Source organism: Salvelinus namaycush, chromosome 3 (genome assembly GCF_016432855.1).
Source record: "Salvelinus namaycush isolate Seneca chromosome 3, SaNama_1.0, whole genome shotgun sequence".
Classification (NCBI taxonomy): Eukaryota; Metazoa; Chordata; class Actinopteri; order Salmoniformes; family Salmonidae; genus Salvelinus; species Salvelinus namaycush.
In genome coordinates, this window is record NC_052309.1 from 19,087,060 (window position 1) to 19,159,148 (window position 72,089).

The 72,089-nt window shown below is 41.9% G+C and overlaps 5 protein-coding genes and 1 pseudogene across 5 annotated transcripts in view; all 6 read right to left on the reverse strand.

Annotated features, from left to right (window-relative positions):
• Positions 1 to 15,165: 15,165 nt before the first annotated feature.
• LOC120043315 (protocadherin alpha-2-like) lies at positions 15,166 to 17,624 on the reverse strand. The gene has a single exon (XM_038987936.1). The coding sequence runs from the start codon at positions 17,566 to 17,568 to the stop codon at positions 15,166 to 15,168; it is 2,403 nt and encodes an 800-aa protein (XP_038843864.1). The 5' UTR covers positions 17,569 to 17,624.
• Positions 17,625 to 18,594: 970 nt separating this feature from the next.
• Positions 18,595 to 27,270, reverse strand: LOC120043362 (annotated as a pseudogene).
• Positions 27,271 to 29,453: 2,183 nt separating this feature from the next.
• Positions 29,454 to 31,853, reverse strand: LOC120043377 (protocadherin alpha-3-like). The gene has a single exon (XM_038987989.1). It carries the CDS (start codon positions 31,851 to 31,853, stop codon positions 29,454 to 29,456), a length of 2,400 nt encoding a protein of 799 aa, XP_038843917.1.
• A 367-nt stretch (positions 31,854 to 32,220) lies between these two features.
• LOC120043393 (protocadherin alpha-3-like) lies at positions 32,221 to 35,164 on the reverse strand. Its single transcript, XM_038987990.1, has 2 exons — positions 32,792 to 35,164; positions 32,221 to 32,235 (listed from the first exon to the last, which is right to left on the reverse strand). Exons 1-2 carry the CDS (start codon positions 35,162 to 35,164, stop codon positions 32,221 to 32,223), a joined length of 2,388 nt encoding a protein of 795 aa, XP_038843918.1.
• A 3,540-nt stretch (positions 35,165 to 38,704) lies between these two features.
• On the reverse strand, positions 38,705 to 41,101 carry LOC120043409 (protocadherin alpha-8-like). Its single transcript, XM_038987994.1, has one exon. The coding sequence runs from the start codon at positions 41,099 to 41,101 to the stop codon at positions 38,705 to 38,707; it is 2,397 nt and encodes a 798-aa protein (XP_038843922.1).
• Positions 41,102 to 69,472: 28,371 nt separating this feature from the next.
• LOC120043419 (protocadherin alpha-C2-like) overlaps positions 69,473 to 72,089 on the reverse strand; it is a 4,564-nt gene continuing 1,947 nt past the window's right edge. Inside the window, exons 1-2 of the mRNA XM_038988000.1 lie at positions 71,583 to 72,089; positions 69,473 to 69,481 (exon numbers count right to left, since the gene is read on the reverse strand). The exon at positions 71,583 to 72,089 is cut by the window's right edge and continues 1,947 nt beyond it. Coding sequence (XP_038843928.1) covers positions 69,473 to 69,481; positions 71,583 to 72,089 — 516 coding nt within the window. The remainder of the gene's footprint in view (positions 69,482 to 71,582) is intronic.

Genomic DNA, 72,089 nt, shown 5'->3' on the forward strand with positions numbered 1-72,089 from the left:
GAGACAGAGAGAGAGAGACACAGAAAGAGAGAGAGAGAGACAGAGAGAGAGAGACACACAGAAAGAGAGAGAGAGAGAGACAGAGACAGAGAGAGAGAGAGAGAGAAAGAGAGAGAGAGAGAGAAAGAGAGAGAGAGAGAGAGAGAGAGAGAGAGAGAGAGAGAGAAGAGAGAGCATAGAGTTGGGAATGAACATCCATTTCCAGTCCATTCTTTTATTCTGTGTGGTATTTTGATTACTTGTGCAATGTCTTGTGTGTTATTTCTGTGTACTATAAATGGCTTTTTGCAACATTGGATGGTACCTCTCCTGTCAATAAAGCTTATTTGAATTTCAACTAGAGAGATACATATAGATAGAGCGAGACGGACAGGGGAGGACACAGGACAGTGAGAGCACTCAGCAAGAGCAGACAGACAGCCCCCACCACAGCAGAACAGCGCCCTCAGCAAGAGCAGACAGACAGCCCCCACCACAGCAGAACAGCGCCCTCAGCAAGAGCAGACAGACAGCCCCCACCACAGCAGAATAGCACCCTCATCAAGAGCAACTGCGGACACACAACCAGCTACAGGCACGACAGCTACAGGGACGACTCAAGACAAACTCTCTCTCTCGCGCTCCCTCTATCCCTCCCTTTATCAAACTCCATTCTCCCACTTGTTCCATTTATTTATCCAGCTCTTTCTCTCCCCCTCTCTTGTTCTCAAGCCGAGACTGGACACTGCCGCAGCCTGCAGCTGAAGGGTGTGATCACAGACTAGATCTGACATTGGGTGCCCTCTAGTGTCCATTACTCACTGCAGTATTGTATGAGGTCCCAACATAGTGCACATTTCACAGTGCCTGCTGAATTCTGCCCTGTCTATCCGAACACCTCAATATATCTAGCTATCAGAGGAGCAATTCAGTTATATTAGTTCCTAAGTCTGTGTTATTATACAGAACCAGCCAAAAGTTTGGACACACCTACTCATTCCAGGGTTTTTCTTTATTTGTACTATTTTCTACATTGTAGAATAATAGTGAAGACATCAAAACCATGAAATAATACATATGGAATCATGAAGTAACCAAAAAAGTGTTAAACAAATCAAAATATATTTTATATTTGAGATTCTTCAAAGTAGCCACCCTTTGCATTGATGACAGCTTTGCACACTCTTGGCATTCTCTCAACCAGCTTCACCAGGAATGCTTTTCCAACAGTCTTGAAGGAGTTCCCACATATGCTGAGCACTTGTTGGCTGCTTTTCCTTCACTCTGCGGTCAAACTCATCCCAAACCATCTCAGTTGGGATGAGGTTGGGTGATTGTGGAGGCCAGGTCATCTGATGCAGCACTCCATCACTCTCCTTCTTGGTCAAATAGCCCTTGCACAGCCTGGAGGTGTGTTTTGGATCATTATCGGGTTGAAAAAACAATGATAGTCCCACTAAGGGCTCCCGAGTGGTGCAGCGGTCAAAGCCACTTCATCTCAGTGATAGAGGCTACACTACAAACCCTGGTTCGATTCCAGGCTGTATCACAAGCCCCCGTGATTGGGAGACCCATATGGCGGCACACAATTGGCCCAGCGTCGTCAGGGTTAGGGTATGGTCGGGGTAGGCCGTCATTGTAAATAAGAATTTGTTCTTAACTGACTTGCCTAGTTAAACAAAGGTTAAATAAAAATCACCAGATGGGATGGTGGGTCGCTGCAGAATGCTGTGGTAGCCATGCTGATTAAGTGTGCTTTGAATTCTAAATAAATCAGTGACAGTGTCACCAGCAAAGCACACCCACACCATCACACCAGCTTCACGGTGGGAACCACACATGCAGAGACCTTCCGTTCACCTACTCTGCATCTCACAAAGACACAGCGGTTGGAACCAAAAATCTCACATTTTGATTAATCAGACCAAAGTCCATTGCTTGTGTTTCTTGGCCTAAGCAAGTCTCATCGTCATATTGGTGTCCTTTAGAAGTGGTTTCTTTGCAACAATTCGACCATGAAGGCCTAATTCACATAGTCTCCTCTGAACAGTTAATGTTGAGATGTGTCTGTTACTTGAACTCTGTGAAGCATTTAAATTTGGGCTGCAATCTGAGGTGCAGTTAACTCCAATGAACGTATCCTCTGCAGAAGAGGTAACTCTGGGTTTTCCTTTCCTGTGGTGGTCCTCATGAGAGCCAGTTTCATCATAGCGCTTGATGGTTTTTTCAACTGCACTTGAAGAAACTTTTTGAACATTTTCGGATTGACTGAAGAAATGATGGACTGTCGTTTCTCTTTGCTTATTTGAGCTGTTCTTGCCATAATATGGACTTGGTATTTAACTAAATAAGGCTATCTTCTGTATATCACCCCTACAACTGATCGGCTCAAACTTATTAAGAAGGAAAGAAATTCCACAAATTAAATTTTAACAAGGCACCTGTTAATTGAAATGCATTCCAGGTGACAATCTCATGAAGCTGGTTGAGAGAATGCCAAGAGTGTGCAAAGCTGTCATCAAGGCAAAGGGTGGCTACTTTGAAGAATCTCAAATATAAAAAATATTTAGATTTGTTTAACACTTTTTTGGTTACTACATGATTCCATATGTGTTATTTCAGAGTTTTGATGTCTTCACTATTATTCTACAGTGTAGAAAATAGTAAAAAATAAAGAAAAACCCTGGAATGAGTAGGTGTGTCCAAACTTTTGACTGGTACTGTATATCTACGTCAAGCACGTGACAATTAATATTAAATTTAACCAACAACTACAACCGTACTCATTCTCCTATGGATTGAGAGATTGGTTTGTCTTAGTACAATAACCTGAACAGGACCTTACTCATACAAAACTAGCTGGTAGTGAACTATATACAAGGAGATAAATCCTGACTTGTACAGAATGTGGCAGCAGATGAATGTAGCTGTTGAATTTCAGAAATCTGCATCTTATACATAACCTCCAAGGTCAACTGGATTTATTATGACATAGTAATATAAACCAGCATGCCTTGAGTCAGTGTTTCTTTTTGTCTGTGTCTCTGCTGATGCATAACATGGTAAAGAGAACATCCCATCACACAGAAATTGTGGGGGATCAGTGACACGTAAAAAAGGTAGAACTCTACAAACAATTTCAAGCACTGAGGAGTTCTAATGGATAAATCTCTTGGCTGAGTAAGACATCTAAAATTGGAGCCTTCTAAAGACACTTCCAGAGACAACTCCCATCCTTCCCCCTTCCATCACCACCACTACACAGACAGAGGGCGCCAGTGAACTTGCTAGCAGCCAATGCACCCAGCTCGGCTTAGCTTGGTCTGCCACCTGCAGCCCTCCACAGAAACATACCAGCCAAGCCATGCAAAAGACTGACTGATAGAAACACTAGATTATCATGACCTGGGCCTTGCAGCTATAGAAATGCATAATAAAGAACATGCTATACATCTTAGAAGACAATGACATGACTAGAAACACATCACATACTTACAGCAGTGATATACTACAGATAATGGGATATCTAGGTGTAGCTCTGTGTGTGTTCTCTCTATCTATCCATCCATCCATCCATCTTTCAGTCAGTCAGGCAGTAAGTCAGTCACTGTCTCTCACTCTCTCTCTCGTACTGATCTGTAATAATGTTATGCCCTTGGCTCTGTCCCATGACCTTTGGATGTGAGCAGACTAATGGATGAGGGTGGACTAATGATGGTTGTATAACGGTAGATAGATGGCTACGGATTACCATTTTTGTAAGAGGGATGCTGCTGCCTCCCCACTGGCCCTGCTGAATAATACATAAAGAGATGCATGACCGATAGAAGTGTTGACATTTGTGAATCATCTGTCCAAGCAGCACACAGGTGATGTGGCACGGAGAGGAGAGAGATGGCGAAGAGAGAGAGAAAAAAGGGTAATAGGAAGAGAATGGGGTAGGGTAGAACACAATACAAGAAGGTGGGGGATGAGAAAAGACAGAGAGAGACCTGCATGTGACAGTGTGTGTCTCTGAAGCCACACCTTTCCCCCAGCATAGCCCTATATCTGGCTTCAGTGGTGCAGTGGAGAAATACAGAGTGGAATATTACTGGCAGGCATCCTACACAGCCTACACACCCTCCTTAAAATGCAGTACTCAGTATAAATTAAACACAGATGTTTCCAAATATATCAGTCTATAAATATGATTGTAAAATTCTTCCTGAATTCCCTTGGGCATTTGGAGCAGGCCTCTCCTCTCCTCTCCTCTCCTCTCCTCTCCTCTCCTCTCCTCTCCTCTCCTCTCCTCTCCTCTCCTCTCCTCTCCTCTCCTCTCCTCTCCTCTCCTCTCCTCTCCTCTCCTCTCCTCTCCTCTCCTCTGTCTTTGCTGCACTACAGGGACTTGATTATCTCTCTTCCTGAGACAGCCCTACAGCACTACTAACTAAAGACAGACAAAGTTTAGAAACTCACCATTTTCGCGGACGCTATCTGAACAATAGTGTTAATATAGCATGGGTAATTGTCCCTGTGGCGCCCCAGAGCACCAGCAGTACGACTCCCAGAGAAATGTAATCTATCAGACAACAGCTCAGGGAGTGGACTGGGGAAAACAAATCACACAATAAGAATGTACCATACACTCTCAATTTCAACTAAGACGGGATAAAAAGTAAGTGAAATATTGACATATACAGCCACTTTGTGAGATGTGTCATCTCCGTGTGAGACACACTTCATCTGAAAGGTCAACAAGTGAAGAAATGCCTTAATCATAATCCTCATCCCAGCCACCCAACATAGAAGTGGGCTCTGTGTAAGACTGACTCTAGAAGTACTTACAAAGAGTTAGAGAAAAAAAGTGTAGAACACTTTTAATGAGATCCTGCTTCTATATGGTGAGAGGAGACACTGTGAAATCTGTGAAAACAGAGAGAAAAGAAAGGGAAAGAGACAGAGAGAGAGAGAGACAAGGAGAGAGAGGGAGACAGAGAGAGAGAGAGAAAGAGAGAGAGAGTGAGACAGAGCGAGAGAGAGACAGAGAGAGAGAGAGAGAGAGAGAGAGAGAGAGAGAGAGAGAGAGAGAGAGAGAGAGAGCAAGACGGAGAGAGAGACGGAGAGAGAGAGACGGAGAGAGAGAGAGAGACGGAGAGAGAGACGGAGAGAGAGACGGAGAGAGAAAGAGAGACGGAGAGAGAGAGACGGAGAGAGAGAGACGGAGAGAGAGAGACAGGGAGACCCAGAGAAAGAGAGAAAGAGGAGCAGGGCTCTAGCCCAGGCGTGTCTCTCTAGGGAGCAAGGCTGCAGTATCGCTCTCAATGCAGCAGTGAGAGTGAATCCTCCTGCCTTCCACACATAATGCAGGTGGGATTGCTCCAGTGCTCCGGCTTGCAGACCCAAGACCCTCTAATCCATGTATCTCTCTCTGCCAGATGGGCCAGGCGGAACCACAGGCCTGACCCACTTACAGCTGGAGTCATCCATGTCCTCTGTCAAAGACTCATGCACAACTGACCCATGGGATGGCATTACAGAAACATGCTATCATTACCTATCCTCAGTGAGAACCACAACACACAGTCAGAGCTGAGCTCAGTGGCATAGAGTGTAGGCAATTATAGGGAAATAATGCACTCTCTAGAATGCCCTTCATGCCAATCAGAAAGCAGTATTCAACAATGCCATGGTATAAGCTGAAATCATGCATTGATGTCAATGGGAAGTTTACATGTAAGTTTGAATTAATTGGATCAGTATACATAGTCACAGTCCCCTCTGGACCTTAGAATGACAGCTATATTATCTTTGTTCCCTGAGAGGCCATGACAGAATGGCTACACAAGCTGTGACAAACACAGACAGACCAAACACAGAGCATGCAAAGAAACGTTAACATGATTATATGAAGGTTGACTTGTGAGTTAAACAGGCAGGCCGCACATCTGTGACTGTCTCTAAACACAGACCCATCCACAGTGGCCATGCACAGAGACGGGTAATGAGCATGGAATACCATAAGACTGAATCTATGACGATTAACATACATGATTAACTGCACACTGATATTGAGATTGTACTGTACTTAAGGTACTTGAGCTAATAACAATAACTTTTATATATTCACATTAATACCAATTCAAGTAGTTAAATGTGAAAGTCCATTTGAAGCTTGTGGGTGGAGGTGTAAAGGGCATCACTACCATTAGGAGCCTCTGTGAACCGCAGTAATGCACTGCCCTAGTTCATAATCACACAGCTAAATAAGTGACATACTAACCAAGTTTCCATCCAACCTTTTATGCTGTAAAGTACATTTAAGTCATTTAGCAGACGCTCTTATCCAGAGCGACTTACAAATTGGAAAGTTCATACATATTCATCCTGGTCCCCCCGTGGGAATTGAACCCTGGTCCTCCCGTGGGAATTGAACCCACAACCCTGGCGTTGCAAGCGCCATGCTCTACCAACTGAGCCACACGGGACCGTGTACATGTTGGATAAAAATGTCATGACAGACCTGACAGAAACATAACATTATTCGGTAAACATTCCAAATGTAGACAAGACAGAATATGCTAGACAAGCTGGGATCTTTTGTGTCAGTAAAATTTATTATGCGAGAAATGGCTGTGGAAACGCTTTTATGCGCAAATACTGATATAATAACTATCATATTGAAATAAACTTGGAGTCATGAAAAGTCTGTGTGGGCCTCCCAATACTACTCGGGAAAGCATGCAGTTTGTTAGGGTACAGATTAAATAAATTATGATGAACTTCACATCTTGGTGAAAGTGATGCTATCAAGGGTCTTATTCTGGTGACATGATGATCGATTCTTGGCTGCCATTTGACAAATACAAATGATCTCGCTCTTTTGTCCATAATAATCGTATCATATAGGCTATACCCGCACTATATGTGTGAGCTGTTGGCTAAATGCTTCAGCATGCTTCAGTTCGGCTGGCGCCTAGCCAAACTCAGCTAGGCAAACGGAAAGAGAGATCTCGCAAAGTGCCTTAAAAGACCTTTGCTTGAAAAACTAGAAAAAAACGGCAACAGTACCGTGCTTCTACACCTGCATTGCTTGCTGTTTGGGGTTTTAGGCTGGGTAAGAAGGGCTTTATAAATACATTTGATTGATTTGTCCATTTTGAGACGGTAGCCAAAATAGTCCGAATTAGTCTGAGATAACTCAAGAAATCTGTCATTAATTTTGCCGAGGAGATCTTAGTCAAGCAATATTACATCGAACTAAGATGTTTGGTGCAGTATTTCTCAATTTAAAAAAGGTGCATGAAAACGAGTCGTCTCTCGTTGAATGACAACAAATACTTTATTGAAGTATCCCTGCTGTTGACCAATCATCGCCGAAAGGACTTGCCTCCAGAAAATGTTTTGTGTTCCGAACAGTCGAAAAATCCCTCACTGAAGTCCAAAACAAACAAAAACGTCACAAAATGTAGTCATAATGTATGCACGACCTCTTCCGAACTGTTTTCACTGGTTAGCGTGTAGACGCCTTTAGGCTCACGTGCCAATACCAGTGTGAGCACAATCGCTATATGACGCAAAACATTTTTTTGACAAAACCATTTAACTTTTATTTTTTTATCCGTACATAGGAATTTAACCACAAAAGTTATTTTTATGTCCACTACTTCATCAGGCACGGCCTTTTATCGGCAACAAGTCAATTTGATGGAAACATCTCTGGTGGGGAAATGTGCATATTGTTTTTATGCAGATTTTAGAATATTCGCATGAAAATGTGTTGCCAATTGGATGGAAACCTATTTATTCACACACACAATAGCTCATTGGAGATCAATGGGAAATTGAGGATATAGCTAGGTTTCCATCCAATTTTTGTTTTCATGTGAATACTAGAATCCACATAAAGAAAATATGCATTTTCCCAACAGTGGTGTTTTTTGCCCCAAATGGACTTTGTGCTAATAAAAATCTGTGCGTGATGATGTCGTGCAAACGAAATGTACTTTTTCGATGAAGTTTTCATGTACCTAATAAAATATTATGTTCAATATGTTTCCATAGCATTTTCAACTCTAACAATAGTTTTGTCACAAAAACCGCTGCGATAAATTGCAAATGTGCCTACTCTGGCCTTGGCACGTGTGCTCTGGCCAACAGATCTCAGATACAGTGCAGGTAGGCTGTGCAGTATAGTCTATATTATGAAATTATTATGGATAAGAGCTAGAATATTTTTATTTGTCAAACGCAGTCAAGCATCGATCATCATGTCACCAGAATAATACCCTCAATATTTATTGGAAAGGAGCATCAAGATCACAGTTCACTTTCACCACCCTGTGAAGTTTCATCTGTAGCCTAATAAACTGTATGGTTTCCTAAATCGTAGTGGGAGGACCACCCGCCATATAATAACGTGACTCCAAGTTACTTAGATATGATGGTTATTATACTGTATCAATATTTGCGCATAAAGGCACAAATTTCTCGCATAATACATTTTACCGACAGAAAAAGATCCCACCATGTCAAACGAACAAATTACCTGTTGGGATTTATAAAACTGTACCGAAACTTCCTGTTTCCATCACAGCTGTCATACATTTTTTTTTATATATGGTATGACTTTACTCCCATAAAAACTGTGGATGGAAACTTGGTTAATGACGATATTCCCATTCACCTGGAACCAAACTGATTAAAGTTCAGTTCAGTAAAGTTCAGTAAAGCAATATAACCTTCAATATAATCGTAAAGCCTATATAAATGTGGAAAGAATGGAAAGGCTGAGTTTTATGTTGATCTATGTTTGACAAACAACAGTAAATTAGGAAAGTGCAGAATGCTGATGTAGACTTGTAGACTTGTTTACGTGCTGCTGTGCGGTTTGTTGCTAACGTTTCTTTGCTACCTGCCAACTTTACGGTTTTTACTTTTTAATTACCGTTTTATATTTTTTATTTTTCCCTCGGTCGACTTTTTTCATTCAACTTTTTCACCCCGGACGCTTTATCTGGACATGGTTCTACACGACCTCCACCAGCCGAAGCTAAGCAGTAACATTAACATTATGCCTTCTAATTGCAGTCGCTTATCTCATAATATACAGGAGAACCATAGCCATACTGCAAGCCCAGCTTCAGACGCAATCGTTAGGCAATGGTAATGTAAGTGTAGGTAACGATGAAACAGCGTCTGTGCCACCAAGAAGTACAGATAGTAGTTTAAATCGCCTCGCACAGTCCCAGCAGCCGGACAATTTTCTTATGGCTTCTGGAAGGAAATGCTGTAGGAATGCCCAACCGGTGTCGCTCATTCAGCCGACAAACTTTCAACCGGTTCTCCCCATTAAGCAGCAAGTCGGAGTCAGAGGCCGAGACTTCTCTTGTCTCTACTCCCGTAACGGGGCCTGAGACGCCGAAGCCTTCCACCAATAGCTCTGACAAATTGAACACCATAGTCATTGGCGACTCCATTATCCGTAGTATTAGACTTTAAAATAATCATCCAGCGATCATACACTGTTTACCAGGGGACAGGGCTACCGACGTTAAGGATAATCTGAAGATGGTGCTGGCTAAGGCTAAAACTAGCGAGTGTAGAGAGTATAGGGATATTGTTATCCACGTCGGCACCAACGATGTTAGGATGAAACAGTCAGAGGTCAGGAAGCGCAAAATAGCTTCAGAGGGTAAATCAGCTAGAAAGATGTGTCGGCATCGAGTAATTGTCTCTGGCCCCCTCCCAGTTAGGGGGAGTGATGAACTCCACAGCAGTCTCACAACTCAATCGCTGGTTGAAAACTGTTTTCTGCCCCTCCCAAAATATAGAATTTGTAGATAATTGGCCCTCTTTCTGGGACTCACTCACAAACAGGACCAAGCCTGGCCTGCTGAGGAGTGACGGACTCCATCCTAGCTGGATCTTATCTATGAACATAGACAGGGCTCTAACTCCTCTCGCTCCACAATGAGTTAGGGTGCAGGCCAGGCAGCAGACTGTTAGCCACCCTGCCAGCTTAGTGGAGCCACTAGCATAGTCAGTGTCGTCAGCTCAGCTATCCCCATTGAGACCGTGTCTGTGCCTCGATCTAGGTTGGGCAAAACTAAACATGGCGGTGTTCGCCTTCGCAATCTCACTGGAACAAAGACCTCCATTCCTGTCATTATTGAAAGAGATTGTGATATCTCACATCTCAAAATAGGGCTACTTAATGTTAGATCCCTCACTTCCAATGTAGTTATAGTCAATGAACTAATCACTGATCATAATCTTGATGTGATTGGCCTGACTGAAACATGGTTCAAGCCTGATGAATTTAAATGAGGCCTCTCCTCCTGGTTACACTAGTGACCATATTACACGCGCATCCCGCAAATTGTGGAGGTGTTGCTAACATTTACGATAGCAAATTTCAATAAAAAAATAAAAAATGACTGCGTTTTTTTCTTTTGAGCTTCTAGTCATGAAATCTATGCAGCCTACTCAATCACTTTTTATAACTACTGTTTACAGGCCTCCTGGTCCATATACAGCGTTCCTCACTGAGTTCCCTGAATTCCTATCAGACCTTGAAGTCATGGCAGATAATATTCTCATTTTTGGTGACTTTAATATTCACATGGAAAAGTCCACAGACTCACTCCAAAAGGCTTTCGGAGCCATCGTCGACTCAGTGGGTTTTGTCCAACATGTCTCCGGACCTATTCACTGCCACAGTTATACTCTGGACCTAGTTTTGTCCCGTGGAATAGATATTATGGATCTTAATGTTTTTCCTCATAATCCTGGACTATCGGACCACCATTTTATTACGTTTGCAATCGCAACAAATAATCTGCTCAGACCCCAACCAATGATCATCAAAAGCCGTGCTATAAATTCTCGGACAACACAAAGATTCCTTGATGCCCTTCTAAACTCCTGTCACGCCCTGGCCTTAGTATTCTTTGTTTTCTTAATTATTTTAGTTAGGTCAGGGTGTGACATGGGGAATGTATGTGTTTTTTGTAGTGTCTAGGGTGGTTGTAAGGTTTAGGGGGTTTATTAGAGTAGTTGGGTTTATGTTTAGTATAGAAGTCTAGCTGTGTCTATGGTTGAGTGTAGGTATCTAGGAAAGTCTATGGTTGCCTGAATTGGGTCTCAATTAGAGACAGCTGGTTATTGTTGTCTCTGATTGGGAGCCATATTTAAGGCAACCATAGGCTTTAGCTGTTTGTGGGGAATTGTCTATGTCGAAGTGTTTTGTGTCAGCACTTATGTTTGTATAGCTTCACGGTCGTCTGTTTTGTTGGTTTGTTTTGTTTTTTTCCTTCTTTAAATAAATAGAAGATGTACTTTCCACGCGCTGCGCCTTGGTCCTCTCTCAGTCCCTTTGACGATCGTGACAACTCCCTTCATCTACCCAAGGACGTAAGCACTAAATGTAACCTTGCATAATAGCCTAGATGCAGACGCACCCCTAAAAACAAAAACATTTGTCATAAGAAACTAGCTCCCTGGTATACGGAAAATACCCGAGCCCTGAAGCAAGCTTCCAGAAAATTTGAACGGAAATGGCGCTACACCAAACTGGAAGTCTTGCGACTAGCTTAGATAGACAGTGCCGTGCAGTATCGAAGAGCCCTCGCTGCTGCTCGATCATCCTATTTTTCCAACTTAATTGAGGAGAATAAGAACAATCCAACATTTACTTTTGATACTGTCGCAAAGTTAACTAAAACGCAGCATTCCCCAAGAGAGGACTGCGTTCACTTCAGCAGTGATAAATTCATGAACTTCTTTGACGAAAAGATCATGATCATTAGAAAGAAAATGTAATTAAATTAAATATGCGTATTTCTCCAAAGCTCAGTTGTCCTGAGTTTGCACAACACTGCCAGGACCTAGGATTAAGGGAGACTCAAGTGTTTTAATATTATATCTCTTGACACATTGATGAAAATTGTCTTGGCCTCTAAACCTTCAAGCTGCATACTGGACCCTATTCCAACTAAACTACTGAAAGAGCTGCTTCCTGTGCTTGGCCCTCCTGTGTTGAACATAATAAATGGCTCCCTATCCACCGGATGTGTACCACTCACTAAACTCACTAAAAGTGGCAGTAATAAAGCCTCTCTTGAAAAAGCCAAAGTTTGACTCAGAAAATATAAAAAACTATCGGCCTATATCGAATCTCCCATTCCTCTCAAAAAGTTTAGAAAGCTGTTGCGCTGCAACTCACTGCCTTCCTGAAGATTAACAATGTATACGAAGCGCTTCAGTCTTGTTTTAGACCCCATCATAGCGCTGACACTGCACTCGTGAAGGTGGTAAATTACCTTTTAATGGCGTCCGACCAAGGCTCTGCATCTGTCCTCGTGCTCCTAGACCTTAGTGCTGCTTTTGATATCATCGATCACCACATTCTTTTGGAGAGATTGGAAACCCAAATTGGTCTACACGGACAAATTCTGGCCTGATTTAGATCTTATCTGTCAGAGAGATATCAGTTTGTCTCTGTGGATGGTTTGTCTTTTGACAAATCAACTGTAAATTTCGGTGTTCCTCAAGGTTCCGTTTTAGGACCACTATTGTTTTCACTATATATTTGACCTCTTGGTGACGTCATTCGGAAACATAATGTTAACTTTCACTGCTATGCGGACGATACACAGCTGTAAATTTCGATGAAACATGCTGAAGCCCCAAAATTGCACTCCCTGGAAGTCTGTGTTCCAGACATAAGGAAGTGGATGGCGGCAAATGTTTTACTTTTAAACTCGGACAAAACAGAGATGCTTGTTCTTGGTCCTAAGAAACAAAGAGATCTTCTGTTGGATCTGAAAATTAATCTTGATGGTTGTACAGTCATCTCAAATAAAACTGTGAAGGACCTCTGCATTATTCTGGACCCTGATCTCTCTTTTGACGAACATATCAAGAATATTTCAAGGACAGCTTTTTTCCATCTTCGTAACATTGCAAAAATCAGGAACATTCTGTCCAAAAATGACACAGAAAAATGTATCAATGCTTTTGTCACTTCTAGATTAGACTACTGCAATGCTCTACTTTCCGGCTACCCGGATAAAGCACTAAATAAACTTCAGTTAGTGCTAAACACGGCTGCTAGAATCTTGACTAGAACCAAAAAATGTGATCATATTACTCCAGTGATAGGCTCTCTACACTGGCTTCCTGTTAAGGCTAGGGCTGATTTCAAGGTTTTACTAACCTACAAAGCATTACATGGGCTTGCTCCTACCTATCTTTCCTCTTTGGTCCTGCCATACATACCTATACGTATCCTACAGTCACAAGACGCAGGCCTCCTTACTGTCCCTGGAATTTAAGCAAACAGCTGGAGGCAGGGCTTTCTCCTATAGAGATACATTTTTATGGAATGGTCTGCCTATCCATGTGAGAGACACAGACTCGGTCTCGACCTTTAAGTCTTCAGTCGAGACAGACTTCAGTAGGTCCTATGATTGAGTGTAGTCTGGCCCAGGAGTGTGAAGGTGAACAGAAAGGCACTGGAGCGACGGATCTCCCTTGTTTCTCTTCTTGGCCGGTTCCCCTCTCTCCACTGGGATTCTCTGCCTCTAACCCTATTGCGGGGGCTGAGTCACTGGCTTACTGGTGCTCTTCCATGCCGTCCCTAGGAAGGGTGCGTCACTTGAGTGGGTTGAGTCACTGATGTGATCTTCCTGTCGGGTTGGCGACCCCTCGGGTTCGTGCAGCCGGGGAGATCTTCGTGGGCTATACTAAGCCTTGTCTCAGGGTAGTAAGTTGGTGGTTGGAGATATCCCTCTAGTGGTGTGGAGGCTGTGCTTAGGCCAAGTGGGTGGGGTTAAATCCTGCCTGTTTGGCCCTGTCCGTGGGTATCGTCAGGACAGTGTCTCCCGACCCCTCCTGTCTCAGCCTCCAGTATTTTGGCTGCAATAGTTTATGTGTCGGGGGGCTAGGGTCATTCTGTTATATCTGGAGTATTTCTCCTGTCTTATCCGGTGTCCTGTGTGAATTTAACTATGCTCCCTCTAATTCTTTCTCTCTCTTTCTCTCTCTCATTCTCTCTCTCTTTCTCTGTCTCTTCTCTTGGATGACCTGAGCCCTAGGACCATGCCTCAGGACTACCTCGCCTGATGACTCCTTGCTGTCCCCAGTCCTGGTCATGCTGCTGCTCCAGTTTAAACTTTTCTGCCTGCGGCTATGGAACCCTGACCTGTTCACTGGACGTGCTACCTTGTCCCGGACCTGCTGTTTTGGACTCTCTCTCTACCACAGCTGCTGTCTCTAACTCTGAATGATCGGCTATGAAAAGCCAACTGACATTTTCTCCTGAGGTGCTGACCTGTTGCACCCTCGACAACCACTGTGATTATCATTATCTGACCCTGCTGGTCATCTATGAATGTTTGAACATCTTGGCCATGTTCTGTTATAATCTCCACCCAGCACAGCCAGAAGAGGACTGGCCACCCCTCAGAGCCTGGTTCCTTTCTAGGTTTCTTCCTAGGTTCCGGCCTTTCTAGGGAGTTTTTCCTAGCCACTGTGCTTCTAAATCTGCTTTGCTTGCTGTTTGCGGTTTTAGGCTGGGTTTCTGTATAGCACTTTGTGACATCGGCTGATGTAAAAATGACTTTATAAATAAATAAATTTGATTGATTGATTGATGTTTTGCTATAGCTTGGTGGTGCTGAAATAGACCTATAGTATACCTTAGTACTGATGCTGCTGTCCACACCGGTGGTGCTGAAATAGGACAATACTATACATCAGTACTGATGCTACTGTCCACAACTGTATAAGCACTTTGTAACATCTGCCGATGTAAAGCTTTATAAATACATTTGATTTGATTTCATTTGGAGAACTCCCTTCACCTAGGTCTAAATTTAAATGAAAAAACTAAACCCTGCAGACACTAGGATGGATTGAGTTTGACAGCCCTGCTCTAAAGTACTAACACCACATATGATGAAGCAGCAGTAGCTGTTATGTGAAATCTGAATCACTTCACAATCGAAGACAATGTATAGGCTTACATTTACATTCACACTAATAATTCGATATTAATCTGACTATCCAAAATAATTGGACTATTGTGTGCATGTAACCATACTCAATGTCACTGTCAATAATCATCCAACAACATTTTTATAAAAGCCAAATCCATAAGCAGTGAATTAATTAAATAGACCCTCATTCTAACTGATCCAGTACTTATTGTGAATAGCAAAAAAGGCTCACCTTCTCACTATTTGGCAGAGTTCTTGTCCTTTGAAAAGTGTCTCCTCCATTAATACTGATCAGCTCACCATCAGCAGGTGGAAACGGCGTGGGGAAAACTACTACGTCACTCTTCATTGTGTCAGAGCTGAAACACACGTCATACTGCTGAGTAGATTTGGAGTAAGACCAGCTCCCGTCAGGGTGGGTAGTGATCATTGGGGCGCTGCACCTGCTGAAACTGCCGTTTGTCCTGTGGCATTTTACAACTATTAAACTGATGAGGCTCAGTAGAAATATCACTGATACTGACACAATGGCGACGAGCAGATACAGATTAAAATCTGAGAAACTCTCCTCCTTAACAGTCAGATGTCTGAAAGATGTCTGTGTGTCACCTGTACTTTCAACGACAACAAAATCAATAGACACAGTCGCAGACAGGGAAGGTTCTCCATTATCAGACACCAGAATGACCAACGAGTGAGTTTTTAGGTCATTGTCACTCATGCGTCTCTTAGTCCGTATTTCTCCGTTGCTGGTTCCTATTCTGAATAGATTGGTCCCCTTTGGTTCAGAGATGTGATAAGAAAGCAGCGCATTATATCCAGAGTCGGCGTCTACAGCCCTGATCTTGGCCACAAAGTATCCCGCTTCAGCAGAATAAGGAATGTTCTCAGAATTAACGGAGCCGTGGTCAGAATAGGGCGGGAGAATCACAGGACTGTTGTCATTCTCATCCAGGATAAAAACGTTGACAGTGACGTTGCTGCTTAGTGGAGGAACACCAGAATCTGTGGCCTGAACTTGGAACTGGAACTTTTTCACTTCTTCATAGTTAAATGACTGTAAGCTGAATATCTCACCAGTTAGAGAATTTAAGTTTAGAAATGTTGACAAACGGGCATGTGTTTTGTTTTTTGATAGTGTATACGTCAATTGAGAGTTTTCATTGATATCCGAGTCATTCGCTGTCACGCTGCCAACACGAACCCCCACTGGACTGTTCTCCTCTATATAAAAGTTCATTATGGGCTCCGGAAAGAGTGGAGCGTTGTCATTCACATCAGAAATGTGTACAGTAATAACACTAGTACTGGAGAGAGGTGGGGTCCCTTCATCAATGGCTTTAATAGTTATGTTATGAAGAGAGGCACTCTCTCTGTCTAGAGGCCCATCTACCACTAAAGAATAATAGTTCTTATAGGACGACTGTAATTTAAAAGGAAAATCTCCTATAATAAAAGCTTTGATGAGCCCATTTTTACTCCCATCTTTGTCTCCAATACTCAATGAAGCCACTGCTGTTCCTTTCTCGGCATCTTCTTTGACTGCAATGGCCAGGGATGTTATTTCTATCTCGGGTGTATTATCATTGAAATCAAGTATTTCAATTAGGACTTTTGAATGGGCACTCCTTGGTGGATTACCCTTGTCTTTTGCTTGTACACGGATTTCAAACGCAGGGTTCTCCTCGTGATCTAAACTTCCTTTAACGGTTATTTCACCTGTGTGCTGATTGACTGCAAACAGCCTATGAAGATCCATTTCTCTGTTACCAATGAATGAGTATTCAATCTCACCGTTTGCAGCTTCGTCTATGTCTGTTGCGTTTATGATTAGAACTAAAGTTCCAAATGCAACATTTTCTAAGACTTGGACTTTATACAGAGATTTAGTGAAAATCGGGCTGTTGTCGTTCACATCTATCACATTAATTATTATCTCTAAAGTCCCAGATCGTGGAGGTTTTCCTCCATCAACAGCAATCAGTATCAGCTTAATCACAGCTTGTTTCTCTCGGTCTAAAGCTTTCTGCAGCACTAACTCAGCAGTCACACTATGCTCTCCATCGCTCTGTACATCCAGAGAAAAGTATTCATTCGGGCTCAGGTTGTAGGTTTTTATCGATTTACTGCCAACGTCCGCATCACCGGCAAGTGGTAATGGAAATCTTTCACCTAGAGAGGCATATTCGGTCATATTGATAACGTGAATGCGCTCTTGAAATGATGGCGCGTTGTCATTTATGTCCAAAATGTTTACTTCAATACGATGGATTCGCATGGGATGATTCATGATAGCTTCTACATCTATGGAGCATTTTATGGAGTTGGGGCAGATGGCATCTCTGTCAATTATCTCACTGACAAAAAGAACGCCAGTCTTCACGTCGACATCAAAATACCTCCGTTTGGATCCGGTTACTATCTGAATCTCTCTAGATTCTAGTTCCCTCACGTTAAGATTTAGGTCTTTGGCGATATTTCCAACAAATGTTCCTTTATCCACCTCCTCTGAGACTGAATACACGAACTGTCCGGAACACAATCCCCATGAACAAAGCAGCAGAAGACATTGTATCCCAACACGTCTTCTGTGGTCACACAGGTCCATGGCTGTACAAGTAAACGCTTATCCAAAATATACTAAAAGGGAAAAAATGAAAATAATACAAGCTCTGCTAATCCGTGTTTATACAACCCAAGTAATGCAGGACGCACAAGCGTTTCCTCTCGTCCCAAAACACACGACTGGTTTCAACTCCATTCCTTTTTTAGTATTCACATGAGTAGTCCAGCATTATTCCTCCTAGAAATAATGTTCATGGTCAACAGCGACATCCTGTGTTGTATATACACAGCACAAATACTATTGACATAGCTGTTTATTTTTTTTAACTAGGCAAGTCAGTTAAGAACAAATTCTTATTTTCAATGACAGCCTAGGAACAGTAGGTTAACTGCCTTGTTCAGGGGCAGAACAGGTTTTTATCTTGTCAGCTCGGGGATTTGATATTGCAACCTTTCGGTTACTAGTCCAACGCTCTAACCACTAGGATACCTGCCGCCCCTGTAAATCTGCTATGTCTCTATTACACCACCTTGGTTCTTAATTATTATGTTTTAAACCAAAACGAACCCTTTACAGAGTACTAGTTCAAATAAAATGATGAAACTGTAACAATAGTGTATCTTCGACCTATAAACAAGTTGGTTTGGTCATGTGTGTGTGTGTGTAACAGTTTTGCTTCCGTCCCTCTACCTGGGCTCGCATCAGGGACCCTCTGAACACATCAACAACAGCCTCCCACGAAGCATTGTTACCTAACGCTCCGCAAAAGCCAAGGGAAACAACTACTTCAAGGTGTCAGAGCAAGTGACGTCACCGATTGAAACGCTTTGAGCGCACTCCCGCTAACTAGCTAGCGATTTCACGCCAGTTACATGTGATTACACATGGGAATCGAAAACAATTAAGAATTCTGAGATATTGCAAACATGACCAAGTAGGCTACATTATGTAGAGTGAGAGACTGGCTAGCACATGAAAATATGGGGGGGAAATGAGTTACAAAACTACCCGTGACATTAATGAGACTGCTGATAATGATTTAACATAAATCATGCGCAGATAATAACTTTACCGGTTGTTGCTTCTACAATAAACAACCCAAAACTTCATTTTGTTGACAGGTTCACAAATGAATCGGATAGAGAGGAATAGCATACGAAAGAAACATAACAGAGCAAGTAGCCGCCTATCGTTGTCCATGGTACTGAATTGAAGAGCCAAACACCTCATACATTTAGAGCTGGATTTTACCTACCTAAAACCGTACCCAGACAACTTCAGCTGTCTCATCAAGTTAGAAGGGATGAACTCCAACAAAGTATGTAGAATTTGCGCCACAAGATAATACTTTGTCAGTTAAACAAAAAACGATAACAACGCAATGATAAAAAAAACAGATACCTTCTGAAAAGTTATCCTTCCTCACGTTCTCAATATTTGGCAGAGTGGAGTCCTTTGAAAAGTGTACCTTCCATTAATACTTATCAGCTTCCAATCAGCATCAGCAGGTGGAAACAGCGTGGGGAAACTACTACGTCACTCTTCAGTGCTTCAGAACTAAAACACACGTCATACTGCTGAGTAGATTTGGAGTAAGACCAGCTCCCGTCAGGGTGTGTAGTGATCATTGGGGTACCTTCTTAAACTGCCGTCTGTCCTGTGGCATTTTACAGATATTAAACTGATGAGGCTCAGTAGAAATATCACTGATACTGACACAATGGCGACGAGCAGACAGAGATTTAAATCAGAGAAACTCTTCTCCTTAACAGTCAGATGTCTGAAAATTGTCTTTGTGTCACCTGTACTTTCAACGACCACAACATCAACAGGGACAGTCGCAGACAGGGAAGGTTCTCCATTATCAAACACCAGAATGACCAACGGGTGAGTTTTTAAGTCATTGTCACTCATGCGTCTCTTAGTCCGTATTTCTCCGTTGTTGGTTCCTTCTGAATAGATTGGTCCCCTTTGGTTCAGAGATGTGATAAGAAAGCAGCGCATTATATCCAGAGTCGGCGTCTACAGCCCTGATCTTGGCCACAAAGTATCCCGCTTCAGAAGAATAAGGAATGTTCTCAGAATTAACGGAGCCGTGGTCGGAATAGGGCGGGAGAATCACAGGACTGTTGTCATTCTCGTCAAGGTTAAAAACGTTGACAGTGACGTTGCTGCTTAATGGAAGAACACCAGAATCTGTGGCCTGAACTTGAAATTGTAACTTTTTTACTGCTTCATATTTAAAAGAATGCATGCTGTTATTTCACCAGTTATAGAGTTAATGTTGACAATTGACGATGGCGATATATTATCACTTTTACTTTCCGATAGAGAATATAATACACGCGCGTTTTCCATTTCATCTGGATCATACGCACTTACACTAACTATCAGACCTCCCACTGGACTATTCTCCTTTAAATACATGTTAATAAGATGTTCTGGAAATGGGACGGGTTGTCTTTTACATCAGAAATGTAACACTACAGTAACAACACTGGTGCTGGAGAGAGGTGGGGTCCCCTCTTTCGTATCAATAATACTGATGTTGTACTGAGAATATTTATCTATATCCAAAGGCCATCTACAACTTAAGAGTAGTGATTTTTATAAGAAAACTGAATTTGGAAAGGAACCTTACCACTTACCTGACAATTCACAGTTCCATTTTTACCCCCATCTTTATCTGAGAGCATTACTAAAGCAACAGCAGCGCCAGACTTGGCATCCTCTCTTACTGTGCTCATGAGTGATGTTATTGCAATCTCTGGAGCATTGTCATTTATATCGACTACTTCCACCAACACTTTACAATGTGTCGTTTTTGGAGGTTGGCCTTGGTCTGCAGCCTGGACTCGTAACTCAATCCCAACGTTTTCTTCATAATCGACATGACCTTTTACTGATACATTCCCAGTATATGGGTCAATAGCAAATATACTAGCTCGTTTTTCATTACTGTTGCCAACAAAATTGTAAACAATGTCACTGTTGATACCCTCATCCAAATATAATGAAGTGAGGTATAATATTTTGGTTCCAATCGGAACTTTCACTTTGTAGAGAGGTTTGCTGAAAAATGGATTCTTGTCATGTATTTCCATTACATGTACAATGATCTGTAATGTCTCGGATCGAAGGAGAAAATAGTCTTGCCGAAATCCCTCCCCCTTTCTAATTTTCTTAATTTTGTGGCTAGAGTCAAATACTTTCTGTGGCACACATCAGAGTCAAATAATTTCTATAGAACAAACTTCACACCAGGATAGGCAACCAAAATAAATAATTAATGTAGGTGTGTTATATTAAACATAGAGGAGGGAGTAAAATGTAGGCAAGCAATAAACATTTCTGAACAAGTACAAGTCAAATAAGACATGGGAGAGATGACGAATTTTGCCAAAGAGATTTATTAATAGACTAATAGACTTGAAACAAATAGCCAAACCGAAAACTGCAGACATTACTCGTGCCAGGGTATCAAACCGACATAAAAAATCTAATGAATCGCAGCCTAACGTGATCAGAAATCTCAACTAGCAAGCAAGTCGCAGTAATTAAGAATTGAGTGCGTGCACTTTCACGCGAAGGCGGGGGGATTCAGGCAAGGGGGGAGGGGCAATTCTGCACTACCGGAAAGGCCCATCACGATCCACGGACCTCCCGATTCTTCTGTAGGCCTAAATTGTTTATGATAGTTTCATTATATTGCAAAGTATCGTTAAGAATAATCTCTCGACTAGTTTACCGCGGTTCTTTTTACATACAGTACATCTCGAGTGCATTCTCGTCTCACCAAACTTGCTTGACTGTGCCTTCAGCAGTGGAAGTGCAGGAAGGAAGGAGGAACCTAATCAACACAATATAATCACGGTTTACGGCAACACCAAGTGTTTTTACTGTGTTTATTTTTTTTAAATAATAAATATGTATTATTTTAGTTATTCAAAAAATTGGTATCAACAGAATTGCAGAAATGGAAGCAGATTGATTTGTTTGGTTTGCTAAGCTAGCTGGCTAGCTAGCTATAGCTGTGTACTGTTTGCATTCAAAAGATGCATTCAGCACCACCCACTTCTAGTTTTCCCCACCCAAAGTGAGAGGACTGCAGTACGTATATGGCAGAAGGTGACGTTACAATGGACGGATGTGTGGGTGAGCTTTAAGTGCCAGTATTGGCAGCAGAAGAAGCATCTCCCAAGTGGGTGCTACACATCGATAGTGGAGGAGTCAACCAGTGACTACAGAGGGCTGGGGACTGAGAACAACATCAGGACCAGGTAGCCAACTTCAGCTCCACCACCACCACCATTAAACCTGTCATTATGGCAAAGGGTGGCTACTTTGAAGAATCTAAAATACAAATATATTTTCATTTGTGTAACACTTTTTTGGTTACTACATGATTCCATATGTGTTATTTCATAGATTTGATGCCTTCCCTATTATTCTACAATGTAGAGCATAGTAAAAATAAAGAAAAACCCTGGAATGATTAGGTGTGTCCAAACTTTTGACTGGTACTGTATATATATATAAAGTTGAAGTCGGAAGTATACATACACTTAGGTTGAAGTCATTAAAACTCGTTTTTTCAACCACTCCACAAATTTCTTGTTAACAAGCTATAGTTTTGGCAAGTCGGTGAGGACATGTATTTTGTGCATGACATGAGTAATTTTTCCAACTATTGTTTACAGACAGATTATTTCACTTATAATTCACTGTTTCACAATTCCAGTGGGTCAGAAGTTTACATACACTAATTTGACTGTGCCTTTAAACAGCTTGGAAAATTCCCGAAAATGATGTCATGGCTTTAGAAGCTTCTGATAGGCTAATTGACATCATTTCAGTCAATTGGAGGTGTACCTGTGGATGTATTTCAAGGCCTACCTTCAAACTCAGTGCCTCTTTGCTTGACATCATGGGAAAATCAAACAAAAGATATCATGCAAGACCTCAGAAAAAACATTGTAGACCTCCACAAGTCTGGTTCAACCTTGGAAGCAATTTCCAAACGCCTGAAGGTACCACGTTCATCTGTACAAACAATAGTACGCAAGTATAAACACCATGGGACCACGCAGCCATCATACCGCTCAGGAAGGAAACGCGTTCTGACTCCTAGAGATGAACGTACTTTGGAATGAAAACTGCAAATCAATCCCAGAACAACAGCAAAGGACCTTCTGAAGATACTGGAGGAAACTGGTACAAAATCATCTATATCCACAGTAAAACGAGTCCTATATCGACATAACCTTAAAGTCAGCTCAGCAAGGAAGAAGCCACTGCTCCAAAACCTCAATAAAAAAGCCAGACTACGGTTTGCAACTGCACATGGGGACAAAGATCATATTTATTGGAGAAATGTCCTCTGGTCTGATGAAACAAAAATAGAACTGTTTGACCATAATGACCATCGTTATGTTTGGAGGAAAAAGGGGGAGGCTTGCAAGCCAAAGAACACCATCCCAACCGTGAAGCACGGGGGTGGCAGCATCATGTTGTGGGGGTGCTTTGCTGCAGGAGGGACTGGTGCACTTCACAAACTAGATGGCATCATGGGGCGGGGAAAATTATGTGGATGTATTGAAACAACTTCTCCAGACATCAGTCAGGAAGTTAAAGCTTGGTCGCAAATGGGTCTTCCAAATGGACAATGACCCCAAGCATACTTCCAAAGATGTGGCAAAATGGCTTAAGGACAAGAAAGTCAAGGTATTGGAGTGGCCATCACAAAGCCCTGACCTCGATCCTATAGAAAATTTGTGTGGGCAGAACAGAAAAAGCGTTCGCGAGCACGTTTGACTCAAGTTAACCTGTCTGGCTCTGGCGTTCCGCTAGCGGAACTCCTCCCACATTCCACTGAAAAGGCAGAGCGCGAAATTCAAAAGATATTTTTTAGAAATATTTAACTTTCACACATTAACAAGTCCAATACAGCAAATGAAAGATACACATCTTGTGAATCCAGTCAACATGTCCGATTTTTTAAATGTTTTACAGCGAAAACACCACATATATTTAAATTAGCTCACCACCAAATACAAAAAAGGACAGACATTTTTCACAGCACAGGTAGCATGCACAAAGCCAACCTAACTAACCAAGAACCAACCAAACTAACCAAGAAACAACTTCATCAGGTGACAGTCTTATAACATATTATACAAAAAATCGATGTTTTGTTCGAAAAATGTGCATATTTGAGGTATAAATCAGTTTTACGTTGCAGCTACCATCACAGCTACCGTCACAAATAGGACCGAAGCAGCCAGAGTAATTACAGACACCAACGTCAAATACCTAAATACTCATCATAAAACATTTCTGAAAAATCGATGGTGTACAGCAAATTAAAGACAAACATCTTGTGAATCCAGCCAATATTCCGATTTTTTAAGTGTTTTACAGCGAAAACACAATATAGCATTATATTAGCTTACTACAATAGCCTACCACACTACCGCATTCATTCATCAAGGCACGTTAGCGATAGCAATAGGCACGTTAGCGATAGCGAATAAACCAGCAAAAGATATATACTTTTTGACTAACCTTGATAAGCTTCATCAGATGACAGTCCTATAACATCAGGTTATATATACACTTGTGTTTTGTTCGAAAATGTGCTGTCACGTTCCTGACCTGTTTTCTGTTAGTTTTTGTATGTGTTAGTTGGTCAGGACGTGAGTTTGGGTGGGCAGTCTATGTTTTCTGTTTCTATGTTGGTTAATGGGTACCTAATATGGCTCTCAATTAGAGGCAGGTGTGTGTCGTTTCCTCTGATTGAGAGTCATATTAAGGTAGGTGTTTTCACACTGTTTGTTGTGGGTGGTTGTCTCCTGTGTCAGTGTCTGTATGTTACGCCACACGGGACTGTTCTCGGTATGTTTGTTCGTTCGGTTTTTGTGTAGTCAGTTTTTCCTGTTATTGCGTTCTTCGTGTTTCATGTAAGTTCGTCGTCCAGGTCTGTCTACATTCGTTTTGTTATTTTGTTAGTTTATAGTGAAGTTCGTGTTTTCGTCTTTTCTGTAAATAAATAATGTCAACTTCAGAAGCTGCGTTTTGGTTCAATCCATGCTCCTCCTCTTCGGATGAAGAGGAGGAGGAACACCGTGACATGTGCATATTTAGAGCTGAAATCAGTGGTTATACATTGTGCTAACGTAGCATCTTTTTCCCACAACGTCCGGATATTTTTCTGACACTTTTTCTGACACACATATTCTGACCAAATAACTATTCATAAACATAACTAAAAAATACATGTTGTATAGGAAATGATAGATACACTAGTTCTTAATGCAATCGCCGTGTTAGAATTCTAAAAATAACTTCATTACGACATCCAGCTTAGGTATAGCGAGAGAGTGCCCAAACTCTGGGCGCAAACGACTAGTTCACATGTACGACAGATATATGAAATAACATCATAAAATGGGTCCTACTTTTGCTGATCTTCCATCAGAATGTTGTACAAGGGGTCCTTTGTCCAGAACAATCGTTGTTTGGTTTTAGAACGGCCTTTTTCTCTCTCGATTTAGCAAGCACACTTGCCAAGTGGCGCGAATCTCTCCATCGTCAACAAACTCAGAGAACGGAACACGGCAAAACTCCCGAAAAAATTTCAATAATCTGATTAAACTATATTGAAAAAACATACTTTACGATGATATTGTCACATGTATCAAATAAAATCAAAGCCGGAGATATTAGTCGTCCATAACGACAGCTTATCAGAAGGCAAATCCAGGTCCCTTCTCGCGCTCTCCAGAAAACAGGAAACTGGTGACACGTCATGCCAAGAGCTATTATTCGAGCCCAGATCAAGTTACACACTCAATTTCTTCTCTCACTGCTTGTCGACATCTAGTGGAAGACGTATGAAGTGCATCTAAACTAATAAATATCAAGGACTTTAATAGGCAGGCCCTAGAACAGTGCATCGATTTCAGATTTTCCACTTCCTGTCAGGAAGTTTGCTGCAAAAGGAGTTCTGTTTTACTCACAGATATAATTCAAACGGTTTTAGAAACTAGAGAGTGTTTTCTATCCAATAGTAATAATAATATGCATATTGTACGAGCAAGAATTGAGTACGAGGCTGTTTAAATTGGGCACGATTTTCCCCCAAAGTGAAAACAGCGCCCTCTGTCCTCAACAGGTTTTAAACAATTTAAAGGCAATGCTACCAAATACTAATTGAGTGTATGTAAACTTCTGACCCACTGGGAATGTGATGAAAGAAATAAAAGCTGAAATAAATCATTCTCTTAACTATTATTCTGACATTTCACATTCTTAAAATAAAGTGGTGACCTAAGACAGGGAATGTTTACTAGGATTAAATGTCAGCAATTGTGAAAAACTGAGTTTAAATGTATATGGCTAAGGTGTATGTAAACTTCCGACTTCAACTGTAAATAACATAAGGAACGCATAAAGAAACAAACAAATGCATCCAATGAACAACACTTTCTTCCTAAATTGAAGGTATTGCTTACCTTACCTTAGTGGTGTGAACTAGGGCCTAAATCTAAATGTCTTTACAGTTTTCAGTTTTACATTAAGCAACTAAAAACTACAATATTCTGACAGGTTCATACCTTTATCTGTTAGAGGACAATACGACACAACTTTGCTGCAGTTTTATCTAGAAAAAGTGAGCAAGAATGAGACTGACTAACCAAAGTAGCCACAGGTCGCTGTCCATGGTGTTGAAATGAAAAGCTGCTTGCTGCATCAATTTGGAGCAAAATTTTACCCAAACTATACCGTACCCATTAAATTTGTCAAGTTAGAAGGGAACTTCCCCAAGTTTTTCAGGAATTTGAAAATGCAGCAATAATGTCAATTTTAAAAAAGCAATTACAAAGCAAAATCCTTAGAAAAAGTGATCCTTACCTTCTCTGTGTTGGAAAGTGTTCGTGTCCTTTGAAAAGTGTCTCCTCCATTAATACTGATCAGCTCACCATCAACAGGTGGAAACTGCGTGGGGAAAACTACTACGTCACTCTTCATTGTGTCAGAGCTGAAACACACGTCATACTGCTGAGTAGATTTGGAGTAAGACCAGCTCCCGTCAGGGTGGGTAGTGATCATTGGGGCGCTGCACCTGCTGAAACTGCCGTCTGTCCTGTGGCATTTTACAACTATTAAACTGATGAGGCTCAGTAGAAATATCACTGATACTGACACAATGGCGACGAGCAGATACAGATTAAAATCTGAGAAACTCTCCTCCTTTACAGGCAGTTGTCTGAAAGATGTCTGTGTGTCACCTGTACTTTCAACGACAACAAAATCAATAGACACAGTCGCAGACAGGGAAGGTTCTCCATTATCAGACACCAGAATGACCAACGGGTGAGTTTTTAAGTCATTGTCACTCATGCGTCTCTTAGTCCGTATTTCTCCGTTGCTGGTTCCTATTCTGAATAGATTGGTCCCCTTTGGTTCAGAGATGTGATAAGAAAGCAGCGCATTATATCCAGAGTCGGCGTCTACAGCCCTGATCTTGGCCACAAAGTATCCCGCTTCAGCAGAATAAGGAATGTTCTCAGAATTAACGGAGCCGTGATCAGAATAGGGCGGGAGAATCACAGGACTGTTGTCATTCTCATCCAGGATAAAAACGTTGACAGTGACGTTGCTGCTTAGTGGAGGAACACCAGAGTCTGTGGCCTGAACTTGGAACTGGAACTGTTTTACTTCTTCATAGTTAAATGACTGCATGCTATATATCTCACCAGTTAAAGAGTTTATGTTTATCATTGTAGACAAGGGTATTGCATTAAAGCCTTCTAAAAATGAATAAGACAACTGAGCATTTTCATTTATGTCTAAATCATTCGCAGTCAAGCTGGCAATATGACCTCCAACTGGACTGTTTTCTTTTAAATTCACCATTATGGGCTCTGAAAAGCGAGGCGCATTGTCATTCACATCAGAAATGTGCACACTAATAACTCTAGTGCTGGAGAGAGGTGGAGATCCTTCATCTGTTGCAACAATGGTTACATTATACATTGAAACAAGTTCTCTGTCTAGTGGCCCATTAACTAATACAGAATAGTAATTATTATTTGAAGACTGCAACTTGAAAGGACCAGAACCTGCAATGTTACACTGAACTACTCCATTCTTACCCCCATCTTTGTCAGTGACTGTGACTAAGGCAACAGCTGTGCCTGTTTTCACATCCTCGCGAACAGTGTCAATGAGTGACGTCACTGATATTTCTGGAGTGTTATCATTCTCATCAATAACTTCAACTAAGACTTTACAACGTGTACTCCTAGGTGGAATACCCTTGTCTTTTGCTTGGACTCTTAACTCAATTGCAGCATTTTGTTCATGGTCAATCAGTCCCTTTACCTCAATCACCCCTGTCTCAGGAACGATAGAGAATAGAGCTTCGTTTTCAGGCCCATATCCAACTAGAGAATATATTACTTCACCATTTACTCCTTCATCTATATCCGAAGCAAGAAGAGAAGTGACTCTTTTTCCTACCGGCGAATTTTCATTCACTTTCACTTTGTAAAGAGGTTTGCTGAAAATTGGATTATTGTCATTTATATCCATAACGTTTACCACTATCTGTAACGTCCCTGATCGAGGAGGGTTTCCTCCATCAACAGCAGTCAGTGTCAGCTGGATCACAGCCTGTTTCTCTCGGTCTAAAGCTTTCTTTAGCACTAATTCCGCAGACACACTCTGCTCTCCACCGCTCTGTACATCAAGAGAGAAGTGTTCATTTGGACTCAGCTTGTAGCTGTTTACCGAGTTACTACCAACATCTGGATCTTTTGCAATGGGTAAGAGGAATTTGTCTCCTAAAATAGCAATCTCTGTAATATTCATTGTAAGTATATTACCTGAGAAAAATGGTGCGTTGTCATTTGTATCCAAAATCTCTATCTCGATCCGGTAAAGACTATGCGGGTTTTGTGCTAGGGCCTCTAAATTTAAGGCACAAGTCTTGCTCGTCACACATAGGTCTTCTCGATTGATTCTCTCGATCACAAACAGAGCACCAGTCTTAACATTTACATCAAAATACTTCTTGTTAGATCCGGCTACAATCTGAAACATACGAGACTCCAATTCCTGAACATTGAAATTGAGGTCCTTGGCTATATTCCCAACAACGGTTCCCTTGTTCACCTCCTCTGAGACAGAATAGACAATCTGACTGGATGATAAATTCCAGAAACAAAGAAGAAGCAGAATCCGAATCAAAATACATGCATGGAGAAAGAGGCCCATCGTTATCCACGGTTCAGTTGTTAGTGCCAAACATCGATAATTAGATTCTGAAACTAGTGTTATCTACCATAAAAACATGAGACATAAAACGGCCAAAACGCAGTGAGAATGCTTTCTTGTATAAAACACAAACAGAGTGCGATGTATCCTGGACCTGTACAAAGCCCTCCCAGCTCATGACAAGCCATAGAGGGAGGGGCACCAGACTGAGAAACAACCTTCATATCCATGGTCTGCAGCGACACGGTGTGACATGAAACGTGTGTTATTAAAAACCACCAGCGACCCAGTTATGTCGCTGTCCACCCCAGTGGTGCTGAAGTCAAAAGAAAAGTGTTTCTTAAACGAGCTGTCTTTTTTGACCTACAAATAACCATAACATTTACACCAAATGAACCCCAAATTATGACAATATTGTTTGAACAAAGTGATTCATATCCAGAAGGCAGAAAAGTTAAACAAGGTAGGCCTAACTCTATTCAACAACATAAGGTACCCCTACATGACCTTGTCAAAAGGCGCATTGAACGAAACAACAACATGCTGAGACATGAGGATTTCCTGCTCAAAACTAATTATATAAAACAAGAGACATATTATCGACTTAAAAATAGCATTTTGGTCAATAGATGGTACATAGTATGCTTTTATAATGAAAAGGTAATTACCTTCTCTGTGCTCGGAAGCGTTTGTGTCCTTTGGAAAGTGTCCCCTCCATTAATACTGATCAGCTCACCATCAACAGGTGGAAACTGCGTGGGGAAAACTACTACGTCACTCTTCATTGTGTCAGAGCTGAAACACACGTCATACTGCTGAGTAGATTTGGAGTAAGACCAGCTCCCGTCAGGGTGTGTAGTGATCATTGGGGCGCTGCACCTGCTGAAACTGCCGTCTGTCCTGTGGCATTTTACAACTATTAAACTGATGAGGCTCAGTAGAAATATCACTGATAATGACACAATGGCGACGAGCAGATACAGATTTAAATCAGAGAAACTCTCCTCCTTTACAGGCAGATGTCTGAAAGATGTCTGCATGTCACCTGAACTTTCAACGGCCACAACATCAACAGACACAGTCGCAGACAGGGAAGGTTCTCCATTATCAGACACCAGAATGACCAACGGGTGAGTTTTTAAGTCATTGTCACTCATGCGTCTCTTAGTCCGTATTTCTCCGTTGTTGTTTCCTATTCTGAATAGATTTGTCCCCTTTGGTTCAGAGATGTGATAAGAAAGCAGCGCATTGTAACCAGAGTCGGCGTCTACAGCCCTGATCTTGGCCACAAAGTATCCCGCTTCAGCAGAATAAGGAATGTTCTCAGAATTAACGGAGCCGTGATCAGAATATGGCGGGAGAATCACAGGACTGTTGTCATTCTCATCCTGGATAAAAACGTTGACAGTGACGTTGCTGCTTAGTGGAGGAACGCCAGAATCTGTGGCCTGAACTTGAAATTGTAACTTTTTTACTTCTTCATAGTTAAAAGACTGCATGCTGTTTATTTCACCAGTTATAGAGTTAATGTTGACAATTGACAAGGGCGATATATTATCACTTTTACTTTCCGATAGAGAATATAATACACGCGCGTTTTCCATTTCATCTGGATCATAAGCACTTACACTAACTATCAGACCTCCCACTGGACTATTCTCCTTTAAATACATGTTAATAAGATGTTCTGGAAAACGGGGTGGGTTGTCATTCACATCAGAAATGTATAGAGTAACAACACTGGTGCTGGAGAGAGGTGGGGTCCCCTCGTCCATAGCAATAATACTGATGTTGTACTGAGAACATTTCTCTCTGTCCAGAGGCCCATCCACAACTAAAGAGTAGTGATTTTTATAAGAAAACTGCAGTTGGAAAGGAACAGTATCACTTATCTGACAATTCACAATTCCATTTTTACCCCCATCTTTATCTGAGAGCATTACTAAAGCAACAGCAGCGCCAGACTTGGCATCCTCTCTTACTGTGCTCATGAGTGATGTTATTGCTATCTCTGGAGCATTGTCATTTATATCGACTACTTCCACCAACACTTTACAATGTGTCGTTTTTGGAGGTTGGCCTTGGTCTGCAGCCTGGACTCGTAACTCAATCCCAACGTTTTCTTCATAATCGACATTACCTTTCACTGATACATCCCCAGTATATGGGTCAATAGCAAATATACTAGATCCTTTTGCATTCCTGTTACCAACAAAATAGTAAAGAATGTCACTGTTGATACCCTCATCCAAGTCTGATGCTGTGAGAGTTATTATTTTGGTTCCATTTAAAACATTCTCCTCAACTTTGACTTTGTAAAGAGGTTTGCTGAAAATTGGAGTATTGTCATTAGTATCAAATACATGTACTGTGATCTGTAGTGTCCCAGATCTGGGAGGGTTTCCTCCATCAACAGCAGTTAGTATGAGCTTCATCACAGCCTGTTTCTCTCGGTCTAAAGCCTTCTGTAACACTAACTCAGCAGACAAACTCTGCTCTCCACCGCTCTGTACATCCAAATAAAAATATTCATTTGGACTTAGCTTGTAGGTTTTCATAGAGTTACTGCCCCCATCCGCATCCTCAGCCACTGGCAGAAGAAATCGCTCTCCCGCAGCAGCGTTTTCAGAAATATTTAATGTCAGAGAATTTTCAATGAAACAAGGTACATTGTCATTTTTATCCAAAATGTCTATTTCAACACGAAAAACATTTAAAGGATTGTGCGCAATGGCCTGCACATTCAAAGAACACTTCACATTGGTCTCACAAAGCTCCTCACGGTCGATTATCTCATTCACGAACAGAACACCAGTTCTTGGATTTACATCAAAATACTTCTTGTTGGATCCGGATACAATCTGAAACATACGTAACTCCAGTTCCTGAACGTTGAGATTGAGATCCTTGGCTATATTCCCAACAAAGGTTCCCTTGTTCAACTCCTCTAAAACAGAATAGACAATCTGACCGGAAGATATATCCCATAAGCAAATAAACAGCACAATCCGAATCCAAAAATATCCACAATGCACGGAATGGTCCATCCTTATACACAGACCTTCTGATTCTTCTGTGAGTTGTTTATGATAGATTTCTAATATTGCTAAGCAACGTTTTTATATAAGAACAATCTCTCTATTAGTATACAACGGTTGTGTCTACATACAGGCCTATCTCGAGTGCGTTCTCGTCTCAACAACTCTCTTGACTGTACCTGCCTCATCAGTGGAAGTGAGGAGAGGAAGGAGGAGCCCCATATAGTTATCAACTGAATATAATCACGGTCTACAGCGACACCAAGTGCTTTTACTCTGCTCTTAAAATGAATACATTTACATTTACATTTAAGTCATTTAGCAGACGCTCTTATCCAGAGCGACTTACAAATACAGATGTGATTGCTTTAGTTATTCAAGATGTTGGTATCTATCAGAAGAGTTCATATAAAAAAAGACCATCCAATGAACAACGCTTTGCATGATCAACTCAAATGTAATTTATTGCTTAGCCCTAAATCTGACAAACAGCTGATGACCAGTAGCCGAACTCAATGGCTAAATCTTCTGTGGTGTGCATATACATTTAAATAACTTGACCAGTTACTGCGTCAACCATAAACCATTAAAAACTACACTCATTTGACAGATCCACAAAATTATCTGATATAGGAGAATATGAAACAACTTTCCTGCAATCTAATTGAGAAAACGTGAGCAAGAATGAAACTGACACAAATCAAAGCAAGAAGCCATATGTCGCTGTCCCTGGTGCTGAATTGTAACGCTACATTCTGCATCAATTTAGAGGAGAATTTAAAAAAAAATACCTATCCTAAACCGTACCCATACAATTGGAACAGTCTATGTAAATTACAATAAATCTCGGGAATTTGACAAATATAATGTGCACACAAGATAATAATGCTAATAAAATAAATCAAGACGTGACAAAAACATCCCATATCATGAACAGTTCTCCTTACCTTCTCTGAGCTCGGAAGCGTTCTTGTTCTTTGAAAAGTGTCTCCTCCATTAATACTGATCAGCTCACCATCAGCAGGTGGAAACGGCGTGGGGAAAACTACTACGTCACTCTTCATTGTGTCAGAGCTGAAACACACGTCATACTGCTGAGTAGATTTGGAGTAAGACCAGCTCCCGTCAGGGTGTGTAGTGATCATTGGGGCGCTGCACCTGCTGAAACTGCCGTCTGTCCTGTGGCATTTTACAACTATTAAACTGACGAGGCTCAGTAGAAATATCACTGATACTGACACAATGGCGACGAGCAGATACAGATTTAAATCTGAGAAACTCTCCTCCTTTACAGGCAGTTGCCTGAAAGATGTCTGCATGTCACCTGAACTTTCAACGACCACAACATCAACAGACACAGTCGCAGACAGGGAAGGTTCTCCATTATCAGACACCAGAATGACCAACGGGTGAGTTTTTAAGTCATTGTCACTCATGCGTCTCTTAGTCCGTATTTCTCCGTTGCTGGTTCCTATTCTGAATAGATTGGTCCCCTTTGGTTCAGAGATGTGATAAGAAAGCAGCGCATTATATCCAGAGTCGGCGTCTACAGCCCTGATCTTGGCCACAAAGTATCCCGCTTCAGCAGAATAAGGAATGTTCTCAGAATTAACGGAGCCGTGGTCAGAATAGGGCGGGAGAATCACAGGACTGTTGTCATTCTCATCCTGGATAAAAACGTTGACAGTGACGTTGCTGCTTAGTGGAGGAACACCAGAGTCTGTGGCCTGAACTTGGAACTGGAACTGTTTTACTTCTTCATAGTTAAATGACTGCATGCTATATATCTCACCAGTTAAAGAGTTTATGTTTATCATCGTAGACATTGGAAGGTTGTTGCTAGTTTCTGGCATTGAATATGTAACTTGAGCATTGCCATTGACGTCGGGGTCAATTGCAGTCAAGCTTGCAATTAAATCTCTCGCAGGACTATTCTCCTTTAGAAACATGTTTATTGTGGGTTCTGAAAAGTGAGGTGGGTTGTCATTCACATCAGAGATGTCTACTGTTATAACACTGGTACTGGAGCGAGGAGGTGTTCCCTCATCTTTAGCAATGATGGTGACATTGCACTGCGATGCGCTCTCTCTGTCCAGAGGTCGACCCACTACTACAGAATAATAGTTCTTATAAGTAGAGATAAGTTTAAAGGGAACTTCTCCGACTATGGCACACAAAACACGTCCATTTTTACCTCCATCTTTATCTAATGCATTTATAGATGCGACAACAGTGCCAATTGGAGAGTCCTCTTTCACTGCGCCCATGTGTGATGTTACAGCTATCTCAGGGGCATTGTCATTCTCATCAAGCACTTCAACCAAGACTTTACACTGCGTGCTTCGAGGAGGGACGCCTCTGTCCTTAGCCTGTACACGGATCTCAAATGCTGTACTTTCCTCGTAGTCTATTTTGCCTTTAGAGGCGATAACTCCCGACTTCGGATCAATGGAGAATATTTCAGCATGTTTTGCATCTCCCTTTGCCGTTAAGGAATACATTATATCTCCGTTTACACCCTCATCAAAATCAGTCGCATTTAAAATAAGAATTGTCGTTCCACTTGGGACATTCTCAGGAATCTGAACTTTGTAGAGTTGTTTGCTGAAAGATGGGGAATTATCGTTTACATCAATAATGTTGACAATAATCTGTAATGTCCCGGATCTAGTTGGTTTTCCTCCATCAATGGCAGTCAGCACAAGCTTGATAACAGCCTGTTTCTCTCGGTCTAAAGCTTTCCGTAGCACCAACTCAGCAGACACCTGCTCTCCACCGCTCTGTACATCCAGAGAGAAGTGTTCATTTGGGCTCAGCTTGTAGGCTTTCACCAAGTTACTGCCAACATCCATGTCCTGGGCTTCAGGCAGAGAAAATCTCTCTCCTGGAGAGGCATACTCAGTAATATTAAAAATATGAACTGTCTCTCGGAATGATGGTGCATTGTCGTTTATGTCTAAAATATTGATTTCTATGCGGTGGAGATGTGTTGGACCTTTCAAAATGGCTTCAACGTTTACAAAACATTTTACTGAATTCTGACACAGCATCTCCCTGTCGATTATTTCATTGACATACAGAAGCCCAGTCTTCCGGTTTACGTCAAAATACCTCTTATTCGATCCAGTTACAATCTCAACTCCTCTCGATTCCAGATCTTGAACATTTAGATTGAGATCTTTGGCTATATTTCCAACAACTGTGCCTTTATCCACCTCCTCTGACACCATGTAGACGATCTGTCCTGAAGACAATCCACATGAACAAAGCAATACAAAACACTGTATCCAAACATGTATTCTACGGTCACACAAATCCATCGCTGCTCAGTTCCTTGACACTGTAATCCAGATTAATCCCAAACTGATCAAATTTGTAGGCCTAGGAGAAATCCGCGACATTCCACCCAGCCGATTTATCTGTGCTGCAAGGTATTCCAATGTGTTCTTAAACAAAGCCTCACTACTATGCTAGCCTAGATCTACACACCCTGTAGCAAAGGATAGGAGGAGCCCTGGCTTTCTAAATCAGGTGCATTTCTATCGTGGACAATAGCGTCTCCCAGCGTCGAAACACAATAATGGTAACCCATTGCTGAACAGAAAAAATGTAAAAACACTTCAATGTGAAAATAATAGTTACAGCCTGTGGGTCTTTCTATGTCCCTCTGTGTACCCTCTGTGACTTCTAGGAAGATTTGAAATCACTTAAGCCCTAAAAGTCCTTTTCACCATCATTGTAAAGCATTCGTTATTTTGTTGCTTTGACAAAGTCATTTCTGGAGATTATTATTTATTTCATGTGATTAGTGATTCAGTTTAAGGAGAAATAAACCTGACTCTCATTTTAAGGTCAACCCTGTTACGTGAACTGAACTCATATTTTAATATAGTGAAACTACATTTTTTTAACCTTCACACTACCAACATATTTTACATACCAACTGGGGTCATTTTCACCCCAAGAAGAAACAAATAAAAAAAGCAACAATTAGTCAAATATAAACTGAATTATTTTCAAAACATAATTAGATGTGTAAATAAAGTTATCAGAAATAAATAAAAAATAACCAAAACAGACAGATATTTTAGCAAAATTAGAGTTAATTTGCATAATAATTTGCATACTTTTTTCCAAAGTACAATAAAATCCATATAAGTACTAAAAAGCTGATTGACCATCATTTGATTGTAGTATCACTTCGTTTTTAGAATTTTTAAGTAAATACTAATTAATGTGGTAAAAATGACTGCCATTTAAAGGGGTGGTACACAAAAATGTGAAATACACTTAATTTTATTGACAAAAGGTGATTAATTAATTGATTCTGAGAGGCAATGACTAAAAATATGGCTTAGTTTCCTTTATCTACTTACCCCACAGCAAGCATTACATTGCTGCTAGCGAAACAATAGGAGTGGTAGGGCCTAAGGCAGTACGCTTAAAAAATAATGCCCAAATACTCAAAGTCACTTCAAACCAAATGTTATAGCAACCCAAATGCCATAAGTTCCACATATATAATATTGTAGGAACACTGATATTTACAGTGCCTTCAGAAAGTATTCAGACCCCTTGACCTTTCCACATTTTGTTTACGTTACAGCCTTATTCTAAAATTGATGAAATAAAAAAATTCCTCAGCAATCTAAGCACAATACCCCATAATGACAAAGCAAAAACAGGTTTTTAGACATTTTTGCAAATGTATTCAAAACAAAAAACAGAAATACCTTATTTACATACGTATTCAGAAACAGGTGCATCCTGTTTCCATTGACCATCCATAAGATGTTTCTACAATTTGATTGGAGTCCACCTGTGGTAAATCCAATTGATTGGACATGATTTAGAAAGGCACACGCCTGTCTATATAAGGTCCCACAGTTGACAGTGCATGTTAGAGCAAAAACCAAGCCGAGGTCGAAGGAATTGTCCGTAGAGCTCTGAGACAGGATTGTGTCGAGGCACAGATCTGGGGAAGGGTACCAAAACATTTCTGCAGCATTTACTGTCCCCAAGAACACAGTGGCCTCCATCATTCTTAAATGGAACAAGTTTGGAGCCACAAAGACACTTCCTAGAGCTGGCCGCCCGGCCAAAATGAGCAATCGGGGGAGAAGGGCCTTGGTCAGGGAGGTGATCAAAAACCCGATGGTCACTTTGACAAAGCTCCAGATTTCCTCTGTGGAGATGGGAGAACCTTCCAGAAGGACATCTCTGCAGAACTCCACCAATTAGGCCTTTATGGTAGTGGTCAGACGGAAGCCACTCCTCAGTAAAAGGCACATGCATGACAGCCTGCTTGGAGTTTGCCAAAAGACACCTAAAGACTCTCAAACCATGAGAAACAAGATTGGACTGATAAAGCCAAGATTTAACTATTTGGCATGAATAGTGTCATGTCTGGAGGCAACCTGCCACCATCCCTATGGTGAAGCATGGTCGTGGCAGCATCATGTTGTGTGGATGTTTTTCAGCGGCAGGGATTGAGAGACTAGTCAGGATCGAGGCAAAGAGGAACGGAGCAAAGTACAGAGAGATCATTGATGAAAACCTGCACCAGATCGCTCAGGACCTCAGACTGGGGCGGATGTTCACCTTCCAACAAGACAACGACCCTAAGCACACAGCCAAGACAATGCAGGAGTGGCTTCGGGGCAAATGTCTCTGAATGTCCTTGAGTGGCCCAGCCAGAGCCCGGACTTGAACTCGATCAAACATCTCTGGAGAGACCTGAAAATAGCTGTGCAGCGATGCTCCCCATCCAACCTGACAGAGCTTGAGAAGAGAAGAATGGGAGAAACTCCCCAAATACAGGTGTGCCAAGCTTGTAGCGTCATACCCAAAAAGACTCCAGGCTATGATAAAAAAAAAAATCCTCTAAGGTCAAAATGACCCCAGTCGGCAGTATGAGGGTTAAATAATATTTTCAAAAGAAATATTGAACATCTAATAGTAAAATCCTAGCTTAAAAGCAGGTGAGCTGATTCTACTATTTTTGGCCATTTTCTGATGTTTTGTGGTGGGAAACTGAGCGGTCAAGCATAACACGTCAAGCCTGTCACCCGCAGCTAGACAAGCTAGAAATGTTTCAACAATATAAATATTTTTGTGAAGCTTGCATTTAATTGCCCCTCCCTGTTCCACACAGCAACCTTCCATTCCCCCTGTCACAGGGGAATTTATGGCTGATTTAAGTTGAAATCGCCAACCATGTTACCTTATTTGGCACTTAGTAGGCACTTACTATCGTCTTTTTTTCATTCTTTTTTTTTAACCTCTTGAGACGGAAAACCTGTTTTTATGAAGTTGACCATGTGGTATTTATACCAAAATGTTAAAAATATCTGAAATAAAACGTTTTTTTCCCCACCAAGTTAGACTACCGAAAAGGAAGTCAATAGTTCCTGATAGCCACTCTGGCACAGGTGGGATTGCAAAAGTTAATATACACGTGCAAAACAAACCACTGTCCAAAATTGGATCTTTCCAAAGTTGGATCATTTGCCCTTTAATTAGCAGTAAAGATATGACATACCATTAATCCTTACAGGCAAACTACCTTAGGCGCAATCCATACCTCCAATGTTTAAACGATGAGCACGGTAGTATGCTCTCCATGCCTACATCCATTCTCACTGGTGACCTGTCTGCATATATAGCCTACAAGTTACCAGTGACCCATGACCCGACATACCCATGACCCTCTAATGTACAAAGTGGAAAGTGGAATATACAAAGACAGACAACCACAACACAACAACCACATTGTCTATCGAAATGGAATTTAAACTGTTTCAAAACAACATTTGTAGAAAAATATACAATAGGCTAATATAGAATTAGACATAATAAAGTTATCGGCATACCTTATCTGTGTTGGGAAGCGTTCGTGTCCTTTGAAAAGTGTCTCCTCCATTAATACTGATCAACTCACCATCAGCAGGTGGAAACGGCGTGGGGAAAACTACTACGTCACTCTTCATTGTGTCAGAGCTGAAACACACGTCATACTGCTGAGTAGATTTGGAGTAAGACCAGCTCCCGTCAGGGTGGGTAGTGATCATTGGGGCGCTGCACCTGCTGAAACTGCCGTCTGTCCTGTGGCATTTTACAACTATTAAACTGATCAGGCTCAGTAGAAATATCACTGATAATGACACAATGGCTACGAGCAGATACAGATTTAAATCAGAGAAACTCTCCTCCTTTACAGGCAGATGTCTGAAAGATGTCTGTGTGTCACCTGTACTTTCAACGACCACAACATCAACAGACACAGTCGCAGACAGGGAAGGTTCTCCATTATCAGACACCAGAATGACCAACGGGTGAGTTTTTAAGTCATTGTCACTCATGCGTCTCTTAGTCCGTATTTCTCCGTTGTTGGTTCCTATTCTGAATAGATTGGTCCCCTTTGGTTCAGAGATGTGATAAGAAAGCAGCGCATTATATCCAGAGTCGGCGTCTACAGCCCTGATCTTGGCCACAAAGTATCCCGCTTCAGCAGAATAAGGAATGTTCTCAGAATTAACGGAGCCGTGGTCAGAATAGGGCGGGAGAATCACAGGACTGTTGTCATTCTCATCCAGGATAAAAACGTTGACAGTGACGTTGCTGCTTAGTGGAGGAACACCAGAGTCTGTGGCCTGAACTTGGAACTGGAACTTTTTCACTTCTTCATAGTTCACTGACTGCATGCTATATATCTCACCTGTGGCATAATTCACATTGACAGGTGTCTGCGAAGCTGTAGGCCTATTTCTGGGCTCTAGTAAATTATATGTTATCTGAGCGTTTGCTTTTGAATCTGGATCCAGCGCAGTCACAGAATATATCACAGATCTTGCTGGACTATTTTCTTTTAAGAACACGTTAACAGAGGGTTCTGGAAAGCGTGGCGTATTGTCATTGACATCAGAAACATGGACAGTAATAATGCTAGTACTGGACAGAGGAGGGGTCCCTTCATCTCTGGCTATGATTGTGACATTATACTGAGAGTTGATTTCCCTGTCCAGCGTTTCTCCAAGGACCATGGAGTAGTATTTACCCTGAGATGACTCCAATAGAAACGGCGAGACACCAGATATGGTACAATGCACATTCCCGTTTTTACCGCCATCCTTATCAATAATCGTGATTAGCGCAATTGCCGTACCCTTCTTTGCGTCCTCTCTCACATTCTCCAAAAGCGATGAGAGTTTGATGTCCGGGGCATTATCGTTTACGTCAACTACCTCTACCAACACTTTGCAATGTGAGGCCAGAGGTGAGTGGCCTCGGTCCTGGGCTTCTACACGAATCTCATACGCACTGGTCACCTCATAATCTAAAGGTCCCGCTACTGTCATTTCCCCATTGCTCTGATTGATTGCAAATGTACCATAACCCCCCTTTTGTCCTTGTTTGCTGAACAAATACATTATTTCACCGTTCAAGCCTTCATCTAGGTCTGTTGCATTAAGCCTTAGAAAAGCAGTGCCAATTGGCGCAGTCTCTAAGACTTTTGCCTTATACAGGGCTTTGGAAAACACTGGCGCATTATCGTTTGCATCGAGTATGATGACAATGATTTCTGTACTCCCTGATCTGGGAGGCTTTCCTCCATCAATAGCGGTCAGTGTTAGCTTGATCACAGGCTGTTTCTCTCGGTCTAAAGCTTGATTTAGAATTAACTCTGCTGATGGACCACTATCAGCCTCAGTGTGTATGTCTAGATTGAAAAAGGCATTTGTGGAGAGTTTATATGCGTCAATAGAGTTGCTCCCTACATCCATATCGTCAGCTGTAGACAGAGGAAATCTTGCTCCAGGTGAAGTATGCTCAGAAATACGAATAATCTGGGATTTCACAGGAAATTGTGGTGCGTTGTCGTTTATGTCTAGTATATTTACTTCAACATTGTACATTCGTAAAGGATTATTAACAATAACCTCCAAGCTTTCAGTACAAACAAGGCTGTTGGGACAAAGCTTCTCTCGGTCTATGGCTTCGCTAACGAAGAGAACGCCAGTTTTCAAATTGACCTCAAAATGTTTCTTATATGATCCAGATTCAATCTGAATCCTGCGTGCCTCCAGTTCAATCAGTTTTAGATTTAAATCCTTAGCCAAATTCCCAACAAATGTCCCCGGTTTTACCTCCTCGGAAATAGAATAGGTAATTTGTCTAGAAACAGAATCCCGAAAACAAAGCAACAGCCAAAATATATTCACAATCCAACCCCACTCACGGTTCTCGAGTACAGCCATTGTTATATAATCCTTTTTAGAATGTAATCCATAGAATGTGACGGAGAACAAAGAGAACCCAAGTAAAGCAATGGATTTTTTTTTTTTTTAAGAAAGAGAAACATAATCCTCATATGTCCGTGCGCCACCTCATTAAGATTTCACTGACAGTCGGCAATGAGTGGGATGTTTGCTATTGTGCCAGGATCTAGGTGGAGTTCAAGAGTAAATTGGTCTTGCTGGTAGACACTGACACCGTGTGAATAAGAACTGGTCCGACATAAGAGCGTACATGCAAGAAAACCGTAAACTCAAAAACTGGCATAGACTAGAAAGGGAAGACAGAAAAGCATTTCTGCACAACAAATCACTGTAAATTCGCATGAAAGGGGAAATTATGAGGTATAATAAACTAATTGGCACATAGCCTAGTGAAAGATAAGTGTCCAGGGCTGAAATAGATTTCTATAACTCTCAGGGAAATATAGGCTACAGTAAAATGTGTTATGCAATGATTGTACCCTAACACAATTCACTTGATATTTGAGACGTTCTCACTTTAATGTCCTAAATAAATGTCTAGTGGCTATGAACTGTAAAAAATCTGTGGAAGAGAAAGAGGAAATAAAATATGACTAATGAAAATGAAGAACCCACCCAGAAAACGTCTTAAATAAAGAAACCACTCTGAGTTACGCGGGAATCGGAATTCAGAACCATAGACAGCTCCTGGTTCCAGAGATCTGTAAATAACGACGAGATGTCTCTGCCCTAACAATGGGAGTCGTTGTCCCAAAGCAGCCCAGCCTCACATTCAATTCGCGCATATATGTACAAAATGTATTTCAGCAGATTTCGTGCGTTTTTGTGCATTTTTGGGGTGGTTCAATTCGTTTGAAAATACACGAATTTCTGTGCTACTTAAATCGTGCGAAAATACACGAATTTCTGTGCTACTTAATTCGTGCGAAAAGACACGAATTTAACCAGTAGGCGATACACAAGCCGTTGCAACAACCATAGACGCGATCGCCTGTATTTATTTATTTTACGTTATGAATATATAGATATTTTGTCTTTTTTTAACCATTTAACCATAAGAGGTTATATATATATATTGTCTTTATTTAATCCCTATTAAAACATTGTGGTTTTATGCCTATATGTACTGTTTTCGATTTTTCTGAACAGACTTTTCAGGATAGAATGAATGTAAGCAATGCATGGTGTTTTATTCGGTTGTAGTTCCATGTATTTCCATGTATTTCTTAAAAAATAAACGTGTAAACCATTTTTATTGAACAGAATGTAACTGAAAATACAATGGCAGCCTTGCCATTGTCCATCAATAACAAAACATTTTTTTTTCGTATAACATTTGGGGAAACGTATGCAGTCATTGTAGTCTTACATTTTGTTGGCCAACCAAAATTACCAAAACGTTAACCCGTAATAAGGCTAGGGTGGCTGAGTGTAAATACATGGCTCTGAGTGTAAGCACCTTTTCACTAGAAACGTTCTTGTGTTCAAATTACCGTCAGTGCGAAATAGCTAGAAAGCTTTCGTATTTCCACTTGGCTGCACCTACGGTTACGATAACGATAAATCAAGTGCAATACCTGCGTCGACCTGTGTCGAGCAGCAAAACACCGGAAAGCTTCTAGCCTACCGGAAAGTTACAAGAAGAACAAGAATAGTTACCTCATCCGGTCATGTGACACTCTGGATGCCCCCTAAAAGCAATTTCAACCGTTTTGAAAAATGACGCCTGGTAACCCCAAAAAAATACCAGGTGCATGAAAAGTTTGGACTTAGAATATTTTTTGAAAACCTCCATAAATCACTCAGGCCATTGACTCGAGAAGAAAAAACATAAAATATTTTCCAGAAGAAAAAACAGAATATTTTTTGAAAACCTCCATAAATCACTCAGGCCAGCACCCATTGATTTGGGGCGGTAGTATAGCGCTCCCAGAGCGGGTATGGAAGTCTGGATCCCCCCTAAAAGCATTTAAGGCTCTGTGTGTCTTTAAACACCATACTTTTTCACTCCATCCTTGCTGTGTGTGTGTGTGTGTGTGTGTGTGTGTGTGTGTGTGTGTGTGTGTGTGTGTGTGTGTGTGTGTGTGTGTGTGTGTGTGTGTGTGTGTGTGTGTGTGTGTGTGTGTGTGTGTGAGAGAGAGCTTTTCTTTGACATCTGTTTAGCGAAATTACTGATTTACAGTTCATGAAGGTTGACCGATTCACACATTTAAAGTTTTGGAAAGATCTGACTTTTTTAAACCTTCGAAACAGCACCTATGACCCCATTTTAAGGCATTTCCGGTTGGCACAGGAAGCTATAAGTAAATACATATCCTGATCGGGGTATGCTTTTACAGAATCCTGAGTTTTAAGTCTATACGTTAAGAACTGACTGATTTACACAGGGTTGAATGCACTATATATCACAAACTGCTGGTTGGGTATGGCAAACACTTTTAGGGTGATTTTATCACTTCCGGTTGCTCCAGGAAGCTTAGAATCAACACAGGTAGACCTCATAGTGGCTTGATGGATTGTCATTGAAGACAGGTTCATAAGACATTCATAACCCACATAGGCTTCAGGTTGAATTTAGGGGTGCAGGCAATGTGTTCCTATGGGGTGAGATGTCATTGTAAACTGTTTGATGTAAACACCTTCTTTTAACTGTTAAGGGTTAATGCCACACGGTCAATGTTAGGCTTGCACAGAGACCTTAGGAACGTTCCTGAGGTCAAATTGTGCTTCTAAACCTTAACAGTTCTCTCTCTGTCTCCCAAAAGCAAAAGACTTGAAATGTAGGTCAAGGGTCATCTTCTTGTCACTGTCGCTGCGCTCAGACCGAGCAAGCTACGGTCAAGCGGGGCATCTCGTTGAACTCGGCACGGCTATGGTGATGTCATTTTTAGTGGTGATTTCAGAATGCTATTTTGGTGGTTTTTCACTGTTGAAACATATTGCAAATGCACAAAAGTCAACTAGCAAGTCAGTGTCCATCAGCCAATTAGATATTTTCAGACACCAAACTGATACCATCTGACTCCAAACTCACTTTTTCCAACTCGTTTAGAAGCCAACTATCACATATTTAGGAGCAGGCCCAAAATTCACAGCGCCTTCCATTTAAACCATAATAAAACAAATAATACGTAGTTATGTTCTAGCTGCGGGTCCAGTTTTCACATTATGTTTAGCCCTATGTGAGGCGACCTCGAATCCCAAGTTTCGGCTCGATAGGTCATTCGGTGCCCGAGCAAAACCTTAATTGGTGCTGAAATTCCACTTTTTTCCATGCCTTGCTACGGGGTCCTTGAATGAGCTATCGGACAGAAATGTCGGGGTCCGTCTCTATGGGCCGAGCCGGTTTCAATGCACCTAGTCTTGCAACTCTGGGACTTTTCTAAATGTCACCATTTTGTAATGCTCAAAATGAATTGAAGTCAATGCAAATGCACCGAGGCTTTTTATCGGTCCGAGAACCTTCTAGAGCCACATAACTCACCGTGCTTAATCGACCTGAGCTCTAGAACAGGTTTGTAAAGTTTCAGAACTCTAGGTCTGACGGTTCTTTAAAAGTTCAAACAAAAGTAACTATTGCAGGCACTGTCTGCCTCTAAGCCCCTCAGTGTGTCACTCCATCCTTTCTGCGTGGGTGTGTAAATTTTTCCTTGAAATCTGATGGGATGAATGACTGATTTACAGTTCATGAAGGTTGCCTATTCACATATATTAAGTTTTGGAAAGATTTGACTTTTTTAACCCTTCGAAACAGCCCTTTTGACACCAATTATGGCACTTCCGGTTGGCACAGGAAGCTGAAAGTAAACACATATCCTCATTGGAGTGGGCTTTTACAGAATCCTGAGTTTTAAGTCTATACGTTAAGAACTAACTGATTTACATAGGGTTGAATGCACTATTTCTCTCAAACTGCAGGTTGGGTATGGCAAACACTTTTAGGGTGATTTAAAATCGAATCTTTAGAATCGACACAGGTAGACCTCATAGTGGCCTGATGGATTGTCATCGAAGACAGGTTCATAAGGCATTATTAACCCACATAGGCTTCAGGTTGAATTTAGGGGAGCAGGAAATGTATTCCTATGGGGAGACATGTCATTGTAAACTGTTTGATGTAAACACCTTTTAACTATTAAGGGTTAATGCCACACGGTCAATGTTAGGCTTGCACAGATCGGGAGGACCTTAGGAACGTTCCTGAGGTCAAATTGTGCTTCTAACCTTAACGGTTCTCTCTCTGTCTCCCAAAAGCAAAAAAATATGAAATTGAGGTCAAAGGGTCATTTGGGTCCTTCTTCTTGTCCCTGTCGCTGCACTCAGACCGAGCTAGCTACGGTCAAGCGGGGCATCTCGTTGAACTCGGCACGGCCTGGAGATAATGGCAATGCCATTTCAGGCTTTGTGTGTCTTTAAGCACCGTACTTTTTCACTCCATCCTTTTATCCCCTTTTCTTCGTGGTATCCAATCGCTAGTAATTACTATCTTGTCTCATCGCTACAACTCCCGTATGGGCTCAGGAGAGACGAAGGTCGAAAGCCACGCGTCCTCCGAAGCACAACCCAACCAAGCCGCACTGCTTCTTAACACAGCGCGCCTCCAACCCGGAAGCAAGCCGCACCAATGTGTCGGAGGAAACACCGTGCACATGGCCCCCTTGGCTCGCGCGCACTGCCCCCGGCCCGCCACAGGAGTCGCTGGAGCGCAATGAGACAAGGATATCCCTACCGGCCAAACCCTCCCTAACCCGGACGACGCTAGGCCAACGGACCTCCCGGTCGCGGCCGGCTGCGGCAGAGCCTGGGCGCGAACCCAGAGACTCTGGTGGCGCAGCTAGCACTGCGATGCAGTGGCAGAGCTTCGAGACCCACTTAAAAAATGTTCGTCTGAACACACTGCAACTGGATCTGTAACTTTTTTTTTTTTACTCCTTTTTGTGAACATGACCAATTTGTCAATGTACGATTTCTCTTAAATTACGATAGATAAATGGCTGGTTCTTTTTTTCCTGACACCGTATGCTTATGTACTTTGACGTGAAGCGGTCAAATTAGCACCCTACTTTACGTTTTTTGACCTTTAATCCCAGAAAAATGGCCATAACTCAAAAAGCGTTGAGGCCTCGACGCCATCTTGTTCGGGGCCAACTGTCCATTACGTCTTCGAAATATTTTCCGTTTAGGAGAAAAGGCCACATGCATTTGCAATGTGCTTGTGCATTTGCAATATTATTTATTTTCCCTCTGGTGGGAATTTCCTAGACTGCGGAAAAATGACCAAAATGTGTTATTTTTATAAAACGGAAACCGAACGTCCGAGAGATTTAGTTTGATGACTTCCTGAAAGATCTCTCCCCGCGCACGGCCCGACGCCGTCCACGAATTTTAGAAACGTTGCAGGACGTCTAGTAAGGGACCTTACATTTGCAATGTGGCGTTTCTCACTAACCATATGGCGAGTGCTAAAATGTTCCCTTAAGGTATGGAAAGGCCTTGGAAAGGCCATAAGTGTAAGCCAACATAATTCATTATTTTACATTAACATGTAATACATGCATTATGAAGAAAATGGTGTAATTTAGGCTCCACGAAATATGAAATGGGTTATGAAGAAAATCGTGTATGGTTGCCTACATGACAAAAAGGCGTTCTGATTACAAGTGCACCAGTATCCAAAGTATTAAGCGAAATCAAGCACAGAAAACAGCATTGGCATTAATAAAACAATATTTCCCACGAATTAAGTCGCAGGTAAATGTGCGTCTTTTCTCAAATTCTGTTCAGCAAGTCTAAAACAGTACATATAGGCATACAACGACACATTTTAAAACATGGTTAAACAAAGACAACATTTCTGTATATTCATGACGTTGAATTAGCCATTAAGAAGAACAAAAATGAAATATAAATGATCGCGTCTATATGGTTGTTGCTAAGGCTTGTGTCGCCTACTGGTTAAATTCGTGTCTTTTCGCACGAATTAAGTAGCACAGAAATTCGTGTATTTTCAAACGAATTTAACCAGCCCAAACCAGCCCAAAAATGCACAAAAACGCACGAAATCTGCTGAAATACATTTTGTACATATATGCGCGAATTGAATGTGAGACTGTGTTGCCCAAAGACGGGAAGCCAGACGATAGGCGTAGGTCCAAAATAAGCCCATAGAAACGCATTGGATTTATTTTTGGAAAGACTTTGGCGAGAGCGAAACCTCTCGCTTCGCCTCTTCCTCTCTGCTGATACACAGTCAGATTGTGGTTAAACCAGGACACAGGAGCGGCGCTCAGAGGCCAGATAAGTAAATGATCGCGCCATAGGACAAGCACACAGTTCTACATGGAGAATATTCCCCCATTCAATAGAAACAACACCACAAACAGCAATGTAAGCACACATAGCCATCATTAATCCCGTATTGCGTTATATAGTTTATACATGCAATGTTAATACTGTAGTCGCACAAACATGCAGACACAGGATAGAGCGCACAGGATAAAAACACACGCACGGGTTTTTACTCATACTAACCTTTAATTACTCAGTAAAATTCATCAATCATAGGACATCTCTTTCAAATCTAGAATTCTCACATAGGAACGAACATAATGTAACATGATCACTGTCGAAGTATCACCAAGGTAGCCAACTCCTAATTATTGTTTATGTTTTCACTTAACTCCTTCCTTTTGCTAGTCAGATGTGTTCTAAATATCTACCATGAGGATGGGCTTCCTCTCTAGTCTGAGGAGCATATTTCGCTCTATGAGTGTTTCTGGAGTCTCTTTTCTGAAAGGTTCAAGTCAGTATGATCATGTACTGTAGTGATGATCAGATTATCAGTAGTGTTCAGATTTTCCTCAGGGCAGACTATACCCAGGCTGCTGCCTGCTCACTTTATGTAGGCCAGGCATCAGCCAGAGCCTCATCAGCAGAAGATAAAGAGAGAGGAAGAGGGAGAGAGAGAGAGAGGGTGGGAGAGAGCTGAGCCATAGACCCAGAGAGGGCAGCATTCAGATAAAACAGAGAGCTGAGACACAGACCCAGTAAAAGTCTGCCTATCAGCTATACAATGGAATGAATAAGCAATGGTGCACTGTAAGAGCTTAGGGGTATATTTAAGCAATATGACCAGAGGAGGTGTGGTATATGGCCAATAAGGCACCTCGGGTTTGTGATATATGGCCAATATACCACAGGTAAGGGCTGTTCTTATGCACAACGCTACGTGGAGTGCCTGGACACAGCCCTTAGCCGTGGTATATTGGCCATATATCACAAACCCGAGATGCCTTATTGCTATTATAAACTGGTTACCAACGTAATTAGAGCAGTAAAAATAAATGTTTTGTCATACCCATGATATACGGTCTGTCAGCTAATACCATCGCTGTCAGCTAATCAGCATTCAGGGCTCGAACCACCCAGATTATAATTACACTTAGTGCAACATGCACAAGACTCCAGTGGAGGCTCCTCAGAGGAGGAAGGGGAGGACCATTCCAGGGCTGGCATTATGGGTGGGTCTTAGGGGGCCTGTACCGCCCTACCATACCTACTTGCCCATCCAAATAAAACATTGAAATGTTGATAATTTATTTGACCGAAACAGCGCTCCTCTTTCTCAGTCCGTGTAGCCATGTATCTGATGCTGTCTGGACCAAAAGAGTATGGCATGTTATACTATTTCTGGTCAGACAGCATCAGATATATGGGCTACATATAGTAAAACAGAGGGGGCGCTGTTTCGCTCACTCGGATGCTTTATCCGGTGATAAAGTTTCAGCAGCAAGGAAGGACTCACTCTCGCCAGAATTTGTCCAGAATAAGCCCAATATGTTTCTATGCGCATAATATGCAGACCTAAGCATGTCGTCTGCCTTCACACCTTTTGGACAACGACTCCAATTGTTAGGGTGAAGACATTGTCATTGTCATTATATACAGATCTCTGCTTTTAGCCTCTTGGGAATTGGAAAGGAAAGTTGGCGAGTGCACGCACCGTGCACTGTTAGGGTTCTGGCTTCCCCTAAAGCAGTGGTTCCCAAACTTTTTATCGTCCCATACCCCTTCAAACATTCAACCTCCAGCTGCGTACCCCCTCTAGCTCCAGGGTCAGCGCACTCTTAAATGTTTTGTTTTTTTGCCATCATTGTAAGCCTGCCACACACACTATACGATACATTTATTAAACATAAGAATGAGTGTGAGTTTTTGTCACAACCCGGCTCGTGGGAAGTGACAAAGTGCTCTTATAGTACCAGGGTACAAATAATAATATAATAATAATCAATCATTTTGCTCTATTTAGCCATCTTACATATAAAACTTTATTTGTTATTCGAAAATTGCGAATAACTCTCCACAGGTTAATGAGAAGGGTGTGCTTGAAAGGATGCACATAACTCTGCAATGTTGGGTTGTATTGGAGAGAGTCTCAGTCTTAAATCATTTTCCACACAAAGTCTGTGCCTGTATTTAGTTTTCATGCAAGTGAGGGCCGAGAATCCACTCTCACATAGGTACGTGGTTGCAAAGGGCATCAGTGTCTTAACAGCGCGATTTGCCAAGGCAAAACTCTGAGCGCAGCCCAATCCAGAAATCGGGCAGTGACTTCTGATTAAATTAAATTTTCACAGAACTGCTGGTTGCAATTTTGATGAGGCTCTCTTGTTCAGATATCGGTAAGTGGACTGGAGGCAGGGCATGAAAGGGATAACGAATCCAGTTGTTTGTGCCATTCGTTTCAGGAAAGTACCTGCGTAATTCCGCACCCAACTTGCTCAGGTGCTTCACTAAATCACATTTGACATTGTCCATAAGCTTGAGTTGATTTGCACACAAAAATCATACAATGATGGAAATACCTGTGTGTTGTCCTTGTTAATGCAGACTGAGAAGAGTTCCAATTTCTTAATCATTGCCTCAATTTTGTCCCACACATTGAATATGGTTGAGGAGAGTCCCTGTAATCCTAGATTCAGATCATTCAAGCGAGAAAAAACATCACCCAGATAGGCCAATCGTTTCAAGCGAGAAAAAACATCACCCAGATAGGCCAATCGTGTGAGAAACTCGTCATCATGCAAGCGGTCAGACAAGTGAAAATTATGGTCAGTAAAGAAAACTTTAAGCACATCTCTCAATTTAAAAAAATGTGTCAATACTTTGTCCCTTGATAACCAGCGCTCTTCTGTATGTTGTAAAAGCGTTACATGTTCGCTGCCCTTATCATTGCATAGTGCAGAAAATACACAAGAGTTCAGGGGCCTTGCTTTAACAAAGTTAACCATTTTCACTGTAGTGTCCACGTTGTCAGGCTGTCAGGCATTCCTTTGGCAGCAAGAGCCTCTAGATGGATGCTGCAGTGTACCCAAGTGGCGTCAGGAGCAACTGCTTGCATGCGCATTACCACTCCACTATGTTTCCCTGTCATGGCTTTTGCGCCATCAGTACAGATACCGACACATCTTGACCACCAAAGTCCATTTGATGGCACAAAGCCGTCCAATACTTTAAAAATATCCTCTCCTGTTGTCCTGGTTTCCAGAAGAGGATGTCTTCCTTAATTGACGCCCCATAAAAGTAACGGACAGACACCAGGAGCTGTGCCAGGCCCGCCACGTCCGTTGACTCATCCAGCTGTAACTCATAGATTTCACTGGCTTTTATGCAAAGCAGTAATTGTTTCAAAACATCTCCTGCCATGTCACTGATGTGTCATGAAAACGTGTTGTTTGATGAAGGCATTGTCTGTAGTTTTTTGGCATTTTCCCTCAGCATTGTCTGTAGTTTTTTGGCATTTTCCCTCAGCATTGTCCCAGCCATATCCACGGCAGCTGGAAGAATTAAATCCTCCACAATAGTATGGGGCTTGCCTGTCCTAGCCACTCGGTAGCTCACCATATAAGACGCTTCTAGCCCCTTCTTATTAATTGTATCTGTTGCTTTTATACTTGTCTTACGACTCAAAAGTCGTCTTAATTGTCGCTCAAAAACTCCTGTGGCTTATTTTTCAAATTGGCATGTTTTGTTTCTAAATGTCTGCGCAAGAGTGAAGGTTTCATCGAGTTGTCAGATAGTACTTCTGCACATATAACACACTGTGGCTGAGGAAAGGCAATACTCCCAATATAAGTGAACTCCAAATCAATGTAGTTCTCATCATATTTGCGCCTCTTCGATGGTCCAACGTCCCAGTCTGTTGTTCGGTGCTTTCCCGGGTAAGGGGGCAGTAGCTCTTAGGCTGCATCAGATTCACAACAGTCAGTGTCCATGCTAGCTGGGCTAACAACAAATGTAGAATTACTGATCCTTAGCATTGGATGTGCTCGTGGAAGCAGAACAACTTGTGTCGTCGACAGGTGCAGTACTGCTGGAAGTAGCAGTACTACCAGTAGAACTGGTATGTGTCTCTATGGAATAGTTTTTGAACTATTTATCTATTTTCGAGCAAACGGAATGAGCAGCAACTACATTTGGCTACATACGGACCGTAAGTGTAACGGCGTTCCTCCTAAGAGGAGGAGCAGGGATTGAACCAAAATGCAGCGTTGCGATTTGACATGATATTTATTAAATAAACCGAAAACACGAAGAACACTTGAAAAGATACAAAACAACAAACGACGTAGACTGACCTGAACGTAAGAACTTACATGAAACACGAAGAACGCACGAACAGGAAAACAGACCACACAAAACCGAACGAACAAACAAACCGAGACAGTCCCGTGTGGCGCGACAAACACAGACACAGGAGACAACCACCCACAACAATCAATGTGAAAACACCTACCTTAATATGGCTCTCAATCAGAGGAAATGAAAACCACCTGCCTCTAATTGAGAGCCATATCAGGTCACCCTTTAACCAACATAGAAACACATAACATAGACTACCCACCCAAACTCACGCCCTGACCGTCAAACACATACAAAATAACAGAAAACCGGTCAGGAACGTGACATAACCCCCCCCTCAAGGTGCGTACTCCGAACGCACCACCAAAAGTCTAGGGGAGGGTCTGGGTGGGCGTCTGACCACGGTGGTGGCTCAGGCTCTGGGCGAGGTCCCCACCCCACCATAGTCAATCCCAGCTTACGTCTCCCCCTAAGAATGACCACCCTCATTTTACACCCACTTAATTTAAAGGGTAAACTTAAGATAAGGGGCAGCACCGGGACAAGGGGCAGCACCGGGATAAGGTAGAGATAGCTCAGGACAGAGAGGTAGGTCAGGATAGAGAGGTAGCTCAGGATAGAGGGGCAACTCCGGACTGAAGGGCAGCTCCGGACAGAGAGACAGCTCTGGACTGAGGGGCAGTTCTGGATAGATGGCAGCTCTGGGCTGAGGGGCAGCTCATGACTGGCTGACGGCTCTGGACGCTCATGGCTGGCTGACGGCTCTGGACGCTCATGGCTGGCTGACGGCTCTGGACGCTCATGGCTGGCTGACGGCTCTGGACGCTCATGGCTCGCTGGCGGCTCTGGCAGATCCTGTCTGGTTGGCGGCTCTGGCAGATCCTGTCTGGTTGGCGGCTCTGGCAGATCCTGTCTGGTTGGCGGCTCTGGCAGATCCTGTCTGGTTGGCGGCTCTGGCAGATCCTGTCTGGTTGGCGGCTCTGGCAGATCCTGTCTGGTTGGCGGCTCTGGCAGATCCTGTCTGGTTGGCGGCTCTGGCAGATCCTGTCTGGTGAATGGCTCTAGCGGCTCCTGACTGACTAACGGCTCTGACGGCTCGGGACAGACGGGCGGCTCTAATGGCTCGGGACAGACGGATGGCTCAGACGGCACTGGGCAGACGGATGGCTCAGATAGCGCTGGGGAGACAGATGGCTCAGATGGCGCTGGGGAGACAGATGGCTCAGATGGCGCTGGGGAGACGGATGGCTCAGATGGCGCTGGGGAGATGGATGGCTCAGATGGCGCTGGGGAGACGGATGGCTCAGATGGCGCTGGGGAGACGGATGGCTCTGGCCGGATGAGGCGCACTGTAGGCCTGGTGCGTGGTGCCGGAACTGGAGGCACCGGGCTAAGGACACGCACCTTCAGGCTAGTGCGGGGAGCAGGGACAGGGCACACTGACCTCTCGAAGCGCACTATAGGCCTGGTGCGTGGTACCGGCACTGGTGGTACCGGGCTAAGGGCACGCACCTCAGGGCGAGTGCGGGGAGAAGGAACAGTGCGTACAGGGCTCTGGAGACGCACAGGTGGCTTAGTGCGTGGTGCCGGAACTGGAGGCACTGGGCTGGAGACACGCACCATAGGGAGAGTGCGTGGAGGAGGAACAGGGCTCTGGAAACGCACTGGAAGCCTGGTGCGTGGTGTAGGCACTGGTGGTACTGGGCTGGGGCGGGGAGGTGGCGCCGGAAATACCGGACCGTGCAGGCGTACTGGCTCCCTTGAGCATTGAGCCTGCCCAACCTTACCTGGTTGAATGCTCCCCGTCGCCCGACCAGTGCGGGGAGGTGGAATAACCCGCACCGGGCTATGTAGGCGAACCGGGGACACCATGCGTAAGGCTGGTGCCATGTAAGCCGGCCCAAGGAGACGTACTGGTGGCCAGATATGTAGAGCCGGCTTCATGGCACTTGGCTCAATGCTCAATCTAGCCCTACCATTGCGGGGAGGTGGAATAACCCGCACCGGGCTATGCACACGTACAGGAGACACCGTGCGCTCTACTGCGTAACACGGTGTCTGCCCGTACTCCCGCTCTCCACGGTTAGCCTGGGAAGTGGGCGCAGGTCTCCTACCTGCCCTTGGCCCACTACCTCTTAGCCCCCCCCCAAGAAATTTTTGGGGTTTCTTCTCGGGCTTCCTTGCTAGCCGCGTACCTTCATATCTCCGGTCTTGAGCTTGATTCTCCGGCTTCCAGCCACGTCTCCTTGCTGCCTCCTCATACCACCGCTCTTGGGCTCTCGCTGCCTCCATCTCCTCAGGAGCGCAGCGATATTCCCCAATATGTGCCCAGTGTCCTTTTCCCTCCAAGACTTCTTCCCATGTCCAAGACTCCTGTTTAGTAGGCCACTGCTCGAACTTACGCTGCTTGGTTCTGGATTGGTGGGTGGTTCTGTAACGGCGTTCCTCCTCCTCTTCATCCGAAGAGGAGGAGCAGGGATTGAACCAAAATGCAGCGTTGCGATTTGACATGATATTTATTAAATAAACCGAAAACACGAAGAACACTTGAAAAGATACAAAACAACAAACGACGTAGACTGACCTGAACGTAAGAACTTACATGAAACACGAAGAACGCACGAACAGGAAAACAGACTACACAAAACCGAACGAACAAACAAACCGAGACAGTCCCGTGTGGCGCGACAAACACAGACACAGGAGACAACCACCCACAACAATCAATGTGAAAACACCTACCTTAATATGGCTCTCAATCAGAGGAAATGAAAACCACCTGCCTCTAATTGAGAGCCATATCAGGTCACCCTTTAACCAACATAGAAACACATAACATAGACTACCCACCCAAACTCACGCCCTGACCGTCAAACACATACAAAATAACAGAAAACCGGTCAGGAACGTGACAGTAAGTGGAATTCCCACGAGAGAGTAATGATTAATGTGATTGGATGATAATTATTTGACTAGGCTACCTGTATTTGACATTGTGTTATTATTTTGCTAAACACGAGATGGTTAAAAAAAAAATTTGGCAGTGAAACGAGGCTACTCAGGCGAGAAAAAAACCTCACCCAAATGTATAGTCCTGTTGGAAAATATAAATGGACTGTTTGAAAATGTGAGTCATTTATTATTATTATTTATTTATTTCTTGTGAATTACATTTTTATTTGTCGTACCCACGATGGCATTGCATGTACCCTTGGGGGTACGCGTACCCCAGTTTTGGAATACCTGCCTTAAAGTAAATGGATGTTTAGCCCACATTATATAATTACTCCTATCTAAATAAAATCATTCAAAATACTTCACCAGAGAGCATGACTTGGTCACATAAGGATCATTATCTTCTTTTCTTCTAAATAGCTGTGTATTGTTTCACATCACAAGTGCCTATTTGGAAATCCCGTCATTTGGTTACATAGATTTCTGTTAATGCATGTATTAATTAAATTAATTTACCTGGCTTACTGCGTGCAAATGTAGGAAAGTGCCCATTTGGCAATGTCTGTTTTCTGGTTGTCTTAACTCACCACGTCCACCACTAATTTCTCAGTAATTTTTTGCTTTTTTTTACATCCATTGCAAATGATAGTTCCTCAGTATTTGAAAAATCTTTCCAACACTCTCGGCCTCGATAATGATCAAGCCTTTGTGTGAAAGAGCAAAATATTATGATCTGATGATCCCATATATCCAGTGGAAACAGCTGTCTGTCCTGAGCTCACTGGTGTGGGAAACTCTGAGGGCCCCAATTAGGCTAGTTGATACAATGTTGTAAGTTCGCTAGCAACAGCTTCTGCCCAGACCCAGTTGATGATTTGACACAATGTTGCACTTCACTAGCAATTGCTCAATTTAAAGGGAGGCAGGAAGGTGGAGTAGAGAGATTAATTTGATTGAAAGAACCAGAATTTTCATCAAGATATTTTCTAAAGTTTTTATTTGTCGGTTTTAGGCCTATGTATTTTATTTAGTTGGCCATGGAAGTTATAGGCCTACTGCTGCATTGGCCTATAGGCGATCTCTGAGTTCTATGCACTCATTTCTTTAGCCGCCAATGGACCGCAGTGTATCAATTTGTGTCCAAATGGCAGAGGCTTATTATTTTACTTCAGATGTGTATGATTAACCACATGACAATGACTTTGACAAACTAAACTGTTATTATTGAAATTCAACTTTTCCACAAAAATGCGCATTTAAAAATAATCATAACTGTCACGCAGATTGGTAGTATAAATTGTAAGCTTCCCCAAACTTGAAACTCACAAGCTGCCTATGGTCTTTACTATAACACAAATTAAAATAAATTGTGAACACTCATGCGCAAGCACAAATAGGAGCTCCCGTGAAAAAACGTGCCCGCCTATGGATATCAAAGGCCAATCCAACTGATTCGTTCTGGCGCCGGCCCTGGACCATCCTACTCAGTGAATTTCATATAAATAGTCAAACATTAGAAACATTATCCTTTTTAGATATAATGAATTTAATACTCAAAGCATAAGCTACAGTTAGCTAGCACTGCGGTGCATAATGTGTGGTGAGTAGTTGACTCAAAGAGAGAGAAACACAATAGTTGAACAGTTTTGAACAAATACAATTCTTAAGAAGTAGCAGAGAGAGAGCTAGCTATATTTTCTAGTATTTCTTTTCTTCTGAGAGGAATGATATTTATGTTAGTCAGCTGGCTAAGGCTATCCAACACTGCAACTCTTCCAAGTCAGGGTAAGCTCTTGGTTTTGTTAATTTTTTGCCACCGGGGCCCACTCGTATAACTGCTAAACTGCTTACTGCACTGTATTGTGTGATTGTACACATGGATTGCATTGAGGGTTTACTCACGCATTAGTTCTAGTTTGTTGATTATGACGTTAACCTGTCTGGCCCAGGCGTTCCGCTAGCGGAACTCCTCCCACATTCCACTGAAAAGGCAGAGCGCGAAATTCAAAAAATATTTTTTAGAAATATTTAACTTTCACACATTAACAAGTCCAATACAGCAAATGAAAGATACACATCTTGTGAATCCAGTCAACATGTCCGATTTTTTAAATGTTTTACAGCGAAAACAGCACGTATATTTATGTTAGCTCACCACCAAATACAAAGAAGGACAGACATTTTTCACAGCACAGGTAGCATGCACAAAGCCAACCTAACTAACCAAGAACCAACCAAACTAACCAAGAAACAACTTCATCAGATGACAGTCTTATAACATGTTACACAATAAATCTATGTTTTGTTCGAAAAATGTGCATATTTGAGGTATAAATCAGTTTTACATTGCAGCTACCATCACAGCTACCGTCAAAAATAGCACCGAAGCAGCCAGAGTAATTATAGAGACCAACGTGGAATACCTAAATACTCATCATAAAACATTTCTGAAAAATGCATCGTGTACAGCAAATGAAAGACAAGCATCTTGTGAATCCAGCCAATATTTCAGATTTTTTAAGTGTTTTACAGCGAAAACACAATATAGCATTATATTAGCTTACTACAATAGCCTACCACACTTCCGCATTCATTCATCAAGGCACGTTAGCGATAGCAATAGGCACGTTAGCGTTAGCGAATAAACCAGCAAAAGATATTAATTTTCACTAACCTTCATAAACCTTCCTCAGATGACAGTCCTATAACATCAGGTTATACATACACTTATGTTTTGTTCGAAAATGTGCATATTTAGAGCTGAAATCAGTGGTTATCCATTATGCTAACGTAGCTTCTTTTTCCCAGAATGTGCGGATATTTCTATTAGACTCTCACCTATTCTCACCAAATAGCTATTCATAAACATTACAAAAAAATACATGTTGTATAGGAAATGATAGATACACTAGTTCTTAATGCAATCGCAGTGTTAGAATTCTAAAAATATCTTCATTACGACATAAGGCTTATGTTATAGTGAGAGAGTGGCCAAAACCTGGGCGCAAAACTACTAGTATACAGTTCGACAGATATATGAAATAGCATCACAAAATGGGTCCTACTTTTGGTGATCTTCCATCAGAATGTTGGACAAGGGGTCCTTTGTCCAGAACAGTCGTTGTTTGGATTTAGAACATCGTTTTTCCCTCTTGAATTAGCAAGCACACTGGCCAAGTGGCGCGAAGCTCTCCTTTCTGAACAAAGGCACACAACGCAACACGCCTAACATCCCGAATAAATTTCAAAAATCTAATAAAACTATATTGAAAAAACATACTTTACGATGATATTGTGACATGTATCAAATAAAATCAAAGCCGGAGATAGTAGTCGCCTATAACGACGGCTTTTCAGAAGGCAATTCCAGGTCCATCTTCGCGCTTTCCAGAAAACAGGAAATGGATGACTCGTCGTGCCAAGAGGATATATTCCACCTCAGACCAAGATAAACACTTCATTTCTTCTCTCACTTCCTCTTGACATCTAGGGGAAGGTGTATGACGTGCATGTATACTCATACGTATCATGCCCATTTATAGGCAGGCCCTTGAACAGAGCATCATTTTCAGACTTTCCACTTCCTGGTCAGAAAGTGTGCTGCCAAATGAGTTCTGTTTTACTCACAGACAAAATTCAAACGGTTTTAGAAACTAGAGAGTGTTTTCTATCCAATAGTAATAATAATATGCATATTGTACGAGCAAGAATAGAGTACGAGGCCGTTTAAATTGAGCACGATTTTCCCCCAAAGTGTAAATAGCGCCCTCTATCCTCAACAGGTTTTAATATGGTGACAACGATGTAGGCTGTGTAGTGGTTAGTGGTTATGGGATGAAGGTTTGGCTTGTAGAGTTTTTTTTTGCCTGGTGACAGACAGCTGTTGTGTTGTACTCTGAAGTCCACATGCGAAGGGAAAAGGTGAGGGAAGGAGAGCGCGTTGATGCAATGTGGCTGCTATGAAAGTGAACCGTGTGTGTGGGTGATGAGGGTTGTAGTCATTCAGCCGATTCTGTTGCAAAACCTTTCTTAAACAGAAGCAAACGGAATGAAACGGGGAGGGTCTTGGCTGAATTTGTCCAATAGAAATTCTCGTTTTAGTCTTGACTAATGATTACACTCCTGATCAGATAGATCCAGGCAAGAGTGTGCAAGGCAGTATTGAATGTGCCACTGTCTCTCACCTTGATGACTCCAATTTGTTTCTCTCGACTTGTGCACTTGTAGGCTAGGTAGGCTAGGTTGTAGCAACCTCATGATGGGAGTAGGGCAAATTAGAGTATCATGTAGCCTAAACCTATCTATGTTACATTGAGCTGGGTGAATGGAATATGAAGTCATCCAATATGTTGTAATAGAAGAACAAAAATATGTCCTCCCTAATCTTAAACGGCACCAACCGCCCGACACTGAACTAATGCTCTGTGATCACACACGTGGAGAGGCAGACGACGGATCAAGAGCTCCCCCTAGTGGCTCATTGTTTGCATAGATGCAAACAGTACATGATGAAGGCATATACACTGGGTGAACATACCATTAGGAACACCTGCTCTTTCATGACATAGACTGACCAGCTGAATCCAGGTGAAAGCTATGCTCCCTTATCGATGTCACTTGTTGAATTCACTTAAATCAGTGTAGATGAAGGGGAGGAGACAGGTTAAATAATGGTTTTTAAGCCTTGAGACAATTGAGACATGGATTGTGTATGTGTGCCATTCAGAGGGTGAATGGGCATGACAAAAGATGTAAGTGCATTTGAACAGGGTATGGTAGTAGCTGCCATGCATACCGGTTTGAGTGTGTGAAGAACTGCAGCGCTGCTGGGTTTTTCACGCTCAACAGTTTCCCTTGTGTATCAAGAATGGTCCACCACCCAAAATACATCCAGCCAACTTGACACAACTGTGGGAAGCATTGGAGTCAACATGGGCCAGTATCCCTATGGAATGCTTCTCGACGCCTTGTAGAGTCCATGCCCCAACAAATTGAGGCTGTCCTGAGGTCAAAAGGGGGTGCAACTCAATATTAGGAAGATGTTCCTAATGTTTTATACACTCAGTGTACGTTTTAAAGCATGCATGGTTAGCTTGATGAACAGTTTAATGAGTAAACATCCAGGTGATGAAGAGCATATGTCTGGGTCAGAGTCAGACATAGGAAATTACCTATAGAAAGAGAGGGGGGGAGAAGAGAGGGTGGAGTAAGGTAGACAGAAAGAAGAGAGTGGAAAATAGAATGTGAGGAAAGTTAGAGGAAGAGAAAAAGATATGTGCTGACTCTAGTCCCCATACTTTACCACAATCCCCGTCCACTTTTTTTGCTTCAACTCCTCAGATGCTGAGTGCAAGTCAATACAGGAGTTTCAAACATCCAAAACCCAGAAAAATATACAAGTCAGTGGGCATGTCATATGCAACTTTTGTCATTTTAATATGTGGCTACATAAATTATGTACAACGAGCAGCAACCTGTCAGGTCATAAATCATTGGTTCAATACAATTAATGGTAGGCTTCAACTTAGACAATTAAGATATGACAAAGTAGCTTTCCGAATGTGTAGGCTTACCCCCACAAAGAGGAAGCTAATATAGACAGTGAGTGCTGGGCAAACTATTGGAGTTCTTGAAATACAGTGGGTTGCGAAAGTATTCACCCTCCTTTGCAGTTTTCTATTTTGTTGCCTTAAAACCTGGAATTAAAATGGATATTTTGGGGGTTTGTGTCATTTGATTTACACAACATGCCTACCACTTTGAAGATGCTAAATCTTTTTCATTGTGTAACAAACAAGAAATAAGACAATAAAACAGAAAACTTGAGCATGCATAACTATTCACCCCCCCCCCCCTAAGTCAATACGTTGTAGAGCCAATTTTTGCAGCAATTACAGCTGCAAGTCTCTTGGGGTACGTCTCCATAAGCTTGGCACATGTAGCCACTGGGATTGTTGCCCATTCTTCAAGGCAAAACTGCTCTAGCTCCTTCAAGTTGGATGGGTTCCGCTGGTGTACGGCAGTCTTTAAGTCATACCACAGAGTCTCAATTGGATTGAGATCTGGGCTTTGACTAGGCCATTCCAAGACATTTAAATGTTTCCCCTTAAACCACCTGAGTGTTGCTTTAGCAGTATGATTAGGGTAATTTTCCTGCTGGAAGGTGAACCTCCGTCCCAGTCTCAAATCTCTGGAAGATTGAAACAGGTTTCCCTCAAGAATTTCCCTGTATTTAGCGTCATCCATCATTCCTTCAATTCGGACCAGTTTCCCAGTCCCTGCTGATGAAAAACATCCCCACAGCATGATGCTGCCACCACCATGTTTCACTGTGGGGATGGTGTTCTCAGGGTACTGAGAGCTGTTGGGTTAGCGCCAGACATAGAATTTTCCTTGATGGCCAAAAAGCTACATTTTTGTCTCATCTGACCATAGTACCTTCTTCCATATGTTTGGGGAATCTCCCACATGCCTTTTGGCTAACACCAAACGTCTTTGCTTATTTTTTCTTTAAGCAATGTTTTTTTTCTGGCCACTCTTCCGTAAAGCCCAGCTCTGTGGAGTGTATGGCTTAAAGGACAGATACTCCAATGTCCGCTGTGGAGCTTTGCAGCTCCTTCAGGGTTATCTTTTGCCTCTCTGATTAATGCCCTCCTTGCCTGGTATGTGAGTTTTGGTGGGCAGTCCTCTCTTGGCAGGTTTGTTATGGTGCCATATTCTTTCCATTTTTTAATAATGGATTTAATGGTGCTCCGTGGGATGTTCAAAGTTTCAGATATTTTTTTATAACCCAACCCTGATCTGTACTTCTCCACAACTTTGTCCCTGACCTGTTTGGAGAGCTCCTTGGTCTTCATGGTGCCACTTGCTTGGTGGTGCCACTTGCTTAGTGGTGTTGCAGACTCTGGGCCCTTTCAGAACAGGTGTATATATAATGAGATCATGTGACAGATCATGTGACACTTAGATTGCACACAGGTGGACTTTATTTAACTAATTATGTGACTTCTGAAGGTAATTGGTTGCACCAGATGTTATTTAGGGGGTTCATAGTAAAGGGGGTGAATACATTTGCACACACCACTTTTCCATTAAAAACATTTTTTTAAAGTTATATTTTTCATTTCACTTTACCAATTTGGACAATTTTGTGTATTTCCATTACATTAAATAAAAAAATATATATATTTAAATTACAGGTTGTAATGCAACAAAATAGGAAAAATGTCAAGGGTGATGAATACTTTTGCAAGGCACTGTATACAGTGGCAAGAAGAAGTATGTGAACCCTTTGGAATTACCTGGATTTCTACATGAATTCGTCATAAAATTTGATCTGAACTTCATCTAAGTCATAACAATAGACAAACACGGTGTGCTTCAACTAATAACACACAAGTTATTGTATTTTTCTTGTCTATATTGAATACATAATTTAAACAATCATAGTGTACTGTAGGTTGGGAAAAGTGTGTGAACCCCTAGCCTAATGACTTCTCCAAAAGCTAATTGGAGTCAGGTGTCAGCTAAACTGGAATCCAATCAATGAGACGAGATTGGAGATGGTGTTTAGAGCTGCCCTGCCCTATAAAAAAAACTCACAATTGGAGTTTGCTATTCACAAGCAGCATTGACTGATGTGAACCATGGCTCGAAACAAAAGAGATCTAAGAAGACCTAAGATTAAGAATTGTTGACTTGTATAAAGCTGGAAAGGGTTACAAAAGTATCTCTAAAAGCCTTAATGTTCATCAGTCCACGGTAAAACTAATTGCCTATAAATGGAGAAAGTTCAGCACTGTTGCTACAGGAGTGGCCGTCCTGCAAAGATGACTGCAAGAGCACAGCGCAGAATGCTCAATGAGGTTAAGAAGAATCCTAGAGTGTCAGCTAAATACTTACAGAAATCTCTGGAACTAGCTAACAACTCTGTTGACGAGTCTACGATACGTAAAACACTAAACAAGAATGGTGTTCATGGGAGGACACCACGGAAGAAGCCACTGCTGTCCAAAAAAAAACATTGCTGCACGTCCGACGTTAGCAAAAGAGCACCTGGAAGTTCCACAATGCTACTGGCTAAATATTTGGTGAACAGATGAAACTAAAGGTGTGTTGTTTGGAAGGAACACACAACACTATGTGTGGAGAGAAAAAAAGCACAAACCTCATCCCAACTGTAAAGTATGGTGGAGGGAGCATCATGGTTTGTGCTGCCTTAGGGCCTGGACAGCTTGCTATCATTGATGGAAAAATGTATTCCCAAGCTTATTAAGACATTTTGCCAGAGAATGTAAGGCTATCTGTCCGCCAATTGAAGCTCAACAGAAGTTGAGTGATGCAACAGGACAACATCCCAAAACACAGAAGTAAATCAACAGAAAAACAATACCCCTTCTGGAGTGGCCCAGTCAGAGTCCTGACCTCAACCCTATTGAGATGCTGTGGCATGACCTCAAAAGAGCGGTTCACACCAAACATTCCAAGAATATTGCTGAACTGAAACAGTTTTGTAAAGAGGAATCTTCGAAAATTCCTCCTGACCGTTGTACAGGTCTGATCCGCAACTACAGAAAACATTTGGTTGAGGTTATTGCTGCCAAAGGAGGGTCAATCAGTTATTAAATCCAAGGGTTCACATACTTTTCCCACTCTGCACTGTGAATGCTTACATGGTGTGTTCAATAAAGACTTGAAAAATGATAATTGTTTGTGTGTTATTAGTTTAAGCAGACTGTTTGTCTGTTGTGACTTAGATGAAGATCAGATCAAATTTTACATACTTTTTCTTGCCATTGTACTGTATATAATAGAGTAATCTGTTGTCATAATGTAGTTATCTTTGTCCAGTGTAAGAAAAACAACAATTAATTCTTCAAGTTGCTAGAAAATTAGCCTATTATTTGCGTGTATGTGTGACTATGTAACATTTTTCAGGCATGGACATTTTTGAATTTGGGGTTGGCAGGGTATATGTTCCTTTCAATTAATGTATGATGTCTTGCTGACTTCTTGTGAAAAATGAGAGATATGACCTCTCCCTCGTGCTCTCTCTCGATCTCTATTGCGGCACAGCTTATCTCCATAGCAATAGGAGTTTGAGGTGGGTCGCTATCCATGGTGCTGAACCTCAAGAGCTATCATTGAGGAAAATGCTGCCGATAGAAAGAGGAATGTAAGTGTGTGTGTGGGCACACACGTACTTGCTCATGTGCACGTCAGCATATTGGTGTGTATGTCAGTGCACATGCATATGTATGTATGAGAGAGAGGGACTGAGAATGGTTGGCGATAGAGGGAGGGAGAGCAAGAGAGCAGAGGTTTGTGGGGGTTGGTACTACAGATAAAAAGTGCTGATCGTTGTAACTGGAGCACACTGCAGGGGTTAGAATATGATTACTGAAATACTGGAGTGTCAAACAATAGTTAGTATGAATTGAAGGTTACTTCATTATCAGTGCCCAAGAGATTGTGTCATGATTTCAGAAATATTTTGTGCAAAGACAATCACATGGCAGAAACATTCAATTAGAGAGAGAGAGAGAGCGCGAGGGACAGAACAGCCAAAAGGAGAGAGGGAATGATGGAGACAAAATAGAAAGCAGGGTGTTCATGATAATCCCCTCCTCCGTAATCACAGGAAGGTGGTGTGGTTGTCATAGCAACCATGTCCTAGGTGCCGGGTGGTTCCTGGCAACCAGCCACTCCCATCAATCGTTTGCAGCGGACTGCAGGGTAGAGGCTGTCTCTGTGCCGTCACAATGGAGATCATCCATCAGTGTTATACTGTGCAGTGTGGGCAGTCTTTAAGACAAGAAGAAAATGACCAGGAAAGCTGTGTTTCTACCTGATACTTCCTTCATATTAACCTCTCCCTCAGTTTAATACTCAATCTCCCTGATTTAGCATGGAGTACCGAAGTGAGAAACTGGGTCATCATCAATGTCTGACGATTTAAGTATCCTAACAACACCGATAACTTCAATAATGGCCTTCAGAAAGACAGGAACCCACAGAACCACATATCTTAAAGCTTTATTGACACCAGCATCTACAAGCAGGATATTTAAGCAACAGAAACAACATCCAAACTGTTTTTGAATAAAAAATGTAAGCAATGCCATTCTCTCTCACTCACTTTTTAACTCGCATCTGCCAATCAGGTTTGTGGATTGTGTCCCCGCCCCCCACCCACCTATAAATAACACAGGAAGCCCTACAGAAAGGGAGGCAGATACAGTCAGACCATAGAATCATAATGCAGGAATAAGCAGTGTAGCTACACAACAGAGACAGACATGATCTGCATGATACTTAAGCAAGCACCACAGACACCCTCCTGTACCATCAAGCCAAGTGCAGAGATCACATCAGATATAAAAAGTATATTGTATTTTTAAAAAAGTACAAAGTAGATACGCCGATACAGGTTTTAAACCCCATCCACTGTCAAAGTAGAGCTTAAGGTCTCAGGTCATATCACACAATCACCCAGCCACTGGCTGCTTGGGAGATTTTCTCCAAATGCCTGGGATCTAAATGAATCCAGATGACATCTTATCCCTTGCAATAATCATGACTTGAATCTGCATTTAGAACCATCATCTCATTCTCCTCAAGTCACATGTATTGGTATAATGCAGGAGACCCATAAAGAGCTCATGACGTCTGAATTTAGTTTCATATTTTCTGTTACCTAAATGTGTAATAAATGTGTCTTCATACAAGGCTCAGGCAGCATATTCTCCCCACAGGCAGAGCAGGCAGTGCCCACATCATTAGTGTAGCAATCAGACAGCTGTGTGTCCAACACCATCAGCCCTCAGACCCACACAGTGACAGTGACCTCACATTGTGACGGGAGGTGAGGTCATGATTCACACAGGGCTTTAAATAGGAAGAGAGCGATAAAGAGTTGGAGAGTTAATTACAACTTCAAACTATGACTGCACTGCAGCCTGTGGTAGAGGAGTGGTGTAGCCAGATCTGGATTCAGTGGAAATCACTGTGAATAGGAATAGCTTATTGTTTTTCCCATTAAACCTACATGATTGAGATATATACAGTAGTATTTAAGTTCAGTATTTCATTTCAAATGAAGACTGGATGGATTGTGAGTGCAGGGCCTATAAGGTCATGCATGCACTGACGTCAAAGGAACCCCCTTTCTGTCTCACTCGTCTTCAGTTTCTTTCTCCTTATCGCTCTCTCCTTCTTTTGGCCCTTTCCCTTCATTGTGACTTGTATATACTGCTGTCTGTTCTAGTTTCTCATTTCTAAGACCTAATGCCTTGCATTAAATCTCTGCACTTCAGGGCATTGCTGGGAGAAGATATACTCTGTTTGTCTATAAATTTAAAATAACATTTTGGCTAAATTCTTAATCAGGGGAGCGCTACATTCAAATTTCATAAAATAATTTAGATTGTTTGTCTGTACACTGTATCAGATAAAAGATTTGAATGATGTATTGCAATACAAATGTCATACAGTAGGCTACACAATGCACTTGAATAAGTCACATAAAAAGCAGTGTTAACAATTGTTAGGTCAAAATATCCAATAAAAACATGACAATTCATAAAACATTGTAAACTTTAAAAACATGGCCAGAGTATTGTATTGCACCATGCCAACATAAATACATTTCAAATATACAACAATAAATACTTTTTTTTAAACAGTCTTATTTTTTTAAGTGAATATAGTAATATTTCTTATATAAAGTACACATGGTTTCTTCCTCTAAGCTTCCTGTTTAACACTGAATTCTCCTTTAGCTGATGATCTGAGGTTTGTTCACAGTGGCAGGGACACTGGGAGTGTGGGATGGAGTAAGTGTTACAGTGATTGAAACCTGGCAGAGGCCTGTGCAGTTTAGTTGAGAAGGCTCAGACAGAGGTATGATAAATTGTTGTAAAGTGAACCCCTTTAGTGCCTCGGATATTCTACATACAGTGTTGGCTACATTTGACCCTCATATTGTCCTGCTTAGGCAGGTAGGAACTAAATCTGGGTGTTTCTCGCTGTCCTGAGTTTTTCCTTGGACATGATTCTCACACAAAAAATGGATTCTAGTCTGTGCTTTATATATACATGCTGAGCAGGAAATGTTTCTCATCAAAATATACTAAATATAGCATCAGTGTCAAATGTGATCATGAAGATTTGAACCGTGAGAATATATTAGCTATCTCTGTCTGCAATGTGAAGTGGAGTAAGATGGGGTACTTCTCTCCTACCTGGCTCATTGAATGACAGGTATGAGGTATTGATCTATCTTGTGACCAACTCAACATGCACATCCCATACCATATCTCAGGAGATAAATAATCCCATAACATAGGCTGATGTTCAGAGTCAAAAACATAATTCAACACATTCAAGAAAATTGGTAAGGTCTAGAAAGCCAAATGATGATAAATGTTAGTCTTATTTATAAACAAAATGTACAAAAGTTATCTATGCACACTACACATTCACAGATGAACAAAGATAGTTATTTCACTAGCTAACAGAGTTATGGCATTGACCATATTGTGACCTCTCACACATACCCCTAATGCATTGACATCACAATGATGAGGAACCCTCACAAGAACTAAACAGAATATCCCTTTTGTGTAATGTGTTTCTTGGAGAGGTAAGGTAGGATTTTGGAAGATATTGAGTGCCTGGTCCCACATTTACAGTCAAAAGTCCCAGGGAGGGTGCTATGCATAATGACATCAGTCCAAAGTTGTCTGAAAGACCTTATGTTTGATGTTCCTTTCTTCTTTATGATATTTTCTAAATACAAGTACCTGTTGATGTAGCCATGCAGATTCATGCTTGATGGAAGATGATAAAGGTAGTCTATAGTTGCTGAGGTGGTTGGTGTGGTATGTTTGGGCAGAGGGTTCGACGAGCTGTCCCCAGAGGTAACTGTTGGATCCCAGTGATTGAAGGAGGGGTGTTGGTCACTCTTAACTTCTTTGAACGTTCTGCAGCCGAATACCCCAGATTGAGGACATCATGGCAGGTCACTGCTGGCTCTGGAATCCTGCCAATAAATAGAAAACACAGTCAGCCAATAGGAGGTGGAGAGAGGAAGGGGATCAGCTTGACTGACAGCCTATAAGGAGTCACAATTCATGCAACTGTTAAGATCTCCAACTGGGGCTTGACTGGTTATTTCCGCCATCAATCAAACATGGGTGGGCATTAGATACCAAGTTGTTTACTTTTACGGTCATAAACAATTAACATGCCTCTGGATTATGCAAGGAGGTGTGCATGGTATATTCTATAAAATTATCTACATGGGCTATTTCTCAAATCATTATCTTTTATTGTCCCCACAGGAATTGAGAAATTACAGAATGGCCAAATTGCAGAATGGATCTATCATGTGCATCTAGGTCAGATTAAAAAGCAAGCAAGTGAAATTTGAATAAAACCAAAAAAATGACAAAAATAGGGCAACAGAAAGGGAGATGTACCATAGAGACATGCACATCACAGTCTGTAGGAGTGAGGGATAGGCAGGCTGGTGTTTGAACTACTTTAGTGCAATTGTTTATGTGTGGTGTGTGTGTATGTGTATGTGTATGTGTATGTGTGTGTGTGTGTGTGTGCGTGTGCGTGTGTGTGTGCATACGTGCAGGGCTAAAGGTAATATGTCTATGGAGGCCACAGTTAGTCTGTGTTAGACAGTGGCCGACAGGCATTGAGCAGCTCATCATTTCATTATTTCTCCCTGTATTGGGCCAATGATAAGATGTGGCTGCTGGGGAGCAGGGGCAGAGCCAAAATATGCAGGGATGTGTGTGGGTGTGACAGAGGGGCTGGATGCAGCCGCTGCTCTGAAGGTGGTGTGCACACTGAGCTTTGGACCAAGACAGTGCATACCTTAATCCTATCCTTTATCTGTGCTAGTTAGCACTTTACCCTGAGTCTCTGCCAAACAAACCACATATTGTCATTACTGCTCTGACCTGGCAGCCACTTTGGGCCTAATCTCAGCTGTCAGTGATTGGTTTCCCGCTTTACAGAGATTTCCCAATCTAATCACAGATGCATCACAATGAAGGTCAATGGGAAGAAGAGTGTGCAGTGTGTGTCAGGGGAGGGGGACAGAAAACAAATAGGGATAGAGAAAGAGACCAGGAATTCAACCCTCTCTCTGCATCCTCTCTGGAAATCAATGTATGTCGGCTCTTTGCTGACATTTTATAATCCATGCCCCCTTTTACAAAGGAGACTGGACTCTGCCCACACAGAGTCAAACCCACATTAGGGGTGATAAAGTGACAATTAGACCTATCATTAGAGCAGGACAGTGACACTTGCACAAAAAAAACAGTGAAACACAATTCTAGATTGAGCTACACCAATCACAGTGCTCCTACATCATGTTACCAGCAACCAGCATACCTCCAGCTGTAGAATGGGCTTCCTTTCATTTTGAGTACTTTAGAACAGAAAAAGAGACAGGTTCAATGGTCAGAGTCCAACACACACACACACACACACACACACACACACACACACACACACACACACACACACACACACACACACACACACACACACACACACACACACACACACACACACACACACACACTTTTCCAAAACACAAGATCCACTAATCCAATCCAAATCTCTTGTTTGTTTTCATGTCATGTCAGTACAATAGAGAGGAGACTGCCTTGTCCCTAAGACAGAGCTAAAATTAAAACAGTACTTCAGTTAGACAAGGTTAGCCTCTTATTGGACCTGGAAAAGAAAATTCACACAGACAAACACATCAACACAAAAGGAATTAGAATAAACTAACAATGTCATAAAATGTTTAGCCTACACTGGCATTCCCATTGTACTGTATAGAGCTCACATCAGTCCATTATTTTCCCCCAGGTTAGTTTTATTATTACACAAACCCCGGTCCTGGTTTTTGCAATTCAGCTCAGAGAGTTGTAGTGTCTGAGACAACAGCAGACAGACGTTCTTGGAAAGCTATTTTTTGTTATTAAAATTGCATGAACTGCAAGCAAAGAATGAAAGGAAGTGGCACTAACATGACTTGGGAATTAGCATGGCTCAATGACTTAAATAAGCAAACTGAGCCAAACCCCAGTAGAGTGAATGACTGCAGGGCAAATTAAAAGCAAAGAAGTTTTTCTGTTATGTCTGCATAACACTTTCACAGTAATAGTCTAGCTGTGTTCATACACCACAGGACTGGAACAGAGCTTAAATGGATACTGTGATATTCTTGTTCTACTTTCCCAGAGTCTTGTGAACTTGTGGATACTATGTTTATGTGTGCTGTATAAAGGAAGCTAGCGGTATTTCCACGGGCCAATGCTAACTAGCGGTAGTGCAATTACCGGAACTCTACAGGTACAGGAGCAATGCTACTCACAGTATCCCTCAGCGAAACACTAGAGAACCTGCAGATATCCTATACATAGAGGACATTTCGGCAAAATACATAGAGGATTTATTAAACAAACCAAAATCAACCCTGGTCAGATAAGTAGTAGAGTACTACTGTATTGGTTTATTAACTGGAGTGTAACCTGTCAGATAAGTAGTTATAAGTAGTACAGTACTACTGTATTGGTTTATTAACTGGAGTGTAACCTGTCAGATAAGTAGTTATAAGTAGTACAGTACTACTGTATTTGTTCATTAACTGGAGTGTAACCTGTCAGATAAGTAGTTATAAGTAGTACAGTACACTGTATTTGTTCATTAACTGGAGTGTAACCTGTCAGATAAGTAGTTATAAGTAGTACAGTACTAATGTATTTGTTCATTAACTGGAGTGTAACCTGTCAGATAAGTAGTACAGTACTACTGTATTGGTTTATTAACTGGAGTGTAACCTGTCAGATAAGTAGTTATAAGTATTACAGTACTACTGTATTGGTTTATTAACTGAGTGTAACCTGTCAGATAAGTAGTTATAAGTAGTACAGTACTACTGTATTTGTTCATTAACTGAAGTGTAACCTGTCAGATAAGTAGTTATAAGTAGTACAGTACACTGTATTTGTTCATTAACTGGAGTGTAACCTGTCAGATAAGTAGTTATAAGTAGTACAGTACACTGTATTTGTTCATTAACTGGAGTGTAACCTGTCAGATAAGTAGTTATAAGTAGTACAGTACTACTGTATTTGTTCATTAACTGGAGTGTAACCTGTCAGATAAGTAGTACAGTACTACTGTATTGGTTTATTAACTGGAGTGTAACCTGTCAGATAAGTAGTTATAAGTAGTACAGTACTACTGTATTTGTTCATTAACTGGAGTGTAACCTGTCAGATAAGTAGTTATAAGTAGTACAGTACTACTGTATTTGTTCATTAACTGGAGTGTAACCTGTCAGATAAGTAGTTATAAGTAGTACAGTACTACTGTATTTGTTCATTAACTGGAGTGTAACCTGTCAGTAAACATAAAAGGCTGAGAGCTGCACCGAGGTGACACAGGGTCTATAGGCTCCTCCTCAGAGGAATATGATAGTGTAAAATGGGTCAAACGGTCAGTCAGTCTGAAGGATGCGCAGTGGAAACGCATAGAAAACGGCAGAGGTGGCTTTGGTCTCAAAAATAATGCAGAGGTGACTCTGGTATAAAAACATTTTCTTTACAAAACAAGGTCCTGTTTGAATAGTATTTGAATGCGTCCTTCATTCATGTAATCAGTGACTACATGATAGTCACTATGAAAGCAAGGCTACTGCTTTCATCAATCCAACCTTGTCAGGTGTGTGATTACATGAAGGATGGAAGAGTGTGCATTTCATATAAGGAAGGATATGTCAGAGGAAAACTGCTCCGGGCCTCCATCTCCGCGGCGCACATACCTGTAGCGTGGATGCTCTTGAGTCGCTGGTCTCTGTAGGCCCTGTGCTTCTGGGTATACTGGACACAAAGTAGCCTGCTCCCTTCGGTACTATAGGCTGTCGGACAACCACCTTGCCTTTCCTGGTTTCTGCTAGAAACAGGCTGTACCAGTAGGCATCACTGGAGATGAGGGTGGAATCGGCTATGGTAGAGCTCCTCTGGCTGATGATACTGTTTCTGCTGATCACACTGTTCCTGTTTAGACTGTTCAGATTCATATTCATAGCAGGAGGCATCTTCATGGGCTTCGGTTTCTGACACTTCAGCACGATGACCACCAATATGGTGATCAATAGCAGAAAGGATACTGAGCCCAAACCAATGACTAAATACAGATTTAAGTCTGTGAACAAGTCATATTCCAAAGGCACCTCAGTAGTTTCTGAGAATGGCGTCACCATGTGTTCTACTGTTGATATCTTGATGGTGACTGTAGCGGAAAGAGCGGGGTCTCCATTGTCTTTGGC

What these genes read in the sequence shown, in the direction of transcription:
- LOC120043409 (XM_038987994.1), bottom strand. Translation starts at nt 41,101, where the DNA reads ATGGCTGTACTCGAGAACCGTGAGTGGGGTTGGATTGTGAATATATTT.
- LOC120043315 (XM_038987936.1), bottom strand. Translation starts at nt 17,568, where the DNA reads ATGGACCTGTGTGACCACAGAAGACGTGTTGGGATACAATGTCTTCTG.
- LOC120043377 (XM_038987989.1), bottom strand. Translation starts at nt 31,853, where the DNA reads ATGGACCATTCCGTGCATTGTGGATATTTTTGGATTCGGATTGTGCTG.
- LOC120043393 (XM_038987990.1), bottom strand. Translation starts at nt 35,164, where the DNA reads ATGGATTTGTGTGACCGTAGAATACATGTTTGGATACAGTGTTTTGTA.